The sequence below is a fragment of the Populus trichocarpa genome, chromosome 7 (genome assembly GCF_000002775.5).
Source record: "Populus trichocarpa isolate Nisqually-1 chromosome 7, P.trichocarpa_v4.1, whole genome shotgun sequence".
Lineage (NCBI taxonomy): Eukaryota > Viridiplantae > Streptophyta > Magnoliopsida > Malpighiales > Salicaceae > Populus > Populus trichocarpa.
In genome coordinates, this window is record NC_037291.2 from 3707689 (window position 1) to 3779777 (window position 72089).

The window sequence follows — 72089 nt, forward strand, 5'->3', positions numbered from 1 at the left end:
AGCCTACAAATGGGACATCAACGACATCATGAGGAACATCGAAGTTGATTTTCCTGGATTTTACAAGCTGAAATCTTCGGGGATAGAAAGCATCTCTCGAGAATGAAAATTTTGGCTTACCATTGGGCAGAATCTATGGTAGGGAATGGATGAGTTTTGAATTTTACGAGGGTTCATAAATTGATTGATATACAGGTCTGTCTATCTAATGTGTTGTTGCCCAACGGGTTGACAATAGCTTCTGGGTTTTTTTTTGGTTCTTAAGACGAAGAGGGAGGTCTAGTGTGTCAGTTGGCTTGGTGCTATTATTTCAAGGTCTTGCGTATTAGTTGGGTTTGGTCCATTTCTGTTGTCATTCGTCTTTGTTGGATTTCACCAACCCAATTGTAATATCTTCGGATTGATGTCTTAAAATATTAGTAATCCACCAGATAAGATATTCTTTTTCCACTCATGATAAATACGAGGCTTTGGGAATGTTCCGACTTCCTGTTGTCTTTTCGCAGTATCACTTTGATTGCAACTATGATTACAATTTTAAGTTTATACGTGATTTAAATAAAATCCTTTAACTGGTTATTTGTTTGGTTAATTATTAATCCTTCATTTTGCTTTAGAATTGAACTTAAGGTCTGCCCTCCTCTTCTCGCTGTTATGGAAGATTTTTGGTTCCATAAGAGAGTTACCGTCTAATATTATAGTATTATAAATATTAACAATTATAATATAGTTATTAAGAATTCTATTTAGTTTTTTTTTAAAAATTTCAGGGTAAGAAACTAGTTGCATAAAAGAAAGGTATTAACATTTCTAATCTGTCATACCTGAGGTAGGCTGCATTATTTTTCTTTTTCTTTATTTACTATGGTCTGATGATATTTCTATTTTATTAGCTACTATAACGAGTTTGCTATGATGACCAAATTCTAGTTTTCTAGGTTAACGTTTGGTCTAAAAAGGTGAAATGTCTTCAATTATCATTAGGATTTTTTAAAAGATAAACTTGATATTGTTCATTCCAAATAATATTTCAGATAAAATTCCTTGTAATTTTTTGCAAATGAACCATAAATTATTAAATAATCAAGTCCAATGAAGTGTTTAATGCAAAGGAATGCATCAAAACCGGTCTAAACCATAGAGCTAAGGAAATGTTCTTCTTAAGAACACGAAGAACACTGTCTTAGAAAACTTAACCACTGCCCAGAAACCCAGCCACTATCAAGCCTTCAAAATTAATATTTTTGACCTCTAAAACATGCTTTCTTCATTCTAACAAGTCACACTACCATAATCAAACAACATGATTTTGATATTTTGATGTTATTTGTTGGTTTTGTTTTATTCAAACATGATGTTTCATGTTTGAATAAAACAAAACCAACAAATAACATCAAAATATCAAAATCATGGAAAAGACTCCAAACATCAAAATTTCCAACTTAAAACAGCTTACATATTTATGCAATTTGGATTCAAATTTGTTTTTCTAAACGTTTAATAGGACCCATCCAAAACTTAGAAACCAAGAACATGTATCAGTCAACACAGAAAAACATCACAAACCTTACTACCATATTTGAGAGATTTCAAAACCATTTTATTTCATCAAAACTCATCCAACAAACATCATCCAAGTATCTAGGAACATCAACAAACAACTTAAAGCAAGATTTAAACAAGAAAACAACATTTTTATGTATTAAAAAAATAATAATCAAAATTGAAGAACATCATAACACCAAAACAAGTTTAAAAACATCATTAAGCATGTAAAACAAGCTATATGTGTGCCTTATGGACATCACCTACTAAGTTAAATGAATGATTATACCTTTAAAAAACTCAGAATAGTTACTGCCATTCTTCATTCGAAAATCCAATCTTTTACTCTTTCTTTAACTTATCCTTTTAGCTCTTAGATGCCAATCAATAAACTTGATTATTAATGAGCTCCAAGAATAAGCTTTCTTCTCCTCTCTTTTCTCATTTTTCCCTCCTCTTGTCTTGATTTTTGAGGGGGTATTTATAGGGTTTCAAGCTAGAAGTTTATGTATTCAATCAAATATTGATCCCCATTCATTAATGTTTGGTCCTTTGATCAATATAAGAGAGTTTTGGATATGTTTTACAGCTGTAAGCTATGTACATATGCTGGTTTTACAATGGTGGTTTTTTAACAAACTTGGTTTTTGGAGATTTTGGTGGTTTTTCCAAACTTTGAAGACCAAGGAGCTTGTTTTTGGCCTTTTGATATTGAGAGAAACGTGACTAACCTTTGATAAGAACCCACCGAGAAGGCTTGAAGTGTGAACACACAAAAAACATTCATGGTTTTGCAAAATGAGTATCACAACCATTGATGACCAAATTATCCATTTTCGAGGCCTTTTTAGCAACCATGATGTTATCGTTGTTGAAGAGCACTTGAAGTTAGTATAAAGGGGTGCATACCTTTTGTTTAGATCCAACCTTATTTAATTTGGAGGCCTGTAGCTTCATATCCATTCACTTAAAAGTGCTAACTCGACCAGTTTAGAATCTGTCAATATAGTGATGGCTGATCAGGAACAAGATGTTGTTGAGTTCATTGAAGAAAATGGGATGTAAACATTTGATGAGAATAATTGATATTTGTAAAATGGGTGTTTCTAAATCAAACAATGGTCGAAGCATATTCATTCGCTTAAAAGTGATTAGTCGATCAGCTAAAACTGCTAAAACAAAAGCTAAACAGTGGTCGAACGACGTGTTGTCTAGGTTAAACCCTAAAAATTAGGGATTTTTTAATATGGGATTTTGATCTTTCTTAACTAGTCTTTGACAATTTCCTGGATGTTTTGATATATTCTTTTTACTAATATATATATATATATATATATATATATATATATATATATATATATATATATTTTCCTCAATATTTTTTTAGTATTTTCTCTCTCCATGTTTATGTAGGGCTCTATAATGGATAACAACAAATGGATTCAAATTATCATGCTACTAATATACATAATAAAAAAAATATAATTATAACAAAAAATAAAAAAAATGGGTGCGCTTGCAATTTTTTTATATTTATTTTCAAAGTTTTTTGTTCAATTGAATTCTTTTCATGGCATAATTAGCTAAAATTTAGGTTTGAAATTATGATAGAAATATCAAATTACTAGTCAGAGGACTAAAATGTAAAAGATGGAAAAAGGCATAGCAATCTCAAATTTGTGACAATTTTCATTTTGATACAGAAGTTCATTTGTTTTTCTAGTCTCTAGGTTTGAGAGAGAGAGAGAGAGAGAGAGAGAGAGAGAGAGAGAGAGAGAGAGAGAGAGAGAGAGAGAGAGAGAGAGAGAGAGAGAGAGAGAGAGAGAGAGAGAGAGTTGTCGGCTGTGCCATTTTATGGTGAAGATACTCATCGTTTTTAGTGCAACAAGTTTCATTTAATGATTAAGGTTCGATGATGGTGGTTTTAAACCTTTATTTTGCCTGAAAAAAATAGACTAGGCTCAATTTAGAGACTTTTCATTAAGTTGATTTTTGTGGTCTTTGGGTAATTTAAGGGTTATTAAATCATTTAGGAAGGTTTTTAATACTATTTATTAGATGTTTCAGTGTGAAAATGGGTTGAAAAATCATTTTTCAACTTAAAAAACCCCACCTTATTTTTTCAACCACCACAACGATGATCATATTCTAAGTTGGCGCCTAGCAGGCAATGAGTTGTATGTTTCTTTTTATTTTTTTAAAAATAAAGGGAGGACGACTGGTCGCCTACCTTTTATAAAAGTATGTTCCAGGTAAGCTAGTCCTTTTTTGTTTTGTTTTTGTTTTTGTTTTTTTAATTTCATTCCTCGAATTAGGTTTTTGTTGGAGTTTTTAATTGTTTTTTTTAATTTTATCTTTCAATATTTGGTTGATATTAGATTTGTCTTCATATTTGTTTTAAAAAATATAATTAAATTAAAAAAAAGATATAATTAAATTTAGTGAAGTACATGACTCGAGTTGACTTGAGTTAATCTAATATATCCATATTTTATTGTTTTTTAAAAATATCATCTTGAGATTTTTTTTAAACCAAACCACGGTTTCATATCTTGTCAATATTGCCTTTTCACCAGTGCATCTATATCTTTTTTTTTATTTGATTTTTTTTTGTTTTTAAACTTGTCAAGTCAGCTGGGTCATATCGAGACAATTCTCACACGATTTAGTTCGGAACCCATGCTAGGTAAAGAGTCGATTTAAGAGTTTATAAGTTTGGCTTATTTTGTAATGCCAAAAAAAATTCCTGACCACTTGGATTTATTTATTTATGTTCAAGAAAAGTTTTCTCTTGCTCGTATTGTGTAGCATGACCAGTTATCTAGCAACCAACTAAATAGGATTTGTAAGTAAAATATTTTTTAAATAACATATAAATATTCATTTATAATAATAATAATAATAATAAGAAGTTATTCCAATGTTAAACAAGTCTCATAGCATAGTAAGTTTAAAAAATTAATAAATATTAATGCATGGAAAGAGCTATTAATTATTTTATAATCAATACTTGATAAAAAAAACATATAAAAAACATTAATTTTTGTTGGATTATTAAATTTAATTATCTTAAAAACCATAACCACATCTGAGACCAATTATTAGGTTATTAGTGGCTACTGAGCTCGGGGTTCATATATTATTAATTTTGTTTTATGCATTTCCCTCATCTTTAAATATTGTATTTCAACACTTATACTATTGGTCTGTCTACATTAATGTTAGTCCCTCAAACACTGACAATTATCATTCGACTGCTAAATTTGAAATATTATTTGCAACATGCTCTTTTGAAATCATAAAAAAAGAAATACATAAATAATTAAAATATTTAAAAAACAAATATAAGAGGAGAGTTGGCTTAACTTGATAAAAGATTGTAAAAGAGAAATGCCAATCAAACACTATAAATGAGAAATTGTCAGGTAGCCTTAGTATATTATTACATCATTCATATACTACTATACTAGACTAATAAATACAAGACACGTATATAAAATATAATAATCTCCTTGAGATCTCAAGAAAAGTTGACTATATCCATTTCTTCTTATTCTTTGACTTTATCTGTTCATTTGATAGATTCATGGGTACCCATTCGAGACAAAGCCAAGTAATGTCGATTGAGGTTTGGAGTTACATAAAAGTACATGCTTCGAACCGCGGTCGGTTGGATGGTCTGAAAAGACTAGGAAAGAAAACACGAACGCGAAAAACGGCCGACTTTTTTTGTTTTTTTAGTACAGCCACAAAAGAACATCAAACAATTGTTTTTCTGACATCACTGCTTAGCTAAACTTCAAACAATCGTGGAACGTGTTAGGGAATGCGGTTGTACCGTATTTTTAAAAAATTTAAATTTTTTTATTAAAATTTAAACAGCTAGGAGACTGGCCCTTCAAAATGCTTGTGCAATGCATTTTGTTTCTTCTCCTAAATAATGAACATTCTTGCCTAGTCAATAGATTTAGCATGCAAATCCTTGGAGTTAATTTGAGTGCAAGGTTATGGTTGCTTTTCAAAATATTTTTTACTTAAAAATATATCAAAATAATATTTCACTAATATCTTTTTTTATTTCTCTTTCCTCCTAGAAAGCCATGCGTGATCCTCCACTTTCTTATATTAGCCTTTCAAGTATTTTTTCTTTTGATTTTGTTCTTGATTTTTTTTTATATATATAGTTTTGTTTTAATTCATTTATCAATTTTTTTTTTTGTTTTTAATTGTATCCTCTTTTAATTTCTTTACATATCAAATTATATCCTTATTCTTTTGATTTTGTCCTTTTTATTTGAGATAGTTTTTTATTTTTCAATTTTACCTCTTCATTTTTTTTATTTTTTCATATTTGATACTCAATCTTTTTTTTTTCTTCGGTGAGTGTTTTAATTTGAGATTTTATTTTTAATTTTATTATTTATCATTGAACTGGTTGATAATTGAAATTTTTAATTGAATTTTTGTTTTCAATTTAAATATTCACAATAATTTTTTTTTCATGTTAGAAAAAAATTTATCTAGCATGGAGCGCTTCACCAATCTTGTTCTGTAGCTAAATCAAAATGATAATTGCTCTTATTGGTTCCTTTTCATAATTCTATAGCTAGTGTTCCCAGTTGAATCAAGTGTTGGACGTACCAAAATGTTCAAAATGAACAGTGCAGTTCAATGATGCCTTTGGGTCTCGGACAAGAAGATAATCTGAGTAATTGAATTGTTGACACTACAAAATAGAAAAGAGCTAGGCGAAAACTTAAAATTAATAATATCAAGTGATAAATACAAAGACTCAGGCCTGTAGGGAGCACACGTTTCTTGTCATAGATAATTCCTGCGTGAATCCCACATAAAATATACCATTTTCTCAGAGGTTTTAAGCAACTGAGAATGAAGTTCACATGGCATCCAAATTGGACAGGTTGCTTGGAGTCAAATTGCCGAATCATGCAAGCATTGCAAAATTGCAACCCTAACAAAAACAAATCGTATACTGGCAACACAATACGCATAATATTATTGGCACTAGAATCAACAGAGTACATACATTGCAGTTTAAGAACCGTTTGGCTACGCGGCTGCGATTTAGTTAAAACGCAGTTTGCAGCTGTTTGATTATGAAAAAAAAAACGAGTTATTGTTTATGGATCCCACATGTTTTTTACGTTCGGAACGCAGGTAATGAAAAGCAACGAATTCATGCTTTTCATCACTGTGCATGCTAATTGCACTGTTCACGTGAACAGTGCAGGAGAATTGCACTGTTCAAAGTGACTATTCACAGGTGAATTGCTTTGTTCACGTGAACAGTGCAATTCTCTTGCATTGTTCACTTTTTTTTTTTTGCAGTGTGTTAAATTTTTTAACATTTTTTTTAAAAAACATTAGTTTAAAGTGAATTAAATTTACTCGCACTGTGATATGAACAATATTTGTTTTCTCGAAAAACTAGTATAGAATGAATTAAATTCACTCGCACTGTAATATCAATTTTATACCTAATAATATTTTATTTATGCTTAAAAAATTATGAAAATTGTAGTTCTTATCGAATAACTTTTGTACGTAATTGAATTATAAATAGTTTAATGGAATAATAAAAAATATTTTATATAAAGTATTTTTTATTTTATGATGTAATAGGATTAATTAATTCTACAATATTTAAATTTAAAACCATCAATATTAATATATATTTTTTAAAATTATTTTATAACCTTAATTTCAAAAGCATTCTTAACCAAACACATTAAACTACTTTTTCTTCAACTTTGATTTCAACCACAGTTTTAATCAAACATCTATTTTTTCAAACTAACCTCAACTAAAAATACTTTTTATAAAACAAATTTTTCAAATCACAACCACAACAGCTATCGTAATATCGAACACACTCTAACACGAGTAAAATTGAACATATATAGGATCAGACATGGCTCTTTTGAAATCTTAAAAAAAGAAATAGATAAATAATTAAAATATTTAAAAAACAAATATAAGAGGAGAGTTGACTTAACTTGATAAAAGATTGTAAAAGAGAAATGCCAATCAAACACTATAAATGAGAAATTGTCAGGTAGCCTTAGTATATTATTACATCATTCATATACTACTATACTAGACTAATAAATACAAGACACGTATATAAAATATAATAATCTCCTTGAGATCTCAAGAAAAGTTGACTATATCCATTTCTTCTTATTCTTTGACTTTATCTGTTCATTTGATAGATTCATGGGTATCACTTCGAGACAAAGCCAAGTAATGTCGATTGAGGTTTGGAGTTACATAAAAGTATATGCTTCGAACCGCGGTCGGTTGGATGGTCTGAAAAGACTAGGAAAGAAAACACGAACGCGAAAAACGGCCGACTTTTTTTGTTTTTTTAGTAAATCCAAATTAAGACTAATAAAGATATAATGGTAGAAAAAAAAAAAACTTTTTCCAGCCAATTAAGCCAGCGCAAACAGCTAGGAGACTGGCCCTTCAAAATGCTTGTGCAATGCATTTTGTTTCTCTCCAGCCATGCACAAATTTCACCTTCTTCTCCTAAATAATGAACATTCTTGCCTAGTCAATAGATTTAGCATGCAAATCCTTAGAGCGTATTTGAGAGTAAGGCTGTGGTTGCTTTTTAAAATATTTTTCACTTGAAAGTGTATCAAAATAATATTTTTTTATTTTTTAAAAATTATTTTTGACATCAGCGCATCAAAATGATCTAAAAACACCAAAAAATATTAATTTAAAGCAAAGAAAAAAAAATAAAAAATTTCAAATTTTTTTCTTTTGAAACGCAAAAAGAAACAGGGCTGAAATCGTTGTCAAGAGAAAAGAGAAGAAGATCTAATGGCTAGAAGAAGATAATGAGCTGACACAAAACAAAAGGGAGGAGTGAGAAAAGAAAAAAAAATTGGTACATCAAAAACACAACAAACCTTCGAATATAATATCACCATTACCATAAAAAAGATTTTAACAAGAAAACTTGTGGAGAACATGCAAGCTTACCGTATGAAGCCTGAGTGACGCACACATGTCATCCAAAGACAGTGGACACTCACTCACCTAGCGAGTACATTGCACATGCCAGGTAATTTGCCTTCTAGCCATTTGGGCTTGGCCCAAACATCTAGTCTTTCCCTCTCTCTCCCTTTTTTCCCCCCACCTCTGTCTATCCAATCTTACCCCAACACACACCATTTTGCATTTTTTAAGTTGCCAGAGTTGCGCACACAAACTTTTTATGAGTACAATGTTTCTATGCATCACAATATTTTTCTATGCCATTTTTCTACGTCCAATGGTTATTTCCTGGCATTATCAGTGGCTACCATCTCCATCAATGACGAGCATGACACAAAACAAACTGGTGACTCAACTTTCTAGGAAAGTATTGCCACCAACATCTTTATTAATGAAGAATATGACACTGTAACCGATGACTTAACTTTCTAGAAAAATGCTTTTCTTCTACGTGATATAAGTTCAAGGACTAAGTGTATAAATATACTCAATCACCAGGTAAAAGGGGCAGACCTATTCTCTTCCACACAAATCCTAAATTTTGGGAATTGGACTCACAAACTAAAATAGTCTTTTATCCTGCTATACACATTGTCTTCACATACATTTGACCCCTTTCACATTTACTAACTTAAACATCAGGTGAAAACCAACTTGACCAGGGTTAAGACCAGTCAACAGCCTAGTATACGACCATGAAAAACCCAATTTATAACTGAAGTTTTTCATGACTTTATCAATGGCTCCGTCTGTGGAAACTAAATAAAAAGCTAGAAAATTCTCATCCATCATAAAATGTTCTTTCCATGGCTGATGGAACTCCAGTAAATGGGCGAGTAACTAATCTCCTAACCATAAAAACTCCATCTCTTCCAGATATTCACCAACTCTTTCATCAAATACAAGTTCGTAACAATAATGTTTTAGCCATACAAGAATAGCTTCACACTGTTCCATTCCATCAATAGGGTTTTTAGCCATATGTAAAAAACATTTTGTTCTTTCTAAATTTTCTTTTTAGGCTTTGTTTGGTAAAAATCCATTTTCTTTATTAGATAAAACTACCAAAACAAGTCTAAAGGCGTGTTTTCCAAACACACCCTTAAGCTAAAAATTCCTTTATAAAAAAGGTTAAAAACCAAACAGCGCCTTACACATCTAAACCAGATTTGACCCGATCAAGTTGGCCCAAAATATTTGGTTCAGCCCAAAATTTTTGGTTCGATCATAAATTGAACCAAAGATCACGGGTTAGACAAAAAAAAAAACCAAAACCCAAAATAGATTAAACTTGCAAAAAACAAAAAAAAAAATTTTATATATAAAAAACGGATCAAAACCCAAAAAACTTAAGAACGCGAAGAACATTCAAAGCAAACCCAACAACATTAGTCTCAAATCTGACTACATATAATTAAATCAAAGGCACATGCATGTCAAAAATCAATCATTGAATCATAATCAAACATCAAACATCAACAATTGTCACCCAATAATTATGATTTGATCAAAATTGATTTTGATGCAAAAACAAAACCTTATGATTAAAACTAAGAAAAAACAGTTATTGATGCAAACCAACTTTAGATTATTGATTAATCGAGTCCCATAAAATGTTTGGTGCAAAGAAATGGACCAAAACTAGTTCATTTCATGGAGCCAAATGAATGTTCTTTCCAAGAACATGAAGAACACAAACCCAAAAATACCCAACCGCTGCCAAATCCAGAATTAGCCTTTTAGACCTCTAAACCAAGCTCTTTTAGTTCTCACAAACCACATTGCCATATTCACACATGTTTGAATCAAAACAAATAACAAAAAAAAAATTCATAGAAAACATGTATGAAAGTTCAATCTTCAAAATTGCCAAAGTTGAACAACACACATATTCAATAATATGGGATTCAAAGTTGGCACTTTAATACTTCAAAAGACTCAACCAAGATTCAGGGGCAAAGAACATGCATTAGCAAACCATAAAATAAAATAAAAACCTTCTGCCATATTTAGAAGATTAAAAAATTATTCAATTTCACCAAAAACAAGCATCCAAACAATTTTAAACATCCAGCAAACATTAACAACCAACTCGAAGCAAGATTATGCAAAGAAAAATAACATTTTCATGCATTACTCAAGATTTAAGCTTAATACTAAAACAAGTTCAAAACATCATTAAAACTTACAAGGAAGAGTTAAAGGTGTGCCTTATGGACATCACCTGCTAGGTTAGAGGAAGGTTTTATTTCTTTCAAGCTTAAAAAGTGGTTGTTGCCATTTACTCTTTTTTGTAAGATCTTCCCTCCATAAATTTCTATCTTTTCAAAGCTAAAGATACTCTTGTGCTAGCCTCGTAAACCTTCATAACTAGGATCTCTTTATCAATATTTTCTCTTCCCTCATTCTCCTTTTTTTTTTTCTCAATCATGATTTTTCAGGGGGTATTTATAGGGTTTTTTTTTTATAGATTCCATCAAGGATTGATCATGATTGATCAATGCTTGACTCTCTAATCGAAATGGAAGGGTTTGGGGCAAGTTTTAATAGCGGGAAGCTCTGTACTTGGTTGGTTTCGCAATGGTAGTTTTTGGGATTCTTGGTGGTTTTACTAAACTTGAAAGGCAATGAGCTGTTTTTTGATTTTTGATCTACAAAGAAAGGTTTAAAGCCCTTTATAAGAACCTATGAAGAAGGCTTGAAGTGTGAACACATAAAAAATCAATGGTTTCTGCACATTGGGTATCATAGTCATGGCTGACTAAGTTGACCACTTTTGAAGCCTTGTCGGAGCAATTCTGACATCATCGATGTCTGAGATTACCTGAAGTTGGTAGAGGGGTGTGCACACCTTTCATTTGGATCCAACCTTGATCGATTGGGAGGTCTGCAACTTCACATTCATTCATTTAAAGATGCCAACTTAATCAGCATATAATCCAAGGATGGTTGATCAGGAACAAGATGTTGTTAAGTTTGTTGAAGAAAATGAGATGTAAACGTTTGATGAAAGTAACTGATCCTTATAGAAGAGGTATTTCTCAATTGAGTGGTGGTGGTTAAAGCCCCTAAGGTGGTTGAAGATGCCACATTCATTCGTCTGAAAATGGCATATCGATCAACATTATCGACTGAAGAAAATGAGACACAATGACTAAACGATGTGTCATTTAATCCTTTCATTAATTCTGAGCAACACATTGTCTATGTCAAACCGTAAAAATTAGGGTTTTTAAATAAGAATTTGGGTAATTTCAATTTGGTCATGTACTTTCAATTTTGGTGTTTACACCTCTACTTGATCCGATACTTTCTCAATTTTCACAATTGCATTCCTGAAAACTTTGATTTAAATCATTTAATTTGAGCACCTCTAATAAATTAGTCATTGGTTCCCAAATTATGCAATTTGACCCCTATCAACCATTAAACTTTTAATTTCTTTCAAATTGACCTCTGGTTTGATCAACTTAAATCCCTACATTCAAATGTTATTTTTTTTTCTGTTTGGTCTTTGGTTTTGAATTTCTTCAATTAAGTCCTCAGTTACCCATCAAGCTTCAATATTTATACAATTAAGCCCCTGATTTGATCAAATTAGCTTTTTAAAATTGCAATTCAACCCCAGACTTCAATTTCTTCCACTTAAAGCCTAAATTGAACTAAAAAACCAATGTTTCTTGTAATTAAACTCTTAATAAATTTAATTAAACCCTAAAAGGATTTCAATTGAGTTCTTAAACATCCGATTTCTATTTTTTTCTTTTTTAATTGAGTTTTTCTTGTCAATAGGAGATCATTAGTTAAAATTAAACTATTAAACTATCAATATATATAAACCCTATAACCAAAAGAAGTCCTTCGACTGGTTATGTTAGAATTTATATATTATATAATCGGTCAGATCAAACTACAAAAGTCTTTAATTGTCGATGATTCAAAAAGTGAAACGAACAGCATTTGGAAGCGTCATGCTATACCATTGTTGTTCCGTACTGTACTTTTGTTTTTAGAATTTATATATTATATTTGACTCAGAAGTTTGTTGATTTTTTAAATATTATATTTGTTTCTAGATGTACTATAATTAGAATTTTGTTTTCCTTAAATAATAGGGCCCGCCATGCCGGAGGACCTATACATAAAGAGTCAAACTTTGACTGATTATTTTCAAGGAAGAAAATTTCAAATCGGACTCCACTTCTACTGCTAATCCACTCAACAAGACAATAGGCACTATCCCAAAGTAAAAGGTATAATATAATTTAAAGTGGTTAATTAAATCTTTTATTTTATCATTCAAAAAATATATAAATTCAAGAACAATCCTTACAAAAAAAAAAAAGGGAAATAGGCAAATAGCCACCCAACTAGCATTCCTAGCTAGCTAGTTTTAACTATCTATATATCACCAACCTGACTAGTTTCCCCTACGGCATTCTTTGCTTCGCCCGTCGTGTTTGGCTTATCTTGCTCCATTTCTTGAACTTGGTAGTCAGATCGTGGAAAATTAGTTATGGCTCTAATTCCACGAAATTCTATATTTTTCTTATCATAAGCTCTAGCAGCATCCTCTGCATTATCAAAAGTTCCCAGCCACAAACGAGACCCTTGCCCTGGGTCCCTTATCTCCGCTGCCCATTTTCCCCACGGCCGCTGCCTGACTCCCCGATACTTGTTCTTCCTCCCTTTCCCTTTACCTTTCTTCTTTGAGGCATTTCCTCCTCCTCCTCCTCCTTCTTGGTCAGTAGTACTACTGGAGAAATAGACGCAACCAAGGCATTGGGAGGTACTCAATTTGCAAACCGGACACGTCTCAGAATCTGAAACGTAAATTATGCTGCTCCCTCCTCCCACATTACCATCATCAGCCGCTAGGATTTGCTGCTGGTTCTGGTACTCTATTGGGCCGGTAGTACTGCCATGATCAATACCACCTGAGATTACATGCTTAAGAGCTGATACTATGGCGTTGTGTTCGTCTACTCGTCTTTGAACCAAATTGTTCAACGAGGAGGCATCCATTTTATTTTATAGTATCGTACTTTTTTCTTCTCAAGAAAAGTTGGGATTGTATGTTTTAAGAAAGATGACGTGAGGAAAGTTTTGAATGGAAGTGATGGGTATATATTGAGAGAAGAAATGAGCAGACTGCAGTTGGCCCGCCCGCGGAAACAATCGCGGCATGTGGAGAAAAAAAACTTTATGGGGCCCACTTGTGACGGTGTGTAAACAGATGATTTATGTTGGCATGGGCTATGACTTCTGAGGCGACATAGGACAACAGTGAAGTGACGGTGTTTTAACGTAGGGATGCTATGTTCCTATGCGTCACAACTACAAAAAAAATAAAAATAAAAAAAATCAACAAATCATATGTTGTATTTTCCTTGTGCATTACATGCATGTTTTTATTAACCTACACGTTATGTAGATAATATATTGTAGATTTAATTGTATTTATAATCATACAACTCTTAATATATAAGAATAGATTAAGCTATTCATCCTCTTTATTTTTAGTTTTCTACTATTTTTTTTTTATTTACAATTTTTTTTAACTGTATGCATAGGATTGTTTAGCATCATGCTTGAGAATCCTGGCATAATTATTATTTTCAAAATTACTTTTAATATTTTTATACTAATGGTATATTGAAAAAGGATCCATCCATTTGAGAGTATGTTGAGATATAATGGTTTATGGACTTGATTTTAGGTTTCAGGAACCAATAAGAGAAATCATCGAACCTATAAAGAAAAACTAATTGATTAATCCTTTGAAAAATTAAGAATTATACCATACTTAAATAAATGTAACAATTGAAAGTAAAATGGTGATCGTGAGGACGACTTGGATTTTAAAAGACTCAAGAAACCAGCACAAATCCCTAAAGAAAAGCTGGTGCATGTGCACTAATGGGTTGTTTTGAGGGAATTGGGTGCATGGGCAAGGATGAACACTACACTTAGGGTTTGATTTAGAATGTGGTAAAAGTTGTTTTGTAAAGTAATTTTTGTTTGGAAATATATTAAAATATATTTTTTATTTTTTAAATTTATTTTTGACATTAGCATATTAAAAAATAAAAAAATTAAAAAAATTAATTTAAAGCTAAAATATATTTCAAAAATATAGTTAAAAATAGCCTTCACAAAATCTCTAAGAAAAAGGCCTAAAATTAGAGCATACCCATCAACCCCACGTAAAAAAGTTTAGGTATGTAACCAAAAAAATAAAAGGCTTAAATACAACTTCCTCGTTTAAGAAAGATGGTGCTTCATAGGCAAGTGCACAACCGGCCCCGTTGTGAGAGTTTGATTCACTCATTTCCTATATTTATTAGTTCCTTCTACTTTCTACAAATGTAATTTTTATATCTTGGCCCATGTACTCACATTGACATGGATTGTATTGAGATAAAAAGGTAAAATTCGTAAAGAAGATTGGACACATTAAATATATAATTTGATAAAAATAATCATAGCTTTAGCTAGATCTGATCATTAGATGATGTTTAATTTTTTTTAAATGATATTGTAGACCTTAGTGTATAGGAGGGGCGACCTACTCTAACTAGACAAGTTCAAAAAAATCCTCAAATTAGGCCCAAGAAATATTGCTTTTGTTATTTTAATTATTTTTTAGTTATTTTTTAATTTTAATTATTTTTTTCTACTTAACATTATATCCTTTGGTTAGGTTAGTTCTAAACCTCTATATAATTTGTTGATATGCTATTTTTTAATTTAATTATTGAATTACAAAAAATTTTAAACAAAATATCAAAATTTTCTCTTTATTGCTTTACAATTTGGACTATAATATTAGAACTTAAAAACTCTAATTTTGATTCACACTATATCACGTTGTCACACATTAAATATAGTTTTCTTTCCTCTTATGTTGTGATTCACAGAAACCATCATCAAGCTATACAAAAATAAGTAGAGTCTAGCATCGAGGCTTGTGACCCAGAGGTCTTGGCAGGGTTTCCTTATCTCTGCCTCCTGGATTCAAGTCTGAGTGTGCACACCTGTCACCACTGCGGTGCCTTACCTGCCTCCTAGGCTTGCAAGGTGTTCAGTGGATCCGAGGATTAGTCATGGTGCATGTAAGCTAGCTTGGATTCCCCGGGTTATAAAAAAAAACAAGTTAACTAAGAGATGATTTGAAATGTTTAGAGCAAGGTTCCTAAAGACCACAACTAATGAGATCTCTAGCTTTTCTTTTGCATCCTTTATAAAATATTTTACATAACCCCTACAAAAAATTGTAAAATATATGAAAACATCTAGGTAAAATATTATAGCAATCCATATTAAATTTTTTTCCTTTCATTTTCACCCTTAAAATTTTTTTTTCAATTGCGGTCTTTTAGGAAAAAAACTAATCACCAATTTATTATAATTTTTTTAGAAAGTACAAATTCAACAAAACTAGACCAAAGTATAGAATAAGGAGAAATCTATGGAAAATCTATAATTTGTTAGAAAACATTTTGTTTAGTCCACCCATTTTCTTTTTTTCTTTCTTCACAGTCCCTATAGTTTTTTTTTAAAATTTTGATTTTGATCTAAAAATTTATTTTCTTATTATTTTATTCCCTCAATTTGAGAGATGAGAAATAAAGTCGTCTGAAATCCACAAAGGAGAGATAAAGTTATCATTTTAGCCATACTTTAGCGACAAAACTGATCTTGATGTTAATGAGATTCATTTGATGAGGGAGGGTTCCATTAGAGAGTAAAATTTTTCCTTATTTGATTTTGTATTTTTGGACTATTTTAGGGTTTTTAGGTTGACAAATTGATTTTTTTTTTATGTTATAGGGTATTTATTAGGTGTTTTAGGTGAAAATAAATTTATTAGAGAAAAAAAACTCTACTCCTAATTTTGCGGCCACCTCCGTGGTGGTTGGATTGTTGAAGAGAAACGACATCTCGTTTTACTTAATTATTTTAAAATATATAGATGGATGACATGTCTACATCTTTGCATGGATCGAAAAGATAGAAAGAAAAGCCCAAGTTTGTGAGCTTAACCTTGAATTCCAATGCACATGGGCTTTTGTTTTATTAGGTTAGTTACGTTGGGCAACCCTATACTAGATGCCCGACCCCAGTTTATTAAAAAAAAGTTAAATCTAGATTAGTTAAATAAAGTTGTGGGATACCTGATTTGGCAGGTATTTGATTTTAATTAAAATGATTTAAAATAAATTAATTAAAAATTATGATATTTTTTAATATAATATAATTTATACTTGATTTTTTCCTTAGATTATAATTTTTTTCTTATATTAGTAGGCATTCTTTTTATGTAGCCCTATATAATATTTTTTTTCCTTTAATCTTATTCAATAATTTCCCTATGCATGTTTATTTTTATTATTTTTTAATTAAATAAAGAATTAATTTCAATAAATAAAGTTAGTAAACTTATGAGGGTCTATATCTCGTATTACGAGATCAAATATCTTAATATATATTTATCTCTAAACTTTCCAGCTTAGTTTTTAGTAAGAGTTAATAATTTTTATTTTCATACATTGGTGCATATGGTTCTAAATTTATTTAATTAAATATATGAATTAGTTTTTTCTATTTGCAATAAAGTATTTTCCTTGATGTCAAAAACATGCTGGAAACGCCTACATATTTATTTTTTGGCATTAAAAAATATTTTGATCCTACTCATGGTTAAGCACGAGTCAACTGACTAGATTTTAAAATTAATTGTTAAAATTTTATTTGGAAATAGAAAAAAACATTAGTAATGTGTGTATTTCCTTCTTTTAAAAAAATATGACCTAACCCGTAACAAAACACAAGCAAAACCTAGGATCTATCTGGAATAAGTATAACAACCTCATAAGTTATTATTGTTCATTTCATATCTCTTATTATACCATAAAATGCCAAAACTCATTAGTTATGAAAAAAAAAAAACTCATATCTATTACCTATAAATACACCCTGATTTACCCTAATCAAGAGCTTAAAGGGGAAATATAGTTATTAAAATTGACTTGGATGTTGAACTAGCACAAGAGTTTGATTATGGGTTGGGTAAGTTTACTCGAATCAATTATTTTTTAAAACAATAACCTTTAAAATAATATCATATTAATTTTTGTTAAGTCAAACTAAATATTAACTAAGTAAATCAAGATGAGGGTTAACTCTATATATATATATATATATATATATATATATATATATATATATAAACACACACCAGGCCATAGGGTGGGTATGTAAGGTTCCAAATTGACCCTCCAAGTCACGTCAAGTTTAATAAAAAATAAAAATGGTTGAAATGGACTCGAAACAACTCTCCTAACAAGAACACCACTACAAGAATATACCATCCAACTAATGCACTATTTGCTTTAACATTTTTTTATTAAGGATTGTCGATAATGTTTTTTCTCGATAATGTTATGGTTCTACCAAACTTGCAAGATCTCGATGATTAATGATACATAATTGTCTCCTTTTTTATTATTTTTTTTCGTTTATCAATGACAATATTGTAGCCAAATTCCAAAGATTGCAATTGTCTCATCGAGAAAGCCACCCTAATTGCATCATAGGGGGAAAATGGCTCAGTTGGTTAATTATTATTAGTTTTGCACATATTATTAATAATATTACCATTTTCTGGTGTCAAAATCAAATCTTAATTAGAAGTGACTAATTTTATTTAATATTAATTGATCCATATATTTTTATATATTTAACGTATTTTTTCATATATCATTTTAAAATTCTTCACTCTCATAAGCCTTAAATATTCACATTATCTCATATGTACTTTTGTTACTTTTTGGACAAAATATCTCTACAATCATAAAAATAATAATTAAGAACCAAAAAAATGAAAAGTGAATTAAAAAAATAAAAAGAAAGCTTTAAAAGCCATGAAAAAATTAAAAACATAAAAATATTTAAAAACTGAAAAATATGAAAACCCATTAAAAAAACAAAACTAAATTTTAGAAATATGAAAAAGAAAATAAAAATCATATCCAAAAAACTTCATAAATATATAAATTAATATGTCTCTGAAAATTAAATAATTGTTTTCTAGATGTAGATTTTTCAAAATCCAATGTTTTTAAATATATTTTATGGGTTATTTCAATTTTTTATGGACGTTCCAAGTTTTACATTCCCAGTTTTTTTTTTTAAATCAATTTTAATTTTTAGTGGTTTACAAGTATTTAAAAATGAATTTTTTTATGTTTTGGAAATTATGTTTTCTTTTTTCTATGTTCTAAGGGGCACTTTGGTCCAAATTATGGCAAAAGGTATAGGGAATAAAATATAAATATACAAGAACATATGAAAATGAAAAATAATTAAGTATATGAAAAAATGCTTTAAATATACAAGGATAGATGGATTCAAAATCCCTTTTTATTTATTTTCATTCAAATGTTCTTATGAAAACCACCGGCGCCTGATTTCTTCATAAGTAGTTTTCCTTCTAATAAGTACTCCTAACAGTAACAATTAATGCACGTGACATTTCCATATTTTAAAGAAATTTGTTGAAGAGGGTGGCGCCGCAATCTCTGTTTAAAGTGCAGAGCCGCAATCGCAGCAGTCATTTTTGAATGAGCCGCAAAAACTCATTCACTTTTGTGTTTCTCTTGCTGTCTGCATTTGTTGCTATTTGCCAAGCTTCCTTCCTTCCTTCCACGGAACAAGTAGCCATACAACACGTGTCCTATTTAAAAATATATGGTCCTTGTATCCATGCGTGGAATCCTCGGTACGTATTGAAGATTTCATGCGTGAGGCCGCTATTTCTACGTTGACCTATTGTCAACAGGTCGGTTGGGGCTGAGCTGGCGGCGTTTGTTTTCCTAAGTATCTTTACCGTGGTTTTAAATGTCAGCAGTTACTTTTAACATCTGTTATGTTGGTAACATGATTATTTTTTTAATACTAAGTTATGTGTTGCACTTTCGGACAACACAAAAACCGTGGAATCCTCCGTACATATTGAAAATTCCATACGTGAGGCCGCTATTTCTACATTGACCCATCAACAGGTAGGTCGGGGCTGGGCTAGCGACGTTTGTTATCCTAACTATCTTTACCATGGTTTTAAATATCAACAGTTTTTTTTTTATTAATATTATTAACGCGGGTGTCCAGACCAGCTTGCGCGTCTCGACTAATCCCACAGGTCCTGAAATTAATAACCATGTAAGCTTCCAGTGGCCATCATATTAACAACCACATGGCTCGAACTTGAGACCACATGAAAAGCAAACCCCTTAATCTCAAACTCTAACTACTGAACCACCTACTAAATGGTTAATATCAGCAGTTACCATCTGTTATGTTGGTATTCAACTGGACATGATTATTTTTTTATATAAAGCTATCTGTGGCACTTTTAGATAACATAAATATTAATTTTTGTCATTTTCAAAACTATTTCAGTGAATAGATTTTTATCCACTAAAAGGGAGGAGGACAAGTGATGTATCAGTTTATTTTTAATAGGTTTGCTTTTAAAAGCCTATGATTAAAAGGGTCAAATACAAAGTAATAACCCAACATATCTAGGCTTGACAGAACTTCAAACCTAGATGACATGGGTCTCATAAGATGCCAGACCTAATAGTTTTGGGTTTCGCTGCATGCAAAACTCAAGCGCATATGGGTCTGACAAGGAACCAGATCCATCACCCTTGGGTTTTGAATAATTCAAAATCAAATACATATAGAGCTAATAATATTTTTAGGCCCCGTCTTGGATCACGAGGATTTGTTGTTTATTCTTATGTCTTTTAACAAAAAATATTAGAAGTCAATAATGATCATCTCCCTACATTTCTAGGTGTTTAAAAGTCTCCAAATGATCTATTATATTTCCATCAACATTAATTTTATGTAAGAGATATTTATCTCTCATTAATGTTATGTAAGAGATACTTATCACTTATTAATATTATTAGGAGGAAATGACATTTCAACTCCTCCATTTAAGCAACGTGACGAAGTTCAAAGACTTTATATACCTTCATAACCACATAAGGGTTCATACTTTTTCTATTCTCTATTCATACTCTTAATTTACAGAGCATTTGTCATACATAACTAAAAACAAACACTCTTATTCTTAAGAATTTTAAAGCTCATTCTCTTATTTATTGTAATCACTTATTAAAAATCAATGAATATATCATTAGAGAGTCCTTAAATCTCATAAAAGAACAGTTTTATAGGTGTTGGGTCTTCTATCACCAATCATCCATTTCTTGAACTTTAGAGAAGGGAACATTAACATGAACGTATGATCACCCTCTATCCGAACACTAAAAAACCCTCATTTCTGAGCATATTGAATTTTGAAACATTATCAATAAGTTTGTCCAATTATCTGCACAAGAGTTAACCTAGATTAACGAAAAGATAAAAGTGGTTATTATCATTAGCAATGATAATTTAACTTGAACCCGATGGATACCGACCCGACTCAAATGAGTGAGTATTTTTTGGACTCGAGGGATAATGAGTAGGGTATGGATATTGTAAAATCCGATCTGAAACCCGCTTAAACCTAACCCAAAATATATAATTATATTATATAAATTTATTTGTGGAATATTTAGATGTTTTAATATAATATGATATATACATGGACACCCCCTCTGTGAGGTGGCATCGCACTTGATGAGCGTGCTTCGAGAAAGGGTACCTATGCCTCAAACATGTATTCATGGTCAGTACCTAGTGACTCATGGTCATCACAAGAGCTACTAGAAGAACTAGCAGCACTCCTATATGTATTATACACTAATTAATTTTTTCTTGTCATCTATACAAATTAAAGGATTAAAAAAAGTAATAATATTCCTATTTAAAAAAATTCGGCAGCACCTAATTTATACAAGAGACTACCTAAAATTATATTACCTGCAAATACGCATTAACAAATAAAGCCAAAAACCAATTTATTTTATTTACGATAAGTCCTTGTTCATATCTCTCTATTTAGTGATTGAGAAAGAGAGAAGAAGATGAAAGAGAGAAGAGAGGAAGAAAATATAGAGAGAGTGTGAGAAAAGAAAGTATAAAGAGAATAGAGGAAGAAAGAGGAAAAAGATGTTGTTTTTCTTCTAAAGTTAGGGATTCTGGTATTTTAATTAAGTCTTTTTATCGATGGAATTACTAATGAAAAATTTAAAAATTATTAATTTTTAAATTCCATCGTTAAGTTTGTCTATAATTAAAAATTAAAATTTTCAATTAAACCCGAAACTTTTTAGAATGTAATTTTCAAACCCCCCCCCCCCCAACCCAAAATGAACCAATAAAATTTTAGTTTGTCGGTGATTCCTATAATGGTTAGTAGTATAGTCGTGTAATTTTTCTCCAACTCTCTAGAACTTACTGACATAATTAGTTCATTAGTGGTTTTGTTTATAATGGTTAGTGACATGGTCATGTAATTTTTATCCAACTCTCTGGAACTTTTTGATGGAATTAGTTAGTTAGTGATTCTATCTATAATGGTCAATGGTATGGTTATGTAATATTTTCCAACTCTCTAGAACTTTCTGATGGAATTAGTTCATCAGTGATTCTGTTTGTAATGTTAGTGGCATAGTTATGTAATTTTTTTTTATCAAACTCTTTGGAACTTTTCGATGGAATTAGTATGTCAGTAATTTTATCTATAATTTATAACCGCTGATGATTCCATTGGTATCATCAGTTTCTTTTTCCCCAATATTTTTGTATTTCATATTTATCCAGCTTGTAAAAACAGTGAAATCACAATACAATAACATCATTTTTGTTTATAATAATAAAATCACAAAAATAAATGTTTCATTCACATCATTGTAAAAGGACAACTAGAAATATTATGTTAAAGTCAATTTTATTACACATTGATGTTTTAAAAATTAATCAGAATTTTCTTCTTCTTCTTCTTCTTCTTCTTCAATTTCATCATCATCATATCCACCATAACCTCTTATATTTAATTGTTGCTCCTCGATATCATCATCTTTTTTTTTACTTCTGTATATACACTAGTTCTTAATATATCATTTAACTCCTTAACATCAACATCAACAAAAGTATTCTGAGCAATGTGAAAATTTAAATTTTCTTCTAAGTTAGTAAACGTAACAACTCGATATGGATCAACTAACTCAACAAGTTGAAAGACATTATATCCCACAGTTACTTCATCGTTACCATCATAAACAACTTGAACACGACCCCTAAGTTTGGTTTTCACTTTGGATAAGCAATAAACCTTAGAACGATCCTTTCTAAAAGAATGAGTGTATTTGCAATAAACTTGTTAGCATTGATTGGTGAAAACGAAGACATATTTGATGTTATGAAGTCTAGCATTTGTATTAATTTTGACTAAACCATGATGGAGATTTACCTTGATTCCTCTATCAGTGGTATCATACTAATAGCATTTAAATAAAAAGACTTTATTCTTCTCACTATGATATTGTAATTTAATCACCTCTTCTAACTTCTTATAATAATCAACTTTAAACTCATTGGAAATTGATTCATTAACATAAACTCCACTATTATATGTCTTTCTATCATGACCATATTCTTCAATATGAAATACATATTTATTGATAAAATACTTGTCGTAGCACTTTACCTTTATTTCAAGACCTAAACATAGTAAATTTAAACTATCATTAGCATTCCATTCCAATTAATTAACCTGATATATAATTACAACCATTAACAATTATATAAAAAGGTGTCATGAAATTAAGTATTATAAAAGATAAGCATTGTTAAGCAGTGCTTACATGTGTTCTGAACCACGTGACAAATTAAATGAATGTTTTAATTTTTTTTAAAAGATAACAAAACTTTAATTAGGATGCATGTGTAATCCCTAACATCTCGAATGGATACATCCATCTATACTGGACAAAGCTCAAACTTTTGCCTTAAACGGTAAATATATGGGTAGATACTCGATTGAATCGAAGAAAGATGAAGGAAATATGATCTCAAGTTTATAGATTGCCTGTATGATATTTGTTTCAAGCTCCTCCATATGTTGGGTATGCAAGTTGTTATGGTGATAAAATAAAGGTATATTTAACTCAATATTCTTATTGTGACAAAATAATGGTATATTAATTCTAGCTTTCATGTTGTCCTCTGTCTTTCCTTTCACGTTCATCATTGTGTTAAAAATATTTTCTAACATATGTTTTTGTTATATTCATAACATCCAGATTATGACAGAAGAGATTAGTCTTCCAGTAAGGAAACTCCCAAAAAATACTTTTTACCTAATTTTAGGTCACACCAAAACCAAAGCCTCATACACATTCCTAATGGCAAGTTGTAAATCGTGAATATCACCGGCCAACAAGAAAAAGGTGCAACAAATGACTCGAATGAATTGGATTCGCCTATACATAACCCAAGACTTATATTATGTGATTCCATTAAAAAATAAGGATGCATCCTATTAAACTGCTTCCATGCTTCACCATCGGAAGGGTGCACCATAACTCCATCCATTGTATGTGAATGATGTCATGTCATGTGCTCAACAATCTTCAGAGATATGAATAACCTTTGTAGTCCAGGAGTGATTCAGAAGTATCTAAGTTTTTTTTATATACGATAAGGGTCTTTCCCCTACCAGTTATAGTTTTAGACCAAGCATGACCACAGGTTCTGTACTCAATCAAATATGTATTTTCAAGGTAGTGCAACATGTAAAAGTTTGGACAAATGTATTTTCTTGTATCCTAGGCCAAAGGGTTTTATCATGGATTTAGCAATACAAAAGTTCTCTTTCAGCATATTCTCGTTCAGGTAAAATATTTTTCGCCCATTCGATGATTTTTTCATAACTGGCCTTACTAAGCTCATGATCTGACTTGATGATGAATACATGTGCAACAACCAATAATTTACTGTGATTTTTGCACCTGTCCTACAATGATTTGTCAGAATCTTTCAAAAGATCAAATAATCAGGTCGTGTCTGCATTTTTTCTTCATCTATGATTGAATATTCACTTGTATAACCCTGATTCATTCTCATCACATCTATAACCATACTCTTATAAGGATTACTATTGTCATCTACAACTCAATGCACGTTGCTAGAACTAGAAGTTGACTCAACCATCCTTTTTATCATGGTCTCATAAGGGATATACAGTTCACTAGGTGTAAACAAACGCAAGTATTTCTCTATAAATGTTTTTTTATAGAAGATGTGTCGTAACAACATTTGGATCAAAAAACTTTTTATTCTTACACCTCTCACATGGACATCTAATATTGTCTCCACTAATATTTTTTGGATTAGATAGTGTGTAATTAATAAAACCCTCAACCCCATTATAATAATTTATTTTGTGCAACCCCTCGAGTGAAACTTGGTACATCCAAGAATGATCATTCATTACTTATATAAAACCTATATAGAATATTGATGACAACATGTATTAATTAATTATGGGAACTAAACAAATTATCGGTCCCCAACTAATTAGCTATCATTGGTTTAACTCAAACTTATTCAATCTATTTTAATAGTAACCTTAAATCATTATCACTTTTCTACAAAAAAATCAAATTCCTCCACATTTACCAAAATTTTGAACTTAACAATAAAATTGAAAAACAATATGAAACGTACCTATTAAATAAGTCATGATTTATTTCATTACAAAACACCCAAGTCATAAAAATCAAACTCAATTTCATCAAATTACAAACAATTATAATTTTTCAAAATCTCAAATAAACCCTAACATGTACAAATCATATATTCATACAATACATTTTTATGAGAAAAAGCTATAAAACAAGTAAACACATAAACAAACTACATATACTACATCAAATACAAAATTTTTTTTACAAAATGAGTTAAAAAAATGAGTAGTTTTGCTTACTTGATGTGGGGAATCTATTGATCTAGAACATGGATATTGGGGTGACCAAATTTGTGATGATGTGAGCTTGATTTGTTATAAAATAGGGGGGTTGTTGTTTGCTATTTTTTTTGCAGAAAAAAATGGAAGAAGAAGAAGATATTGGGGAGGAAGAGAGGGGTCGATTACAAGATTATAACTTAAAAACTACCGATAGAGCAAAAAACAATTTTCATTAGTAATATCATTTGTAATAATAACATATCCCCGCCTTCTTTTCTCGTTCCTTCATTTCCAACTGTGATTCTGTTGGTATACACCGATGTCGCACCCGACATCGCGGCGGCCTTAAAAATTTATTAAATCTTTGGAAAGAATGGATTTCTGGCATCTTGTTCTTTAATGGGGAATGGTCTTGTTTAAGGAGTCGCCACCTAGTATTATGGTCACTAGGAACCCTAACTGGTCAATAGAGATTCTATGGTTCGGGACTGGTTACGTAAAAGGGAAGATATTATCACCCCCTAAACGTCCTGCCTGAGGCAGGTTGCATTGCTAGTTTCATCTTAAATTGCTAAATGTTTATTAATTTATGCTATGAAAATTTGCTTATAATATTCCTGATTCTGGCGCCAGTGAATATTCAACTACGGATATTTCCAACTCTGGCGTTGGTAAATATTACGTAGCTATAAAATAAATTAGATCAATATTTTTTTATTCTCGACTCTAGCACCAGTGAATAAATAAATAATAATAAATTTATTTTTATGCATGCACATATTTTTTATTTTTTAGCTAAATAAAATAAAATACAACGAATAAAAATAATATAAATTTAAACCGGTATTTTTATTCCTGACTCTGACGTCAGTGAATAAACCAATAAATTTAAATTATTTTTATTCATCTAAATAAAATAAAATACAACGAATAAAAATAATATAAATTTAAACCGGTATTTTTATTCCTGACTCTGACGTCAGTGAATAAACCAATAAATTTATATTATTTTTATTCATGCAATCACATTTTTTTATTTATTATTTCTTTCTATCTTTTTTATTTTTCTGTTTTTTATTTTTTTTGGGCTGGGCTGGGCTTGACCCAGTTGACTCAGTCGGGTCACTGGTCTAGACCAGTGACCCGGACGGATGGCAGGCGTGCGCAACGCACGCCTGCCCAGTGAATTATAATTCACTGCTACTGTAGCAGTGAATTAAAATGCAAAAGAAACGGGGCTTACCTCAATGCAGGAACAGAGATGATAACTGAAGCGTGGTGGTCGTCTGTTCTCTTCTCCTCTGCTTTACTATGCCTTTGATTCTCGTTTTCCTTTGCTTTCTCTCCTGGTTCTGGAAACGCTGAAGGCAGTAGCAGCGATCTCGTGACTTTCCTCTGCTCGTGTTCTTTCCTTCTGCTGTTTTTCTTTGTTTGCGTTTTGTCTCCTCTGTTTTGAGATGAAGGAAACTAGACAATGGTGATGCCGGTTGTCAATAGTCCTTGGTTCTTCGTTGTTCTTTTTATGCAGGGAGGAAGACAAATATAGCAGGGCTGATCTATGACCCTCCTGTGCCTTTCTCTCCTTCTCGGTGTAATCTCCGTTTATTCTACTGCCCCTGCTTTCCCCTGGTTTTTTTCGTCTCTGTTTTGGGTTGATGTTTTCGTTCTTCTCTGTATTTTTTTTTGGGTTGTGTTTTGTGTGCTCTGCTTTTCTGGGTTGATTGCTCTGTTTCTCTGGGTCTTTTTGGTTTTCTGGGTTTTATTTTTCTTCCCCCCGTCGCTGTGTTTTTTTTCTCTGTTTCTCCTCCGATTTTTTTCCTCTTTTTTGTTCTGGGTTTTCTTCTCCCTTTTATAGAGAAACTTGCCCCTCAACCAGTCCTACCTTTGCAGGACTGTTATTCAAATTACGAACGGGATCATGGGCAAGAGACGTGGTCCACGATTTGCTGCAGATTTCCTGTTGAATCGGCTTCATCCGCGCAAACGTAGGAGACGATGAACAATGCTTCCAAAACGGTGCCGTTGTGTCCTCGGGCATGGCTGTTTTTCAATTTAGTCCCTAAACAGTTTAAACTTAACAATTGGGATCCTAATCAGAAACAATTGATTTCTAATTGTGCCCTTGGATTAAATTCAATTGAATCCTTGAATTATAACACTGTTTACAAAACAGTCCTTAATTTCCGGATTGTTCAATTTAGCCCTTAATTAAATCTTTAACTTTTAATTTTTTCAAAATTGATCAATTAACTCTCAAATTACATCCCCAAACTTCAAATTTTGTTGTCTTAACCCCATTGTCAACTATATTTAAATTTTTATTATTATTTGTTCAAAAATTGGGTTATGACAACCGATATAAACTTTTCATTGATAAATGTCACTGTAATATACCGACGAAATAAATTTTGTTGGTATTGTCGTTTGTATTTGCTAAATTTCTAATAGTGAAATAAATATTATGATGTTTGTTTGAGACTGTGATAACTTCATGGAAAGTAAATTGAGATAAATTATTATAATTAATTCAAAATTAACAAAATATTGAATGATGAAATGGAAAAAAAATAGCATTTAATTAAAAAAAATTAAAAAGAAGAAGAAGAAGAAGAAAGGGCCACCTCCTTCATTGTTCATGGAGGTGGGGAAATCCAAAGTTTTTTAATATAATAATTTGATATTATTATTTGAGATAGAACTTCTTTTTTGGAACAATATAATATAGTATTTTTAATTTGATCATCACATAATTGATATTTTTAATCTTTTCGAGTAAATTGTTTCATGAAAAAAGTTTTTAACCAATAATTCATATGTTACACCATGGATAGGTTAGCGAACTCCACACTCCTCGATGAGTCAAACTTACTGAGTTGTTCTCAAGCTTCAATCCCACAACATTTTCGATGATTCCATAATGGCATTAAAGAATTAAATATTCCTTGACTATCCTATAACTCTCATCCCAAGGTTTACAGTTATCTTCCCCACTTGCACAACTTTAATTACTTTACACAGAGAAATAAGCTACAACATCAATTTTAAAATACAAACTAGACATCAATAAAAAAAAAAAAAAATTCCTAGAGTCTCTATTATGAACCGAAAGTAGTTTCAATGCGTGTTACAATAATAAAACGATACTTTTACCCTTTGTTATAAAGAATAATAAATTTGGACTAAAATTCAATTAAAAACCCAGTCCAAATACATTTACTTTAATATCCTTATAACTAGGGGTATTTTAAGTAATTTCCATATAAATTTTCCAAAAATATCATTTAGAAAAATAAAATTTAAGGTATCTATAAATAAAAAATATAGCCACCACATCAAAGACAATTATATAAGCAAAAAAAACAAAAAGAAAAGAAAAAAGGAGAGATGAAAGACCAAGCACAAATACTTGGAAGTTATCTCAAAGAAATTCAAGTCCATCAAGGAAGCAAAATATTAAAGTCATTTCCTTCATCAAATCAAATTAAGAAAACAAAATATTAAAGTCTTTTCCTTTGTAAAATCAAATCAAGTAACATATTATATGGTTAAAACTTTCGTGCTAGTGTGAATACTCTTCATCTTCATCAAAACTAATTAAGATTTCACATAATTAAAACTTATAGATAAACTTCAATCTGTCTTCAGATAATATATTATTTTAGATAAAATAATAAAACCAAAACTAAGCTTCCAGTACAAATTAATATTTTTTGTACACGATCCAAATCAAATTAATAAAACTATGCTTCCAGTACAAATTAATCTCTTCACGTAAAAGATCCAAATATGACCATTAAAGATATGATTCATGTACGTTTCCTAAAATCAAATAGCCAAACCTATCCCATAAAATAAAATAAAGAAACTTACCTTTTTGTTTAAATGCAATAACCTTATTTACAGAAATTTAAATCCCAATTTCAATACAATATTAACTGTCAATTATTGTATAAAGACTACTAAATTCTTTTAAACTTCTTGATTGATTTGAACATACACCAATTTTCACTTCCATGGATCACTAAGAAGGATTAAAGAAAACATGATCATATCCTAAAAACACCTCTTATAACTCCCAAGATTCTGTCTGCCACATCTTGTCCAAATTGAATAGGCATGCTTGAGCTCAAATCCATCTCAACTGCTCTACTCTTTATCATTCGATCTCTTTTCTCCAGTTGATCCCTCTCATTTTCCTCAATAGTAGCCGTTCCTCCTTTACAAACACAACTATCCATCCATAGTTCAAGAACCTCATTAGCTATGGGATCAATATTGTCGCGAATAATTTCTTCAGCACGCTCCGTCGTTCCACCGTCCCCACATGTTATGCTAACCAAAATCCCTGTGGGAGAAACAACATTTCGAAAGTAGAGGGAAGACGAGAAGTAGGGTTTGGCTTCAAGGACTTGTGTGTCAAGTTGTTTCCTAAGTGCTTCGAGTTGAGAATCTTCATAAAAAGTGTTGAGGTAATCTGGGTGGAGGACGATGTCTTTCCTTGGAATTAAATCAAGAAAGAAGATGAAGTATGTTGGGCTGCATTGGACCAGCTCGAATTGAAAATGTGGTGTATCTGTTGAGGATTTGAGATAGCCTTGAATGTTAGTGATGTTCATTGCTCCTTCGTTTGGTAAGGACAAGTGTAGCCAACTCGACAATATGAAATCAATCTGGTTTCATAAAAAAAAAATTAATCATTAGTTTTTTTAATATTATATAATTATTATACTTCCTTTTATTTATACCCCATCGGATCAGAATAGGTCAGGTTTCAATTGATTTAAGTTAAACCGGTTGAATGATATCAAATTCTAGAGGGAGGGGAGGGTTTTTTCTTTTCTTTTTTTCGTTTTTAATATTATGGTTGTTATACTTTTTAATGGTTACTTTCCTTAGCAGTTTATGTATAGATTGCCAGCAAAGTCAATTACAAGATACTGAGCGATATACACCTATATATAATTCAGGCAACTTAATAGAGGAGCACATCCTATGTGTAAAAATTATCATATTCATACTCCTATATATAATATAATTCATCCAAAAAAAATATCGTAATTGCTGGTAGTTTTTTTTTCAAATTGTTAATATTTGTCCCCGTTTAATCTGTAGGAAGATCAAAAAAAGTTATTTCTTAGAAAACCATATACGCTTCAAGTAAGTGTGTGTGAGAGAGAGAGAGAGAGAGTACAGGAGAGGAATCGACTCCACGGTTGATGCAAAGAGAACCTTGAGAAGCACCGCTCTGGTTCTGATAGTATTCAGCATCAGGAGGGACTGAGGCGAAGGAGATGACCATGAAGGCGTTTATCCACGGCTGAGATTAGACCCACCATTAAATCTTTGTGAGGAGCCAAGAGATGAGGAAACTCCATTAACCTCTGCCCTCTCATCGGCTCTTCCATCTCAAATGGTGTGGTCGATAAGGCAAGTATTGAGTTTCTGATCTTTCTGGTGGATATTTTCTTCAATGGTAGAGCTGAGAATGAATTTAGATAAACATGTTGATGTGGGCAAAGCGGGAGGGTCATTGTTTCTCTCGTACTATGCCCTTCAAGCAACGTAAAGTCTACGTTGGAATAAGATCCACATAAAATATTATTCTTCCATCAACAACAGAATTTGTCAGCTCGTCGAAGACAAATATTATTCTTCCATCAACAACAGCCACAGAAAATGAGTCACTTTCAACTATTTTGCGAATTTCAAACTTGAACATTGACTATAATGGGCTGATTAACTCAGTCCACTGACTGCAATGATTTTATGGAGTTGCTTGACATTTCTTCAAGCTTAACTCAGTTCACCATTGTCCTTTTCTTATTCAAACGAAAATGACAAATCGGGCCTTTAAATTGTTTTTAACATTTTCATTACCTCTAGCCCTTCAAAAGCATTCAAGTGCAGTTTTCAATGTCTTTTACTCTATTAGTTTTTTGTATGGATCTATCCACTCGATAAGCAATTTTCAGCCACTAGAAATCAACCTACAACTCTGGCACTAATGAATATTTCATTCATCTTATTTTTCTTGAACATTAAAGGGTAAGGTTGAACCACGACCGATCAAATCATGTGAGATTTTGAGTGATTTTGGATGAAATGTGAGAAAATGTAAGAGAAGAAGAAAAAATCATTATTTTCTTCCTATTGCGTTACATTCTGTTCTACCAAATGTACACTGCAATTAAAAGATGTTTTTTGCAGGTTGCATCAAAGTTTCTGCATGTGAAATGGAGGTAAAACTATACTAAATTGCTAATGCATACCATTCCTTTTTATTTTTCTTCTGTAGATCCATAGCATAAGGATAATATTCAATCTTGATTCTCAAGCGGGATCAACCTCAGAAGTCAGATGTTATAAACCTTTTGTATGGCTCCTAATACTCTATCGGTGACTTCTGGACCAAACAATCTTGGAAAGTTTGTGCCTAGATCAATCTCAATAGTTTTTTTCTTTATTAGCTCATCTCGCTTCATCATATAAGCCTTCTCTTCCTCTCCCACCAATCTTTCTCCACGAGCGCAATGATCCAACCAAATCCCTAAAACTTCCTGGGCAGTAGGATCTATGTGATTTTTTACTATCTCCTCCATTCGTTCTGGTCCACCCGCTTGAGCTCCTATTTGAATCATAACGACTGTAGGCGAGAGGACAGAACGGAGATAAAGGGATGAAGAGACGTAGGGTTGAACCTCAGGGAGTTTCGCAAGCATCTGCCTATGAGTGTCTAACTGGGTGTTCTCATAGAAAGTTTGAAGATAGTCTGGAGAAAGGACGGGGTCCTTCCGTGGAGGCAAGTCAAGAATGAAGACCAGTGATGTTGGACTACTCTGGATTAGCTCAATCATGAAATTTGGTGCATCTGTTGAAGGGTTCAGATAGGCAGATAGGCTAGTTATGTTCAATGCTCCGCCGGTAGGTAGTTTACAGTGCAGCCAACTTCCCAATATGAAATCCACCTGAAAAATGTCCAGCTTTCAATTAGATTTTTTTCTATAAATTTTAATACAATTTTGAGAGGTTGAGAAACAAAAATAACTAAATCAGATTGATAACAATAGTGCAAATCCAGGCAAGTACTATGATTTGCAGCTTGTTTCATTTGAAGCCAATTACAATATAGGATTCCATGGGGCATGATGCCATAACCAAAGAAAGACTATACATGAAAAGGCTGCAAATTCAACTTCGACATAAGACTTCAATCCTCATAACTAAGTAAGAAGGTTCAGTACTTAGCTGCTACAAATAAATTATGTCTCAGTAATTTTGAAATTAGCATTCGATAAAGAAGCCAGGACTTTGATTACACAAAAACTAATGAAAGCATACACATGACTGCATTAGCTTTTTGTTATTGTAATTTCCCATATTATATTTGTTGAATAATAAGTATAAAGCCATCCCTCTCCCGCAAATTAGTTAACGGTTATTCCAGGTTCCTCATGCATTACTCAGTTACGGAATCAAACCAAGCTTTTCATGCGATTCCAAGACCTAGTACAGCAAACTGAACCAAAATCTGATAAGCACTATACCAGCTATACAAAGCATTAACAGACATATTATTATGTGATCCAACTGAGTGCAAAACTGTCCCCAATTAAGAGGGAAATAGCCCAATTCTAAATTTTTTCTTGTGGGATGCATGCCAAAACTGCTAGTTTCCAAGAAATTAGCCAAGCACAATATATAGGGTCCATCAAAATGTAAGATGGAAACTAATCTACAAAGCAAACACAGATTAAGCATATCTAAATGGATTAATTAATTAAGTCTGATTGCAGCTACCAAGACAATCTACCTTCTAAATAATTAGCGTTGATAAATACTAATCGGTAAGACTACTAGTCATAGCAACAAGCACTGGCTTAGAACTTTAGAATTATCGGTGGCGCATGAGCAAATAACAAATAAAACAACGAACCAATTCAAAGTTTCAAACTGTGCTACAAGAAGTGAGATGGAGGAAATTACCTGGGAAGACTGAAGACCTGATCTGATATGAAGTGAAGCTTGGGCGCTCCCACTTTCGTTCTGGCAGTGTTGTACGTCAAGGGGAAGTGTACAAGGGAGGAGGTGTGAGCCAAGTCGATCCTCCACCGTTGATAAGAGATTAACCATGAGATCCCTGTGTGGGGCAGAGACAAATGGGAATTCTATGAATTTCTGACGTCCCTGGTTGTGGAGATCCATTTGGGACGCAGATGAAGATGAGGAGGAGGAGGAGGAGAGTGATGCAGTGGCTGAGATTTTTGTTCTTGAGGATTTGAGGGGAGGAGGAGATGGTAACGAGTGTGGTAAGTGTAAAATTGGAGAGAAGCTGACAGCCATTGGTTTAGATTTTGGATTTACAAATTTGAATCACTAATATTTTGGTTAACTGCTTTAGTTCCCAACTTGTCATGACAAGGAAATCTCTACAATGTTTTTATTATTATTATTATTCTATTTTCTTAAAACGTTTGATGACCAGAAAATCATGATCCAAATTTTAAAATCCTTAAACCTAAATTTTAATTTTTTTTAACCTAAAAACACATTAGATAGATCTCCAAAACCCTATTTATAACCATAAAACACATTTTAATTAACATAAAAACTCAAAATTAAATCAAATTAAAAAAATTAATGTGCTCTGATTTATTTTTTTGAACATTGTTAAAGGTAGAAACCACATTCATTGAATTGTTCTTTAAAGATAAATCTATAGACACCAACACTGTAGTTATTAGTGGCTAGAATTTGGTCACTAAAAAGTTTTTTGTCTCCTCTGTTTTTTCTAATGAATTTCTCTCTTTTAACAATAGCCAAGAATTGAAATGCAAAACAAATAAAGTTTAATGACTAAAATATAAAAGTTAAAAAGAAAAAGGATCAAATATGCAAACTATGAAACTTACATGATCAAATTGAAGTTTTTCACACTTTTTGAAAATAGAAAAAGGTTCTATTCTTGAAATTTGAATTTTAGTTCTTTTTCTTTCAACTTTTCTTTTAAGAAAAACCTAAAAATCAATTTCATAAATGTCTTTAATTTAACCTAAGAATATCAAATGCCATATTAGGTATGCAAAGCATACTAATCAAAATAAATCCCAAAATATAAAATCATTATATTAGAACTTGTAAGGATGAAATTAAAAAGAAATTAAGTTCAATAATTAAAGTATAAAAAATAAAAAATTCAAGGACATAGAAAGGAAAAATTGGATGTGAACAATATCATCAACAAAATGTAAGAGAGTGCAAAATAGAATAACAATTAAAAACCCAAATCTTTTAGTTTATATTACAATGTCATTAAAATTATCTATTTTTTAAATACGATAAACAATACATTTAATAAAATCATTGTGTTAATTTTTGTGAATAATTTTAAAATCATAAAATACATTTTTCTCTCTAAAACATATTATATTATGCTTCCTTAATTTTATTCACTAACACACTGGTCTTTAATGCTATAATATTGATTTGGATAAAATTAATATATTGAGTTGCTAATTGTCACACACACATAAGTGAGACAAATACATCACCACCATCAACTAACTTCTCACCATATGTTATTTAGTAAGTAAATTGAAATAATTATGAACAATATATATTAATGGATTCTATTTTTATTAGTTATTTCACATGCACTATACTACATGTGGTATCAACATTATGGATGCTTTTTATGGTATCATGAATTATTGTTTTTAATTGAGAAATGGAAAGATAGTGTGTCCACTAAATAAAATAAATTAAAAAAATATTTTTTAACACTAATTAAATACTAAAGTAGAAACTTAATTTTACTAATAAAAGCAAAAGATAGATTCACTTGTAAATATTTTACATCGATTATTCTTTTATTTATACATTTCCTAAAATCAAATAGACAAACATATCCCATAAAATAAAATAAAGAAACCTACCTTTTTGTTTTAACACAATAACCTTATTTACAGAAATTTAAATCCCAAATTCAATACAATATTAACTGTCAATTATTGTATAAAGACTTCTGAATTCTTTTAAACTTCTTGATTGATTTGAACATACACCAATTTTAACTTCCATGGATCAATAAGAAGAAATAAAGAAAACATGATTATATCCTAAAAACACCTCTTATAATTCCCAAGATTATGTCTGCCACATCTTGTCCAAATTGAATAGGCATGCTTGAGCTAAAATCCATCTCAATTGCTCTACTCTTTATGATTGGATCCCTTTTCTCCGGTTTGGAATAAAACGTGTGGTTGCGTTTTAAAAACGTTTTTGAAAAAAATTAAAATTTTTTATTTTTTTTCTTTACTTCAAATAAATATTTTTTTGTGTTTTCTAATCATTTTAATGTGCTGATGTTAAAAATAATTTTTTTAAATAAAAAAATATTCTTTTGATGCATTTCTGAGTAAAAAACACTTGAAAAAACAACCGCTATTATACTCCCAAATACCCTCTAAAAATGATCAAGCAATGTATATAGATGATCACATACAAATTGACATTACATTTCTTCTAATAGATGTAACCTTATTTGAAAGGGAAAAAAAAAACAAGAAAAACAATCTCCTGGGTTGATATGATTTGGCCCAATGTTGTTCTTTAGTCATGTGTTGGTATTGCCCTAAATGATTGATGACATGGTGATTAAAGAGGTTCGCTCATATTCTTTATTTTTAATATTCAAGTATTGAGGCTATAATTTATTTTTTTTATTAAATGCATTTACATACACCGTATTGATATGAGAAATGTATCTCTTAGCTAAGAATCTATAAAAAAAAAAAATGTATTGAAGTAGCTAAGAGCATCTCTAATAACAAAAACCATTTAGAAAAACTAAATTGAATAGGCATGCTTGAGCTTAAATCCACCTAGTAAGGACTCTTGGCATGGAACAGAACTTCACTCAAGTTCTATTATTTGTATGTCGTCCTCTTAGGGGTGTTTTGAAAGTGTCATAATGGTTATTTTTCAAAATATTGTTTACAAGGAATTGAATCAAATTAATATTTTTTTATTTTTTTAAAATCATTTTAACACCAACACATTAAAATAATTTAAAAAAATCAAAAAGCATTAATTTGAAATAAAAAAAATAAAAAAATTTTAATTTTTTTAAAAAATACTTTTAAAACACAAAATTAAGCAACTCATCCTCTTAAACTCGCCGAAACTCACTTCTCCATCATCTGTGTGCATTATAAGCCATCAAATACACAGGAAGAAAAATATGAGCATGTAATTAAAACCAGTACCTCGCAATTTATAAAATTAACTTGGGTAAAGAATTGTTTGAAAGTTCCATATCCTAATTTTACACTGCTATGTGACAAGACAAGTTAACTTTGACATCTTTTGGTGTCGGTTTACAATTTCAAAAACTAGCAGCCTTGGACATGAATACCTTAGGACACATATTAAAAAGTAGTTCTAAGACAATTTCATGCCAATTTATTGTCGAACAAACCACTCATTACATGATGATGAATTCTCGTTAGTTCGTGACATAACTTTTTGATTTCTACTTTTAGTTTTTTACTTTGAAAACAAGACATTTCATAAGTTCCACGAGCACAATTCTACTCTTTTATTTCACAACAGGTTCATAATTTAACTTCCAAATCTAATATGTAAGCAATGACAACAGGTTAAATTACGATCTCGGTGAGCTTCCTCAACCATCTCTTTGATCTCTGTAGGAGAAACTTTCACCAAGCTCCTTGGCTATTCGCTTGAAGTCATCTACAGAGTTTTTTCCCTGAAACAAAATATATTAAATAATAATTCATCAACACGAGAAAGGCCTCGTTCTATTCCTTGCCTTTTTCAGTAGACATTGCTAAAAGCACTTATATTTAGACAATTCCCATTATACAAAAAAATGTATTTTTGTTGGGGCATCAACTCACTCATTGTTAAGAGTATAAAGAAGGGTTTTGATCTCCCATGAACAAGAACCATCTTAAACTATTATTGAAGCAGTGTAGCTGATACAATCCAATCCACGGGATTCGCATCAGTAGCCCTATTTTTCAAGAAGTTTATACTTAAAAATCATTGTATATAAAGAATTACCTAGCTGCCAACTCAAAAGCAATATCCTTTTCAAAAACAAGTGAAACTATTTTAAGAGATCGTTGATTGCATTCACTTCAAACCAATAGGCATAAAAGGGCCTATTGATATGTGTGTAAATATGGAAAACCAATTCAATCTAGAGATGATAAAACTCTATTATGCTGTTTTGGGAAAACCAGAATTGCAAACTGCGCACAAATACTAAAACTTTCACCCATACATCCACAAGAAAAATGGCATTGTAAAACACAGTAGATAAAAGAAAAGCTCAATGCATGTACATAATAAGGCACAAAAGGTAGCTCTTCTGTCATCTCGAAACCAAATGCCCTGTTATTAGACATTTTTTTGTTACAATTGTTTTGGGACAAAAAAAAAAACTCATCAAATCTGCTAATGTCAAAAATAATTTTTTAAAAAACAAAAACTTTATTTTAATATATTTTTAAACAAAAAAACATGTTAAAAATTACTTGTTATCACAATACCAAACATGTTCTAATCATTCTGATTCCTTCTGATCCTTCAAGGTAGGTATGGAAATATCTATAAATGGTGTAAGGTTTAAGTCGTGAATTGAGAGGTTAACTTATAGATCAACTTGAATCTATCTTCAAAAGTTATTATTTTAGATAAAATAATTAAAAAAACTAAAACCATGCTTCAGTACAAATTAATCTCTTCACGTACAAGATCCTCATTAATGATATGATTTATGTACGTTTTCTAAAATCAAATAGCCAAACCTATCCCATAAAATAAAATAAAGAAACTTACCTTTTTGTTTAAATGCAATAACCTTATTTACAGAAATTTAAATCCCAATTTCAATACAATATTAACTGTCAATTATTGTATGAAGACTACTGAATTCTTTTAAACTTCTTGATTGATTTGAACATACACCAATTTTCACTTCCATGGATCACTAAGAAGGATTGAAGAAAACATGATCATATCCTAAAAACACCTCTTATAACTCCCAAGATTCTGTCTGCCACATCTTGTCCAAATTGAATAGGCATGCTTGAGCTCAAATCCATCTCAACTGCTCTACTCTTTATCATTCGATCTCTTTTCTCCAGATGATCCCTCTCATTTTCCTCAATAGTAGCCGTTCCTCCTTTACAAACACAACTATCCATCCATAGTTCAAGAACCTCATTAGCTATGGGATCAATATTGTCGCGAATAATTTCTTCAGCACGCTCCGTCGTTCCACCGTCCTCACATGTTATGCTAACCAAAATCCCTGTGGGAGAAACAACATTTCGAAAGTAGAGGGAAGATGAGAAGTAGGGTTTGGCTTCAAGGACTTGTGTGTCAAGTTGTTTCCTAAGTGCTTCAAGTTGAGAATCTTCATAAAACGTTTTGAGGTAATCTGGGTGAAGAACAAGGTCTTTCCTTGGAATTAAATCAAGAAAGAAGATGAAGTATGTTGGGCTGCATTGGACCAGCTCGAATTGAAAATGTGGTGCATCTGTTGAAGATTTGAGATAGCCTTGGATGTTAGTGATGTCCATTGCTCCTCCGTTTGGTAAGGACAAGTGTAGCCAACTCGTCAATATGAAATCAATCTGGTTTCCATAAAAAATAAATTAATCATTAGTTTTTTTAATATTATATAGTTATAATATTATAGGGAGCGAGAGAGTACATGAGAGGAATCGACTCCACGGTTGATGCAAAGAGAACCTTGAGAAGCACCGCTCTGGTTCTGATAGTATTCAGCATCAGGAGGGACTGAGGCTGAAGAAGGAAGGAGATGACCATGAAGGCGTTTATCCACGGCTGAGATTAGACCCACCATTAAATCTTTGTGAGGAGCCAAGAGATGAGGAAAGTCCATTAACCTCTGCCCTCTCATCGGCTGTTCCATCTCAGATGGTGTGGTCGATAAGGCACGTATTGAATTTCTGATCTTTCTGGTGGATATTTTCTTCAATGGTAAAGCTGAGAATGAATTTAGATAAACATGTGGATGTGGGCAAAGCGGGAGGGTCATTGTTTCTCTCGCAATCTGTCCTTCAAGAACGAAGAGTAGAGTCGTGTGAAAACTCAATTATTAGCATTCCGTTTTTCAAATTCAACCAAAAAAAGGTGTAATCAAACGACAAATATTATTCTTCCATCAACAACATCCACAAAAGATGAGTCACTTTCAACTATTTTGCGAATTTCAAACTTGAATATTGACTATAATGGGTTGATTAACTGAACCTGAGGAACCTAGTTAACTCAGTCCACTAACTGTTGTTAATAGCCATTTATTGTTGTCTGTCAGATTTAGTGACCTTTGATGATGTAATAGTTTCTAGGTTTTTAGGTGTTTTTTTTTTTAATAAAATATTAAATTGATGTTTTTATATATTTTTAAATGATTTTTATATGTTAATAAAAAATAAACAAATTATTTTAATTGAAAATCACTTTTAGAAAACAATCATGTACTATAATACAATAAGCTATTTAGAAAAACTAAATTATTGATATGATTTTTTGAATATATTTTGTTTCTGTGTTTCTGTATTTTTGAAAAAATTATGATTTTTTTCGTAGACAACTAAATGAGTTTACAGATTTTATTTGTGAAGAGTAAGAAGACAGCGAGAGAATAGACATCTGAAGCCCTTCAATGATTTAGGAAGTTGTTTGACATTTCAAGCTTGAAGAACTTACCATTGTCCTTTTCTTCTTCAAACGGAAATGAAAAATTGGGCCTTTAGATTTTTTTTAACATTTTCATTGCCTCTGGCCCTTCAAAAGCATTTAAGTTTAGTTTTCAATGTCTTTTACTCTCTTAGTTTTTTGTATCGATCTATCCACTCGATAAGCAATTTTCAGCCACTAGAAATCAACCTACAGCTCTGGCACTAATGAATATTTCATTCATCTTATTTTTCTTGAACATTGAAGGGTAAGGTTGAACCACGACCGATCAAATCATGTGAGATTTTGAGTAACTGTAGGCGAGAGGACAGAACGGAGATAAAGGGATGAAGAGACGTAGGGTTGAACCTCAGGGAGTTTCGCAAGCATCTGCCTATGAGTGTCTAACTGGGTGTTCTCATAGAAAGTTTGAAGATAGTCTGGAGAAAGGACAGGGTCCTTCCGTGTAAGATGGAAACTAATCTACAAGGCAAACACAGATTAAGCATATCTAAATGGGTTAATAATTAATTAAGTCTGATTGCAGCTACCAAGACAATCTACCTTCTAAATAATTAGCGTTGATAAACACTAATCGGTAAGACTACTAGTCATAGCAACAAGCACTGACTTAGAACTTTAGAATTATCAGTGGCGCATGAGCAAATAACAAATAAAACAACGAACCAATTCAAAGTTTCAAACAAGAAGTGAGATGGAGGAAATTACCTGGGAAGACTGAAGACCTGATCTGACATGAAGTGAAGCTTGGGCGCTCCCACTTTCGTTCTGGCAGTGTTGTACGTCAAGGGGAAGTGTAGTAGCTGAGATTTTTGTTCTTGAGGATTTGAGGGGAGGATGAGATGCTAATTGGAGAGAAGCTGACAGCCATTAGTTTAGTTCCCAACTAGGCATGACAAGGAAATCTCTAAATGAAGTAAAAATAAAAGAAAAGAAAGCCCTTTAAATCAGCCTATTCATAGGCCCCAAAAGCAAGGAAAGGCCATGACACCTATTCATTTTAATTTTATTTTTCATGATTGAGCGGAAGACGCATGGTTCTTCAAGCTAAGTATATTTTTTGTCAAACAAAACAGATATCGCGTCATTTGCAACTCCAGTTTCCGGTGACACGAGGGTCTCAGGAAAAATAAGAGCAGGGATTTTTCAACCCCATAAATGCATTTTTCAACTCTTTTTCTACCTTAAAAACATCTAAAAAAACAATCTAAATACATACATAAATCCTTTTATGTCATAAAACAACCCATAAATCAATCCAAAAACTAAAAATTAACTTGAAAACTAAAAAATTTTCACGACCAAATCTACCTTCTCAAACAGTTATAGAATGAAAGAATACCTAATTTAAACTTTTCTCATCTAATGAAACTCGTGGATACTAAGATCAACATGTTTAGTGGTTGAAATCAGTGTCAATCAAGGACTTTCTCTCTCTACCATCACAATTCAATGAATTTCTCTTTTTTTCTTTCAAACTAGGGATTAAAAAATAAAATTTAAATTTAAATTTTTATACCCAATTTGAATTTTCAAGATATTGAGAGGTCTAAATGTTGTCATTTAAAAAGTAGAGGATCAAAATGAATTTTTCACCCGAATTTTCACCCATATTTTTCAATCTTCATCCTTTTTATCTACTTATTTCACTTTGATCCTCAAACTTTCAATACCGTCCTTTCTTAGCAAATTAACCTAAAGTGGCCAAGAATTTTTTCCATAAAAGGGCTTAATCAAGTAAAACAAAAGCTCAATAACCAAATTAAAAAAAATCAATATTGCAATCCACAGTGAATTGTGTGTGTGTGAATAGTAGTGTGGGCTACCATGCCTTTTAGTGTTTTGTTAATAAGCAATGCGTCATGCTTTGTGGGTTAAGTTATTTTTTAATGTAAAAAAGAAGGTGTTGGATTTGTGGAATCATTTTTCAGTATCATAATATTTTTTAATTGAGAACTAGAAAGATAATTTATGTGTTTAATAAAAATTTAAAAAGTATTTGAATTGATAAATCGTTAAAAAAACATTTACTAATGTTAATTTTCAAAACAAGATGAAAAGTTGATTTTATTTGAAAGAAACAAAAGATAAATGCACATGCAAATAATTGACTTTGTGTCATTAAGAACTTTTCAAAAATATTTATTTAACTATATGAAAATTAAAATGGATATTTGTAATCTAAATTATATAGAAAAACATTTTTTATTCTACATTATATTTTATTGTTCATGTAATTTTATTGGTTTTCATAAAAACATATTTTTTAAATAACAACTTATCATAATTTTATAACACAAGTCTTAATGTAAATAAAACAAAAAAAAAGTCATGAATTGATAATTTTGACACAAATTTATTAAAATATAAATAATAAATTTAAAAATATATAAAAAAAATTACAATTGAAATAACAAAATATATATTTTATTCCCATTGGATATTTATAAGAAAATTTAGGCGAAAAGGCTAGGCCCATATGCCTCTTTTTTCTTTTTCTTAAAGTCAAAATTTTTAAAACCTTTAGTAACCATAAACCCATGATTCAAAATTTTGAATCCTTAAACCTAAATCTCAAAGTTTTTTAACCCAAAAACATTATATAGGCCTCTAAAATTATATTTCTAACCATAAAGCATATTTTAATCAAATTAAAAAAAAATTGTTGAGTTCTGATTTACATTTTTGAACATTGTTAAAGGTAAAAACAATATCCATTAAATTATTCTTTAAAGATAAATCCATAGACACCAAGAATGTAGTTATTAGTGGCTAGAATTTGGCCACCAAAAAGTTCTCTCTCTCCTTTGTCTTTTCCAATGAATTTATTTCTCTTTTAACAATAACCAAGGATTGAAATGCAAAACAAATAAAATTTAATGGCTAAAATATAAAAGTTAAAAAGAAAAAAGATCAAATATGTAAACTATGAAACTTACATGATGAAATTGAAGTTTTTCATGCCTTTTGAAAATAGGAAAAGGTTCTATTCTTGAAATGTTAATTTTAGTCCTTTTTCTTTCAACTTTTGTTTTAAGAAAAACCTAAAATTCAATTTCATAAATATGTCTTTAATTTAACCTAGGAATATCAAATGCCATATTAGGTATGCAAAGCATACTAATCAAAATAAATCCCAACATATAAAATCATTACATTAGAGCTTGTAAGGATGAAATTAAAAAAATATTAAGTTCAATGATTGAAGTATAAAAAATAAAAATTTCAAGGACTTAGAGAGGAAAAATTGGATGTGAATAATATCATGAACAAAATGTAAGAGAGAGCAAAATAGATGAATAATTAAAAACCCATATCTTTTAGTTTATATTACAATGTAATTAAAATTATCTATTTTTTAAATACGTTAAACAATCCATTTAATAAAATCATTGTGTTAATATTTTGTGAAGAATTTTAAAATTATAAAATACATTTTTCTCTTTAAAAAATATTATATTATGCTTCCTTAATTTTATTCACTAACACACCAATCTTCAATGCTATAATATTGATAAGGATAAAATTAATATATTGATTTGCTAATTGTCACACAAACACACACATAAAAGTACCAAATAACTTCTCACCATATGTTATTTAGCAAGTAAATTCAAATAATTATGAACAAGTTATATATATATATATATATATATATATATATATATATATATATATATATATATATATATATAACATAATCAATTATCATAATTGATTGTATTTTTATTAGTTATTTCACATGCACTAGACTACATGTGGTATCAATATTATGGATACATTTTATGGTATAATGAATTATTATTTTCAATTGAGAAATGAAAAGATAGTGTGTATGCTTAATAAAATAAATTAAAAAATATATGAACTGAAAAATAAAAAAAGATTTTTTAACAAAGGTAGATTCACTTGTAAGTATTTTACGTCCGTTATTCTTTTATTTATATGTTTTCATTTATTTTATAAATACAATAAAATACAAATGCATCATTCAAATAAAAAATATTTATATAAAATAAAATAAAAAGATAAATTACATTAATCTATTGAAATATTATGAAAATAAAAAGATGAATTACTATTTAAAAAACTTAAACTAAAAAATTTTAAAAAAATAAGAGTGAGAGTATTAATAAACATTTAAATAAAAAAATTAATGAAAAGTAAAAAAATCAGGCATTATTGGGCTTTGGAGGCTAGGCGTGACCAAGAATAAAATAGCCTAGACATGCCTAGTTTATTAAAAATTATTTTGAAAAATCACATGATGCATTGTTTGCTTCAATTTTCATGACCTATTGTTCAATGGATAATTTTTTTATTACCTCCGGTAATTAAAAAATCAGAGTTTGATTCTTGGGACTCTAAAAACATATTTTTCAACTTGTTTCTGCTTAAAAACATCTTAGTAACCTCAATAAACTCCAACCTCAAAAAAACCTTTTAAACACTCTAAAAATAAAAATCGAATTGAATCTAAAAACTATTCGTGAACTCCTATGTAATTTTCTCAACATGATTAAGGGAAAAAACAATCATCATTGAGCATCTCTCTTCAAAATGAACTTATTGGTACAAAAAAACTTTTTGTGGCTAAAATGTGGTCCATTGAAAACTTTCTCTCTCCACAATTTTTTTTAATGACTTTCTCTATCTTCTTTAAATATCCAAGGATTGAAACAAAAAAAAATTTAGGACTGAAATGTAAAAAGATAAAAAAAATTGGATAAATAATATATAAATTAAAACTAGAGGGATCAAATTGAAGTTTTCCATGCTAAAAATAAGGGGGCAAAAAGGTTTCTATGTTTTTTGTGTTAAATTTGGTCCATGTGCTTTCAAATATTTTTACTACAATTTAAATTTTTTTTTAATATTAGAGTATTCTTTGATACTATGACAGCTTGCAAAATGAGAAACAAATTTTCAATATATAAAATCATCCGAATATAATATGAAAAAATAAAATTAAAAAAGGTTTGATAACCAAAATTTTTAAAAAAAATGACTTAATAATTCCATGAATAAAAATGACATCCCAATTATATCACATGTAAAATTTATATTTAAAGTTATCATGTGTGAATTATGTGTGAAATGTATTAATTTTTTTTTAATTTTAATCAACTGAAATACTTTATTTTATTATAAAAAATATATATATTTTTAATAACCTTTTAACTATAAATGAGTGATTGGAAATTTCAATATATTTATAAAATATTAAATTGTATCGATTATGTGGATGGTTCAACAAGTTACCATGTGTCTAGAGAGAGAAATTCCTCTAGGAAATCCTCATACCTTGCATAACAAAAAAAAATATTATTTTTTATATTCTATATTTGCATATAATTTAGGGATTTTTACTTTTATGACTTTAAATAATTATTTAATCCAGTTTAAAATTTTAAAATATAAACATTTTAATCATTTTTATAAGACAAAAAAAAGTGAAGTAACTGGTTAATCAAAACTACTACAACAATCATCTACAACAATTCTGAAGATTTGAGAAAATAAAATTCTTTATTTTATTAAATGGAAATTAAGCCTTACAAGGACTAAAAGAAAGAAAGAAAATTTTCTAGATTGTTTCAAGTTATTCCAAGCCTCCAAGGACTAGAATTAACTTCACAGATATTTAAGATAAAACAAGTTCATACTCTTTTTATTCTTAAATAAACTGAAATGTCAAGCTTGAATTTTGAATAGGCTTTATCCAAATTCAAATTTGATATGGGCTAACTAATTGACTATTTTCCACCCATTTATACATTGTCGTTTTCTCCATTTAATGATGAGATGTTATACACATGTCTTTGCCTCGTGGTTTGGTGAACATGGATCATCCACGTTGCAATCTCTTTTCAAGACAACATTTCTATTATTCAATTCATTCTTATTCTTCCAACCCTCTTCTGTGAACTTTATGCCTCCTTGTCCAAAAAAACTCTTTCATCTCCTTCATGCCATCTTCATTCTCTTGTCAAATTGTTGCCAGTGGCTGCCTGGATCCATTACACCCCCTCCCCCTTTAAAAGATCTTCCCTCAAAGTGAGGGTAGGTGTCTTTTAGTCGGTTTTCTTTCATTCAAATTGCTTCCTAATGAACCAATAGTTTCAGTTTAGTACTTCATCTATTGACTCTTTCTCTTCGATCTAACACCTTCACGGACTATAGTAATGTATTACCCTTCCAATAAAAAAAGGGGTAACTTTGGTATGGGATGTTCATCTTTGCCGATTCTCCTTTTAAGAAGGAAGACGTGAAAGATCATATGTATATGGGATCCTTTAGGCAAGTCCAAATATAAGCCACCTCTTCTATTTTCCCCCTAAATTTTAAAGGATCAAAGTACTTGCATAATAACTTTTGGTTCTTTCTTCGGTGAATGCTTAACTATCGGTGTGGCTGGAGCTTAAGGTACACCCATTTTTCTTTTTACAACTCTAACTCCTTTTTCTTTTTATTAACCTAAGCTTTATGCCTTACGTAGATTAGCCTTTATGTTTTATCTTTGATATGTGCTTACAATGTTTGATTTTATATGAATTCCTAGAATGTAGTTTATTAGACCATGTGGGGTGTGACCATAGATAGTCTTAAAAGGGGTTATCTGAGAGATGTATTGTAGTTGGTGTTATACCACCATTTTGTTGTAGTCAGCCACTTAGACCATTCCCTAGGATTATCACCTATACAACAACAAAGATACACTTCTAATGTCTTATTATTAGCTTTGATTTAACCATAAGTTTATATGTGATGTGTTGTTGATAGATATAATTAGACCCCCTAAATCTAAATAGATCTTGCTCAAATCTATGTAGTTTTATGATATTTTATGTAAAAATCTTAATGATTTAAAAGGAAACACAAGTGTCATGAAATAGGCATACTTGTAAATTTTGTTTACTACCACCAGAATCATTGCATATGGTTAAAAAAAAGTAATCCCTCAATATAATTTATAAAGATAGAGAACCATGGTCTCTTTAGTACTAGTAAAGGTTGTAATATCTCTGAAAGCTTAATGTTTTCCACTTTAGTTTGCTAGCAAATCTCATATTGTCTAATGTAGTCTTTTTCCTCAAACTTTATACCCATTCAATAAATTTCTCTTTTTGCTCGCCTTAAGTTTTTCTCATAACTTGAATGACCTATTATTGGACTATCATATATAAATTGTAGGATGACTAGTTTGAGGGCACATGTACTACTGAAATGAATTTTTTTCTTATACAAAAATAGCCATCTTTTTATTTTTGAGACCTTATGGAACTTAGGGTATATTCTTCCATTTATTAGAAGATTGTTTGGACTTTTGGATCATTGTCATAATTAACCTTAAGTTCATCTATTCATTTTACTAAGGGTACTGTAATAGCCCAAATTTCTCTTTTAATTTTCCCCTTATGTTTTCTAGATAAGGCATCAACCACTAGGTTTTCCTTACTTGCCTTTTATTCTATCGTAAATTCATACCTAAATAATTTGTAATCCATTTCTACTAGGATGGGGTCCTGTCTTTTATTCTAACATATATTTTAGGCATTGTTGATCTATTTTAATTTGGATTAATGTCCTAATAAGTAGGGTCTTCACATTTGAACTGTCATTACTATGGCACAAAGCTCTTCTTTATAAGTTAACGAATTTAACTTTTTTCCTTTTAGGTCTTTACTAAAATAGGCAATAGGTCTGCCCTTCTGCATTAGCACTCTTATTGTCCCTTTCTTAGAAACATCACATTCTACTATAAAAAGTTTAATGAAATTTTGGATAAAATATAATGGGCTCATAACTACATCTTTCAAGGCCATAAAAGTCTCCTCAACCTTCTCATTCCAATTGAAATCCTTTTTTTAATGAGCTTAAGCAGTGAGCTTGCAATGGACCCATATCTTTTAATGAACCATTTATAATAACTCGTTAAACCTAAAAAACCCACAAAGGTATTTGATGTTACTAGGCCTAGGCCATTTAACCATGGCCTTTTATCTTTTTAGAATCAAATTTTACTTTTTCCCTCAAAATAATATGGCTCAAATACTCCACTTCCCTACATGTAAACTTGTAGTGTTATATTTTAGCAAATAATTTATGTTGGGCTAAGATTTCTAAAACATTTCTTAGATGATCTAGGTGTTGTTTTTCAATTCTAAAATGTGGTAGGGGCATTGGTTAACCCGAATGGCATGATAAGGAACTCGAAATAGCCTTCATGAGTTTTGAAAGATGTTTTTAGGATGTCCTTTGGTTTTATTCTAATCTAATAGTAACTAAACCTTAGGTCTAGTTTGGAGAACTATTAAGATCCACATAGTTCATCCAATAATTCTTCCACTACAAGAATTTGAAATTTATCCTTTATTATCTCTTTATTAAGGGCTAAGTAATCGACACATATCCTTCATGATCAATCAATTTTTCTCATAAAAATAAGGAAAAAGGACTTTGATTGGGCTGAATGGTACCTGGTCCCCATAATTCCTTTATAACTTTTTCAATCTCCATTTCTAGTAGTAGAGATATTGGTTGCCAAACATACCTTTAAAAAAAAAACACCTTTAACAAAAATATAGGAAACCAAACCAAATCTTGAATCTTTGACCCAATCTGATCCGACTAAGTTGACCCAACCGAGTTGACCTGAAATTTATGATTCAACCATAAACCAAACAAAAAATCTTGATTTAACCAAAAAAAACCCAAAAACAAAACTAAAGTAAAGAAAATAGATTAAACACCTAAAAAACACAAAAATTAAAAAAGTCATCAACAAAACAGATTAACCACATAAAAAAGATAAAGAACACTGAACATGAACTCAACAACATGGGTTCCAAATCAGATCAAATACGGTCAAAATAAAGGCACATACATGTTAGAAATCATGCGAGGATTAATAATCTAGTATCCATTCACTTCAATTATCACTAAAAACATCACGATTTTTGTCAAAATAAATTTAAGTTCAAAACAAAAATCCTAGGATTAAAACCTGCCAAAAACATGTTATTGATGCAAATAAACACTAGATTATCTACTAATCATGCATAACAAAGGTGTTTGTGCAAAGAAATGGACCAAACATGATATGAATCAAAGGTCTAAGACAATGTTTTTCCCAATAACACGAAGAAAAAACTCAGAAACCCAACCATGAATCCAGCAAAGGTAGCCACTCTCAAGACCAGAAAATAGTGTTTTTTGCTTCTAAAGCATGCTTTCTTTAACCTAATAAGTCACACTACGATAAATAAACATGTTTGAATCTAAAAAAACTAACAAATAACATTAAAATATCTAAATCATGCATGAGGTAACAAATCCAAAAACTACCAACTTAAAAACACACTACATGTTCATGCAATATGGATTCCAAGTTGGTTTTCTAAACTTATTTGGGTAATGAACAGAGCTAGCACAATCAAGAAAAATATTCTTGCTTAAGCATGCATTGCTTAAGTTAAACAAAAACTAAAACAACATTATTATATCAAAACTGAAACAATAACATTATTATTGTTATTATTATTATTATTATTATAAACTGAAACAGTAACATTATTATATAAAAAACATCAAAAAAACTAAAAACAACTTTAGTAAATAAAACAAAACATAACATAACATTGAAAAGGTGAATACAACATTATTTGTTGAGCATTCCAAACCTCTTTTCTTTGTTTATAAACATAAATATAAAATAAAAATAAATAAATAAGCACCTCAAGTAGGCCACAATGACCTGCTTTTGAATTAGAAAATATACCTAGAACAACTACTCTCTCTTTTGTTTTTCTTTAGAAAGTTATGTTTGTCACCAACCTACTATCTTTTCAAAGCTTAGAAAATCTTTATATTAGGCTCCTAAATATATATTTTTAACTTTCTTATGAATATTTTCCTTTTTTTTTCTCTTTCTTTCCTCCTTTCTCCCTTATAACTTTAATCTTAAAGGAAGTATTTATAGGGTTTTGGGAGATTTTAAATCCATTTCTGACCTCTTGATTTTGATGGAAAGGTTGTAGACCCTAGATTAGAGCCCATTGAGAATTCTTTGAGTGTGAACACATGAAAAGCACATCAGTTTTTGCACGGTGGTTTCATCAATGCTGACTAAGTTGCGACACTTTCAAGGCTTCATTGGAGTAATTATGGCATTATTGTCACCTGAGATCACCAGAAATTGGTACAGGAGATTCACACATTTTATTTGTATCCAACATTGCTCAATTTGGAGATCAGTAAATCTACATTCATGCGTTTGAAGTTGATAATTTGATTAGCCAAAACTTTTAAAACAGGCCTCGTTGACCAAACAACGTTTCACTCATTTTCTCATCATTCAATCTGAACGATGCATTATTTATGGTTTTTAATTTGGGATTTGACAAATTTTAATTGAGTTCTTGTTCTTCCAATTGCTTTTAATTATATTCATAATTGCCTCCAAACTTTTAATTTCATGCAATTTCACCTCTATCAAACTCAATTGTTAGCCCTTATATTGATTGCATTTTTAATTTTAGTCATTAGTTCTGAATTTGTGCATTTTGATCCTTAATTGATCAATAAACTTTCAATTTCAGGCTCTACATCCACGCATCTTTTCTAGTTTTGTTCTTGATTTTGAATTTCTTCAATTAAGTCCTTAATTGCCCCTCAAACTTTAATATTTATGCAATTAAGCCCCTGATTTGATTAAATTAACTCTTAAAAATTACAATTCAACCCCCCGACTTTAATCTCTTCCGATTACAACCTATACTTCAAAAATTAATTTTTCTTGTAATTAAGCCCTCAATAAATTCAATTAAACTTTGAAAAATTCTAATTGAGTTCTTGAATATCCAAATTTGAATCCCTCCTCAAATTGAATTTTTCTTTATCAATAGGGCCTTCGTTAGTTGAAAATATATTTTTAATTTTTTCAATCTTGTATATTTTGATCTTCCTTAACCAGTCTTCAGTAATTTCTTCAGCGTTCTAGTATATTCTTCTTACTTATATATTTTTTTTATTTTCCTCCAATATTTTTCAATTTTTCTGTATTTTCTTTTTTTTTCTAATTTTTTATGCAGGGCCCTAAAATGGATAACAACAAGATCATGAAAATCTAATTTCATTGCTTTTAAGTTAATTGTTTTTAGTCTTTTAGATGGGGGGTATTTGGTGGGGATTTTATGAGCTTTTTCCTTGAAGTTTTTGTGATTTGATTCCTATTAGGAGATATATGTTGTAATTATTGCATTAAGTCTTCAAAAACTCATTGTCAGGTTTGTTGATTTTGTTATTGTTCCTCGTATTGTTGCTTCATACTAACTAGTACCTTTATCAATTGTGACATTATGGTATTCTTGATCATAGTTCATAGGCTTTGATACCAAATTATAACAGTTCTTGAAATTTGAAATAGAAAAGTGAAGAAAATTCATTATTTTATTGAATAGAAATTAAGCCTTACAACGTCATAAAAAATAAAGAAAATTTTATGGACTATTTTAAAATAGTCTGAGCTTCGAAGGGACTAAAATTAACTTCATAACCATTCTAAGATAAAATAAATTTCTACTTAAATAATTGAAACATTATGTTTAAGTCTTGAATGGGCTTTATCCAAATTTGAATTTGATCTAGGATAACTAACCTTGCACAATAACAAAACAAGAATAAATCGAAGTTAATTTTTTTCTATTCTGGCTGGAACACAATGTTAGAATCTTGCGCATTTTGTCGAGGAAGTTTAAAAAAAAGGTAAATTCAGAAGATTTTTAAGTTCTGAATTGCAGTAATGATGTGTTTGACACAAACACTCTATGCTAACTTATGGTTTTATCTTTATATAAACAACTTGGTATCCTTGACGATTAATTACTAATGTATTATGAGCATTTAATCTTTGTGACAGAGAATGACATTTCATATCTGAGTAAAAAATAGCAGGCCATCACATGAACATAAAGTGTGGTGAGGTTTTCAAATTGAAATTTCATTCATAATTTATTAATTGTTAAGAATAATATATATGCTCAATGGAAGAAAACCCGGTTATTCTTTGAATTCATCCATTCTAAATGAGAAAATGGATTAGAGTACAATAGACTAAGTGTGATTTGGTTTTTATTCATTACAATTTAAAAATTTATTAAAGGTAAAATATTAATATTATCATATTAATCATAATATTAAAAATAATTATTACTATTTTTATTAACATTGGTATTATATATATATATCACGTAATCCTATAACGAAACACTACAATATTTCAAAACCAAAATTTATTGTTTTAATAAAAAACAAAAAACACTAACCAAAATGAAATTGATAACCTTGAAACAAACCGAAGATTTTCTTCCCACTGACACGCTGCCCTGGCCCTGATGAGCTGTCAGACGCGTCCTTGCCTCGTCCACATTGCAAAAGGCAGCATCTCCACTGACCAATTCATTCTTGTTTTCAGTCAACCCTCCTTGCTGGACATTCCGCCTTCTTTTCCAAAGAAACCTTGTCATCTCCTTCACGCCATCTTCGTTTGCCAGCGACGGCCCCAATCCCTTACATCATCGTAATTTGATCTCCTTCTTCTTATTCTTCTAACTCCTTTAGTTGGAGCAATAACATTAATTTCTCAGAAGAACAATAAAACTAACAATCAAATCATTGATGACAGCACTTTTAATCACAAAGGAAATTAGGTTATGTAGAGACAAAATCCATCTTCGCAGTGCAAACTTGAAAGAAGAGAAGATGGGGTTGCAGACCCATTTGCCTTCGGTCTTCAACCCCCACCTAGATTACACATTACCATTCCATCCTTATTATTACACTAATCACAATTACAACCACAGACTACTACTTCTATTGTAATAACAGTGAAGTAGATCCTTCTGTCTACTCCTTTTACGGCTAAAAACGATCAGCTTCAGGCGGGCGCGGGCGCGCACGTTCCTTGACCATGCACACCACCGATTTCTTCAATTACAGATCTTGATTTCCTTTGCACGGGCCCCCCCAAGCCCCATTTTCTCATCACGGCCCCTCTTTTTCTTGTTTTGACACTTCAACAAAACCCCGAACAATTTCAAGCCCCCCCCTTCCCCACCGTCACCATCATGATCGGTATCATCATGGTCAGTATCATCACTAGTATTTTCATCATCATCATCATCTTCACTTTGATTATCGCCAACATCGGCCTCACCATTACACGTGGACCCACCACATCCAATGATGCGATTGATTTGATCAGGGCTCACCTTGACATACTCCGTCAAAAAATTAATCAACTCCCCACATTGTTTCTTAGCTTGCTCGAGTTCACTGCTCAGGACGTCGTTGTCTTTCTTCAACTGCTCGTTCTCGATCGATAAGTCGGCGACTTGTGTCGCCGCAGTTTCGACCGACCCCGGGTTCTTCGAATCCGGTGATGACGTTGACGTGGACCCCAGGTCCTCTCCGGAGTTGGACGAAGAGGATGCGCCTCCGGATTTTCCGGCAGGCGAGGTTTGGGTTGTCGGAGACGCAGCCGCTGTCTTTCGGCGGCGGATCTCAGCGAGGAGCTCTTTCTGTCCTCGTCGGAAGTTCTCGTTGGCGAATTCCCATTTGTCTGGCACGATTTTTCTAAAGCCCTGAAAAACAGTAAAAAATAATTAGAAACAAAGAAAATACCATCGGTAACCAATTTTAAGAAGAAAAGGAAGCGGATAAACACATGCAGGTTTCTTCGGTACCGTCAAAGTGGAAAAAGGAAAGGCGATGTGGAAAAAACTAGGAGACACGTGGCCCACATAATGTAGTTCGGTGGGAAATAAAATCGGCGCAGCCAACAGGGAAAATCTTGGTTGAAACTTCCAGAAAGGTTAATTTTCTACACGCAATTGGATTAGTTCAATAATTGCTCCCACGGTGATGATAGATGATATTTCTACTATTACTATTATTAAAACATTTATATTATTATTTTAATTGAGATTTAGTTATTTCGTGGAATAGTTATTTTTCATAATATTTTTTTTGTTTAAAAATAAATTAAAATAATATTTTTTTATAATTTGTTTTTAATATTAATATTAAAGACGCATGTCCACATCTTATAAGGACCGCGGCAAAGGGTACCTTAACCCTATATCTACCAAAGTTTCTCTTCACTTAATTAACAAATAGCCTTATAATGAATCAGCGAAATTATATTTTTGAGGGACCAATTCCTACTTTGTCCTCTTCCTAAATATAAAGAACTCATACTTGCAATTCTTTATTGGTTCTAAATAATAAACCGTTCTTATTATTTTATTTATATCAAAGCAAAATTATTGATACAAGTCAACCCAAGTTAATGACTTTTGGGGATCTAATTTGAAATATCTATACATAGAGGGACCTCTGGGGGCATTTTAAACCTTGATTTAACTTAATTTCTCCTAGAACTCTCTACCTTGCTGAACTTACGGCCCCACCATGTAGCTGCCTCCACACACATGCTGAAAAATGACAAGAGACAGAAAGACCATCATGTCCCTCACCTAATGCTAGTTTCTCGGTTTAAGCATGGGTACAATCGACCTTAGGCTGGCAGGAAAATCAAGGAATCGATCTTAAGTCATCGTTTTCATGTAGCCAAAAAGAAGAATACCCCTCCACCCACCCACCAAAAAAAAAAATAAAGTAAAGCGGACATGAAGTTGCAAAGAAATTGCACGTATGGTTTTTCTTCCAGAAAAAGAAGATGAATCGGTCAACGAAGACAACAAAAATGGGTTTCTAAACAACATTAGATAAGCCAATAAATCATACACTTGCAAGCAAGAAATGATGGAAATAAGAGCTAAAAGAAAGAGTAAAAAAGACAAGAATGATGGCAAGTAAATAACTTACATAGGTATTGAGCTGGCGAACAAAGCTAGAGAAGTTGTTGTGCTTGAAATAATTAGGAAGCAAATCCTTGGCAAAATCAGCAGTTTTCCACACGACAAAGGTTGTGCCGGTTTCATTCCATGATATCACATCATCAGTGCTTGGATCATCCACCAGCTGGTAGGTCTTCGTCAAAAACGGCGCCGGAGCTGACCTCTGCGCCATTTCTTCCAAATCTACCCCTCACCAAACCCCTACGAAGATCTCCAAAAACCTATATCTAATCTACCCCAGAAAAGAGCGAAGATCCCCCTTCCTATGTGCACTTATGCAGTAAGTACTGGAAAAAAAAAGAGAGAGGAAAAATTAAAGAACAAATCCTATATTACCTTGTTGGGGCGTAGTTCACTTTAGACAGAGCAACTAAAAAGCAAAAGAGCAGTCAAGAATTCCCAGTCCCAGCAATAGAATCCAGAGAGAAAGAACTTAGAGCTAACAAGATTGTTGAACAGTTTCAGCCTATCTGCTTCCATGGATGTTCTTGATTACCAAGATGAGACCTATGGTTTTTTTTGTAAGAATCCACAAACCCAAGACCATAACTTCCCTCTAAAGCACCTTCTTAGAGAAATATTTATCTTCTTGGTTTCGTGCACGGGACTCTTATAAAGGGGAAAGGCGCCATAGAAAGTGACGCAGGTTCTAGAAATTTTGAGAAACCAAACACTCGTGTTAAAGAAAACAAAGAAAAGCCCACTTCAATACTCTTTCAAAGCTGTAGTAATATTATAACAGTATAAACACGAGAGATAGAGAGAGAGAGAGAGAGAGATGCAAACAAACAAAATAACACGCTTTTAAGAGAGAAAGAGGAATTAAAAAAAAATAAAAAACGGTGGTGGTGGTGGGGGTGTCCCATTGTTTCTTCGAGGGAAGCTTCTAATACATTTCTAAATTGTACTAATAGAAATGTTCAATTATCTAAGATCAACACTTGGATGATGGCTCATTGGCGGGTACTTTTCTTCAGAATGGCAAGAAAATGGGGTTAGGAAAAAACTTCTTTTTGTCCGTTTATTTTCCACGCCTAACGTTTATTCCAAATAAGGGGGCTTCTTTTCTTCGTTATTATAGCCACTCTTCTGTTTATATTGGCAAATTACCTGCTTACTTTCCTCCTTTCTGGGTGATTAACATACCGTTTTATATTGAGATAATTGTTTATTTTTTATAATATTTTTTTATATTAAAACATTAAAACTATTCAACAATATAAAAAAATAATTTATTTATTTTTTTCTTTCAAAAACACCACCATGCCGCAGCCTGAAAAGGTTGAACTGCTAATGATGGAATCAGCCTCCGCGTTCAATAACTCTTTGAATTCAAAGAGTTATTTAAAAAAATAAAAAATGACCTTGAGTTATTGTGATTTGTGAGTTGTGAGTTGGAGTGGTGAAATGGGATATTCCCTGAGTTGTCGAAGAAACTACTTATTAAAATTAGGGAAAACATATCAAACTGCTTTACAGTCGACATCACAAAAATAAAAACAGTATAGGGTTCGCTACATAAATAAATACTATTGCACCTACTTTTATGTTCCTTGCTTGGATGTATATTGATTTATAAGTTTGTGGTATGCCGTGCCTCAAATAAAAAAAAAATTAAGAACTATTTAATATTGTTATTAAATCTATTCCAGCACATTAATTTCGAAACTTTCTGATTCGACTTTTTATCTAGTCTAAAATTAAAATTAAATTATATAAAAATTATCATGACATGACTCAGTCGAGTTGAAAGATCCAAAGATAACTTGTATAACAAGCAAAAAGCATTGATTGACTTTAAAAAAAATCAAAATGATTTTTTTTTTAATATTACGAAGAAAGGATATTGGATAGACTCGGATTTCACAATTGAACTCACCAAATCCATGATCCAAATTATGAATTCCACTAAGTTTAAAAATTTTATTTTTTAAAATACATTTTATATTTAATTATATGATAATAAAAATAGATGCTCGTTAAACCAAGTACAAACTAAATGTTGAGACATTTATTTAAAACTGTAATAATATTATAGAAAGCAAATTAAAATAATTTATAAAAAAAATTAAAATCAAACAAATATTAAATGATAAAAAAAAAAAACCCATCCCTTTCATTGTTGAAATGAACAATGAAAGAGAGAGGTTGAAACCATAACTTTTTTAGAACTTGTTTAGCAATGTGAACGTAATTTTGAAAATATTCAAATTTTTTGAGGCTCGAGTGGCTACTTTTCCAACATTATTAAAAAAAAAGCTTATCTTGAATTTCTTTTAAAGCTAAACCACGTGTTTTACTAGTTTTTCAAGTTATCTTTGAATTTATCAAATTAACCGGATCATATCATGACAATTCTTATACTATTTAATTTTAATTTCAGACTAGGTAAAAAATCAAGTAAGGAGATTTTATAGTTAACCTGCTAGACCATATTTAATAACGACGTCAAATAATTTTTTGCAGCCGAAATATTATTTTCAATATTTATATATTTGAGCCATGATATAACATGACATTATAAACCGGTATACATCTAAATAAGAAAAATAAAAGTAGGTGCAATAGTATTTATGTAGCAAACCCTATACTGTTTTTATTTTTGTGATGTAGACCGTAAAACAGTTTGATAAGTTTTTCCTAATTTTAATACTTAACTTCCAATTTAGGAGGTTTATGGCTTTTGATAATGAAAACCGGTAATTTTATTTTTTTTAAATAACTCTTTGAATTCAAACTAGAGAAGAGAATGAATGGCCTCTATCGTGTGATTGAATGCCATCGTTAGCAATTCAACCTTTTCACTTTTCACACGGTGTATATTTTTAATTTTTTATGATGCTATCGTGTTTTTTTTAATTATTTTTAGATTGTTTTAATATATTAATATTAAAAATATTTTTTAAAATTGTTGTGCTAATATATTTTAAAATAAAAAATATTTTAAAAATCAAAGAATAGTAAAATACTAAACTTGCTCTCAAAGGTATTAAATAATTAGAGATTCCACGTCATGGAGACCACCTATTTTAATGTTAGGCCTATGGGGTAGGTTTAGAGACCAATAAAACTTCTTCCTTAATTGAGCAGCTTATCATGTAACCAAGTTTCGCTGAAGTTTGAATTAATTAATTAATTAAGCAATAAATTGTTGGAAAAGCAGCCACTCGAGGCATGAAAATCAAATTCCTAAACTACAATAGTCGTCAACTACTACTCCCAAATTCACCGGCTTTGAAAATATGTCGCCTGTCCTATGCGAAATTGCACTGGATTATCCTAACATACTTTTGAGGTGAGATTGGAACTGCGACCGTGATTACAGTTTAAAATATTTTTTATTTAAAGATATATTAAAATAAAAAGATTTATTTTAAAAAAATTATTTTTAATATCAACACATTAAAACAATCTGAAAAAATATATAAAAAAATTTATTTTAAACAAAAAAAATTCAAAATTTAAATAAACACAATTTACACCGCATTCCAAACAAGGCCTCAACCTTGTGTGTTTTGAGTGTGGTAATACTCTCTCCATATTTTTTTTTTTAAATATTTTACATATTATTATATATTGAATAAAAAATTCTTAAACTCGAACCATAAAAAAATAACAAATCTATTTTTATAATTGTTAATATCCAAAATGCCTTTATGATTTCCGCATCTTTTTCCTTGTCCATCAATTCTACATGTTCATCTTTCCCAATTAAATTCATAATATAAAAAAACTAAATAAATTATATTAAAATCTTCACCAAACTATTTCAACAATCTCAAATAATTATGAATGGCATGGAGCTAAAACATAGGAAAATCCCTCATGAACAATAGCCTAGACCTTACACCAATCATTGATTTACACCAATCATTGATTTAGTGACGACAAGCAATGACAATGTTATAATCAAAATTAAGCACCCAGCTACACGTCAAACGAGGCATTAGTACTAGCAAAATCATGCACCCACAAAGCCCAACCTATAGCTAAACAAGAAAAATATTTTCAACACTAATACATCAAAAAAATAAAAAAATATAAAAAAATTAATTTAAAATAAAAAAAATTTAATATTTTTTTAAATATTTTTAAAACACAAAAAAACAAAATTAAATATAGTGTTATTTTACTGTAAAAATCATGCCATCCTCTTTCTCTCACCACATCGAACACTCACGCCAGTCATAAGTCATTGTCCTCTGTTTTTCATCCTCCTCTCTACCATCACAATGGCGGGAGAAAATTAGAGAAGTAGTAGAATTAATAAATTGATAGTTTTAATTTCAAATTAGGGTTAGGTGAGGGAAGGTGGAGAGATAAGGAAGGCGGAGGAGAAAGAGACAGGAGTGATAGAATACGAAAATGAGAAAAAAAAAATAGAAATTTGAAAAGTAAACAAGAAAATCAAGTTAGGGATATTTTTATCTTTCAATCAAAATTTAAAATTAACATTGGTTTAATATATGTAAAGTGTAATTTATATACTTTAAAGTAAAAAAAAAAAACCATTGGTCTTGATAGGCATGATATTTATATGCAGTTTATTTTTTTCAAATGGGCTAGAAGCATGCATATTGTATATTTTTAGGATAATTAGTGCCATCTTTAGTTAACAATTATCTACTTCGTTGTTGGTAGATTTTTTTTTCACTCTTTTATCTCATCATATTGATTTCCATAATTGTCCCTTTAAAATTCCAAAACAACCATTTAATTTTTAATTTATTTAGATTTAGTTCATATTTTTTTAAAATAATATATAAATTTTAAATACCTTTTCAATTTTATCCCTTTTTATATTTTTCATCTTTCAGTTTTGGTTTCAATTCTTTTGATTTCTATTTGTTTTTTTAGATAAATTTTAAAGTCATTTTTTATATATAATTTTATCATACTTTATTTTTTTTCCTATCAAATATGATTCTCCGTTCTTTTAATTGTTATTGTTTTCACTTTGGTATTTTTTTTAAATTGTTTTTTTTATTTTTTATCGTTCAATATTAAATTGATTTGGAATTGAGTTTCTTGATTGAACTTGAGTATAAGATTTCTTGAGTTGTGAGTTTTAAAGATTAATCCAAGTTTAGAAGGTTTGTTAAAGAGATCTTTTTTTTCAAGCTCATGTTTTTTCAATTTTAGACTTCAACATTTATTCATTTAGAGATTATGCTTTGCTATTTTTATTTATTAGTTTTCTATAGATTTTTTCACTATTTTTAAAAAATAACCCGTGTTATCTCGGTTCTTTTTATTTGTTATTCTTTGTTGAATTTACTTTGATAAATTTTTTAAATTGATATTTTTTTATTTTATCCTTCAATATTAGATTAATTTTAAATTATTTTTTTCTTAGTTTCACCAATTCAACATTGAATTGTTTTATAATTGAGCCTCATAGTTTTGTTCAATTTGTTTTCGTTGACAATTTTTTTAACCTTTTATTGCCATGTATAATCATTTGATCAAATAAAAGTTTATTTTAAGAAACATAGTTATTGAACACAACAGAGTACATGACCCGTGTTGTGAGATCAAATATTTTAATATTAGTTATCTCTTGATCAAATATCAAATTAACAAACTAGATGGACGTGAAAGCATCTCGACTCATGATTACAATTTTTTATATTAAAAAATTATTAAAAAAGTTTGTATATTTATTTTTTTATTAAAAAAATTTATTCAACCCGTGAAAAAACACAAGTAAAATAACTAGTATATAATTATATCATATGTTGAATGGTGATAGCAATTAATAATCTGCTCCATTCTCTTTCAGCACAATCACTTTGTCACCCTTCATTCCACTCTAATCGTCAACTCTCCACTAATTAATTTGTTAGGGAGATTTGCATTACAATTTACAAAGTTTCATTCATGCATATAACATAAATATCTTCTGTCTCTGTTTTAGAAATTACAGTTTCTTTACTAATTTGTTAGGAAGATCTCCTTGTTTTCCCCCCCAACTTGCGTTGCATAGAAAATTTCAAGATTAATTAAACGCATTTAATTGCTTTTTTGTTTTTTCTAAATCTATTGGTGATTGATTCCTTGTCGCAGAGGGTATTAGACTTGTAAAAAAAAGAAAGATAAGAATTAAATTACGTAAAATTAGCCCAATTGCAACCTTAATCTGAATTATCCAAAAAATATTAATATTAATATTAATATTAATAGTAGCAAATATTTGCCCCCATCAGCACAACTTTTTTTATTGATTGACAAATCACCTTCATTTTTCCTTGATGTGATGCATGCTTGTGATGCCGTGAAGCGAACGAAGCCTGCCCAAGTATCGTGATCGCACAAATGTCTGGAATTAATTTATCCAAGGATATCATGCATCTATTCTACTTCTAATCTGACTTTGATTTTCTTTCTCTACATTCTCCATCTTCTGTCAAGCTCTGACCAGCAAGCCACGTATTTTTCATTTTTAAAATTTATTTTTGTTAGGAAGGAAAGAAAGAAGGATTTTCGAAAGAAGTTCTTTAGTAAGATTGCATTGATAATAAATAATCCTTTTATACTTATCCTTCCTATCAAAGTTAAAGTTAAAATTTTGGATAAAGTTTGTTTCCACTTTACATATATGTGGATCTTGTTGTTAGCACATTATCTCAATAAAGAATTCCTCCATATGAACGATGAACGATGCGATCTTGTTTGTTTACTGAAAAATAATTTTTTATTTTAAAAAGTTATTTTTATAAAAAAAATAAATTCCTATAAAATTAATTATTTTTATGTTTATAATGTCATGAAAAATAAATTTCATTGTCTGGCTATACCATAGAAAATAAATTAAAAAATAATTTATAAATGTTTTAATTTTTTTTCAAGTTTATCTAATATATATTTGATTATTTACAATAAAAAAATGAGATATAAAAAGTTTAATTGTTGAATTTTTTTTATTATATCATATATTTATAATTCATCAAACATCAGGAAACTTGAAAACTACTTTTTAGGAAAAGTGGTGACAAACTAGGACGAAATACTTCTTCACGATCACATCAATTTTAAGCCAAACGGGCATTGACGGTGATAATTTTAAATCTCAAGAAGAAATTAAGATGGGTTATTTTAAGATTTTGAATTATTTTTTATTAAAATGTAGGAAATTAAGTTGCCAAGCGGGGGGAAGAGGAATTGATCAAAGCCGTGTATCAAATTGCGCGCAGTTAGCTATATACTTGAGAGATATATGTTGAACGCATGCAGCTAGTCAACTTGAATGTTCATGCACTGTAATATTATATAATCTAAGTTTGAAGAAAAAAAACTAAAGATTAATCCATGCTTATATCCTTGTCTTCTAAGGGGTGTGTTTTTATGATATGAACAAATACACTAGGTAGCACGATTATTAGAGTGTGTTTGGCAGTGTGGTTGCGGGTGCTTTTCAAATAACTTTTCGTGCCAAAATGCATGCTAATGATGTTTTTTTATTTTTAAAAAATTATTTTTGACATCAGCACATCAAAACAATCCAAAACATACAAATCATATTAAATTTTAGCAAAAAAAAAAATTTCAAATTTTTTGAGAACCCACATTCTCAAACGCTTCCTTAGTGAGGTTAGCTTGTCTTCTGCAAGCACCATGAATCAAGCAACTCGCTTCAATGCAAGGCCCAAGAATGGATTTGATTTTCCAGTCTCTTGACTTCTCTGGGGAAGCTTGAAGATCACAAGTCATGATTCAAGCGAGCAAGAACTGCGAGGTACGAGAATTCAAACCATATTTGCTACGAAAAAAAAGAGAATTCAAACAGCATTAATTCAGTAGACTTCACCACGAAGATATGCAGCTATCTCTTTTCTACAGTCAAGAAGTTCCTTCAGCTTTTAAAAGTAAGCCCGGGGAGAGGCTTTACATGTGTTCTCACCCCCTATATCACTCCATCCATTTTTAATTAGTGAAAAAAAATTATAAATTTTTCTCTTTATTACAAGACAAGATTACATGAAAAGATCAGTACAGCATGTTTCTTCAGTTACAAGTCGAAGAGCACCACTCTAATAACTTTCTCTATAAGTAGAGAAGGAGGCATAATTAAGCCCTCCAAATGAAATGGCCAGTGTATATACGTAGAGGGGAGTTTGGCGCTCCCTTTTTAATATTTTTAAATTGATTTTAATGTTAAAAATAAATAAAATTATTTTAATATATTTTAAATAAAAAATACTTTGAAACAAATATCTGAATACCCCGTGAATGATGCAAATATGGTCAAGGAAACATTATGACTTGAAGAAAAAAAGGTATTCAAACTTGATGGTATTGCCTTGAAGATACTCCCGGAATCAAGTTATTATCTTAGTCAAAATAAAATAAAATAAAATAAATGCATAAACGCTTTTAAAAAAGCTTATCTCTCCTTGTATACGACATAGGTTGACTATGTAGATGGTTTTTTTTTTTTAGCTAAAAAACGGTATTTTTTCTGTGGGCGGTGAATTATGCCAAGGAGGAGGAGCTATCTATATTATTATTTATTATTATTATTATGAAATGAACACATCATTTTCTCAGGCAACTTCCAGATTAAGTTTGAAAAGCCAACTGATAATGTGAATGAATGGGCTCCCTGGGATGCTTCTGGACCTCCATGTCAGATAATTGTGGGCCCATGTGTCTCCCTCTTAATTTCTCACCTTTTTATTCTCCTTTCCCTTGTGTTTGGGAACAATATATATATATATATATATATATATATATATATATATATATATATATAGTTAGTTTAATTAAATACTCGATTATTAGTTTTAAATTTAACGGCATACAAAAAACAATTGAAATTAAACATTTATTAGTTTTTATTAATACAACTATCACTTTCAGTGTTTGTGCCTTAAAAAACAATGATTATTTAACTTACAGGAATAATAAGACCAAACGAAGCCTACATAAGTCCTCAAATGTATAGGAGGAAAGGGTTAAAAAAAGGGTAAAATCTTAAATCAATAGCCAAAGGAAGAAAGAATTCTTCATCACTTTCCTCAATTTTCAAATGGCTAATTTTGTCATTGAAGATGCCCTAATTAGTGCATATTAAAAGCAATGGTATTTGATAAGCTTGAGGTGCCAGCTAAAGTAATCTTGTTTTCTTGAAGGCGTTTGTGGTTTTTTTTTATATATATAAAATTCACATAAAAAATATATTTTTTATTTATTTATGTGAGATGTAGTTTATGTTTTACAAATACTATTAAAAAAAATTAATAACATCTCCAAATCAAATACATACAACTAAATATTAAATATTAAAAAAGAGGTTTCATGAGTAACAAAGTAAGCCTCATGGTTGTTAATATATTGGTCACTAGAGATTTATATGGTCATTAAAATTAGTTAAGGTATACGTAAGCTGACATGAACATTCACATTAATAAAATAAAAAAAATTTACCGAGCCATAATATAAATTACTTTTTTAACTCAAGAGATTTCGTATTCGAGTCTTATCTTTGTAATAATAATAAAAAGATTTGTCAATGGCACAAACCATCATCATAACAAAGACAGACAAGATTTGTGGGCAATTTTGTTTTCTTTAATTGAAATTCAGGAACCATCCTTTTCTAGAATTTAAGAGTGTGAAAAAGGAGAGATAAAAAAATCGGATTCATGCATACTTTAGACAATTATAGTACACATTTGTTGACTAAGCTTATAGGTCCTTAACTTTATGGGGAAAACCTCATATTAGTCCCCAACTTATTATTAATTTCTCTATTGAGTCCGTATCCTATCAGAAATTTTCGATCGATTTCTTCATTCTAAAATCATTGCGTATTTCTTATAAAAGACGTCAATTTACTTTAGGGAAGTAAAAAAAATGCCATTTTATCTCATGAAATAAGTGCTGTAAATGAATAACATTAATGAATTTGGACGTAGAGATCTAATTCTGAATCTTTTTGAAACATTGAGGATCTAATTGAGAATCGGCGCAAAGGTGGGGACAAACCTGTGGCTTTCCTTTCTTTAAGCTACAATTAGAGAGGACTAGAATTAACTATTGTATTATAAGCTGTGGTGCCTAGCAATGGATGCTGGTTAATGGGCTACATGATTTGCTTTATGAAAAGTCATAATCAGCCCATTGAAGTACTCATTGATTACCGGCCGAACCGGGTCCATATAGACCCACAAGGGACTAAAATCTGGTTGGAAATTCCTATTTGCATGGCCCAGTGATAGTTGTCAGCACTGGATAAATTCATCGCTTCTTCTTTTATGCTCGCACCTGTCATCACAATTCATGAAGCATCCTTTTTAAAGCAGCAACAGCAGCAGCAGCGGCAGCAGCAGAAGCAGCAGCAGCTGTCCTTTAATCAATGAACTATAATTTTCATCGAGATTTCTATGATCTTTACATCTTAGAAAAGGAGACACCATTTAAGATGGTGTCCTTCACTTTGTATATATCTTGGCGAAGATATTGCTCATTTCAGTCCACACTGGCACAAATACCAGCAGTTTAAAGCATTTGGAGTCGGAAATTACATTTTATTTTTCGGCTGAATTGGAGATTACGATAGTAGTTTTAAGTTCTCATTTGACATTGAATTGAATTAGGTAATCAACATGGTTTTCCTGTAGTATTTGGAATATTACATAGAGCATAAACCTTCCCCATTCCATCTGTTGCACAAGCACTTAGAAGGGCTACCATAAAGCCATCATCGTGTCATTGTATCGCTAGACTTATTGCACTCACTACCATAATTTTTAAATTATCTATCAGTAACAATTTTACTGATGGGTTTATCCACGAAAAATGCATATTAAAAAATATATTTTACTTACTTCATTTCATCGGTATCTTCATCAATGAATATAATATATCTCTGAAAGAAAAACTGTATGTCATTCCATTAGTGATTTTTTTTATCCATCAATATTTCCTTTGCTGAATTTGACATATAATCATTAAACAGACCGTTTATTATTTCGTCGTTGAGTAAACAGTGACAATGATATTTGTAGTAATTGTTTTTTCAACTTTCTGGAATATACCGACGAATAAATTTCATCGGTAACCCCGTCAGTAATAATTTCAAAATATATATTTTTTAAATCTATTAAATAGAAATATAAAATAATTAAATTAAATTAAATTAAAATAATATAAAAATCAAATATTTATTACAAATTTAAACATTTATAAGTTCAAATACAATTAATTTAGAAATAGAAAATAATTAAATTAAAATAAAATAATATCATATAAAAATCAAATATTTATTACAAATTTAAACATTTATAAGTTCAAATAAAATTAATTAAATAGAATTTACATCGATGATTTCATCGCCAATGTTATGGTTATGACAGCCTCAATGTTTGTAAACCTGAAATTGAATTCATTAATTGAAATTATTATTTTTTAATTATTAACATGTCGATGTGAAGGGAAAACAAACTTACATTAAAATGTCGTTCTTCTACTAAGCTTGATACTTCCTGGTAAATGGATCTCACTATGAAGGGACCCCCCTCGACCTAACAGTATCGCACTCGTTGAGCTCGTGTCGTGAGTGGATGCCTGTGTTTGAGGTGTTTGTTCTTGGTCGACACCTAACAACTCATGGTCATTTGAATCATTGCTAGAAGAACTAGCAGTGATCCTATTCATACGACGTGCTATTGATTTTTTCCTAAGCATCTACACATATTAAAGGTTTAGGTACTGTAAATCATTTATATTTTAAAAAACAATCGGCGACTACCCAAAAATTTTAAACTTATAAATACACAACAATTTAAATTGGATTGTCACAAACCAGTTGATTTTATTTTAATCTATGTCAATCAAATAATTTTAATTATATTAATTTAACCAAATTTTCAATTAACTTTGCTATAGCCATTTGCGAAATGATCATTTTAGGTAAATATAAACGCATTAAAGGATTGTAGTATCAATATTTCACATTGAAAACTATTCATTTATCCTAACTATTATCTTATCTATTTTGTATTTCATTTTTATTTATTTATGATGGATACTATTTTTGTTTATTTTTATTATTTTTAAATAATTTTTATTTTTCATGAAATAACAACAAAATTAAAAAAATTAAAAAAATTCCAAAAAAATTGATACAATCATTAAAGAACATAAAAAAATAAAAATTCCAATAATCTATATACAATCATTAAAGAGCAGAAAAATCTAAAAACTAATTTAAAAAAAATCTAACAACATTTATACAATCATTAAATAATAGAAAAATTAAAAAATCCCAACAATCTATATACAATCATTAAAGAGCAGAAAAATCTAAAAACTAATTTTAAAAAAATCTAACAACATTTATACAATCATTAAATAATAGAAAAATTAAAAACAAAATTAAAAAATCCCAACAATCTATATACTATCATTAAAGAACATAAATTTTTTTTTAAAAAAAAATCCATTAACATTTATACAATTATTAATAACATAAAATAAAAAATATAAATAAAAAATAAAACAAAAAAAACATAAAAAAAGAGAAGGAAAAAGAAGAATCTTACCTTAATATCCTTGTGAGTTTTCTTGAGCTTGAGAAGAGAAAATTGTTTTTGAACATTATGTTGAATACCAAAAGAAGAAGAGAAGGAGAAGATATACTTGCATTTGGAGGAGAAGAGAAAATAATGAGTTTATGAGAGAAGGAAAGAGAGAAGAGAAAGAAAAATGAAGATTTGAGAGGAGGAGATAAGAAGTTGCAGAGGAAAAGGGAAGAAGAAGTTGAGAGAAATAGAGGAGGAAGAAGAAAAAGAAATGGAAAAGAGAGAGAGGAGGGTCGCTTGTCAGGTTATAAATTAAACATTATAGATGGATTTAATCAACAAATTAAAATTCTTTGGTAATTTTCCTGTAAAAATGACACATTATTGTACTTTTTGGTTTTTTTTTTCACTGTAATGCTGTCGGTATATACCAATGAAATATTTTTATTGGTGTTTATCGATGGATATTGCGAGGACATATTTAGTCGGAAAAATTCACCTTAATTTACTTATAGAAATATTATGTTGATGTGTCCGTTTGTATTTATTAATTTTTTAATAATGACTATAAATTATAACATTGTAATGATCATTTTACTCTTTTCAAGCAAAATCATTTAACTAACAATTAGGGGCTATTTAGTATTTTCCACAGGGTTCATTTTCATTCTCGTATTAATCGAGGACAAAGAACTCTTTTAGTGTTTAAATATCCTTTTTTTTTTTTTTTTGAAATATGAAATCTCGAACAAAATGGATCCTGTTTTAATCCGTTGAGCAAATTTCTTGGATGCAATCCACCCCTGGTTTTAGTGTACATGAATTATACTGATTGCGAAAGGAATTTGACTTGATCAATCCCTTTTCTTGGAGAAATTAAGCTCAACACGTACATCTACAGATTTGGAAAAGGGAAATTCAATAATTAAAAGAACACCACTACACCACAATTCCATTGAATTGCCCTGCAAGTTCCTCAGACTAGAGGACATGCAACGAACGAACACCTTTTCTCCTTTCCAAAAGCCTAATTCGGTCCAAAGCACACAGAACACACAAACTTTTTACTAAAAAATGAGAAACTATTATACCTTGCCTTTCACGAAAGAAAATGATTGCAACCCATCAAAGAAAGCAAGCTGTATCCATCAAGTTAAACGGATTCTCATTCGGGAAAACCCCATTCCCATAAAAAGAGATAGATGAAGAAGGACCTTTATGCTCCATGTTTCCTTAATTCTCACTTTTTAAAGTAAAAAAACGCGTTGAGACACAAAACTTCTTTAGACTTTTTCATTAGGATTTTCATACATGAACCTAAACAACAAATTAAAACAAACAGGCATCCATCAACGCCCAAATTAAAGCATTAGATAACAAAACTGAAGACAAAGTCAATCCAGCAGCAGCAGCACCACCAAGTTGATTTTCATATATTCTTACAGTGGGGGAGTGAGGTCTTTTCAGATCGTGATTTTCTCTTTAAAATATCTCTAACCAAACAAAGAGAGTAGGTCGATGGGAATCAATATCATATCAAACAAGTTGGAGCATTGAAAACGATGTTTGGTCAACTCTAGTTTGATTAATTTCCATTTAATTCCCATTAATACATATCAGCTTGAACTTGAACTTTGCCGCACGGAACAGGCAACCACCTGTGCCCACTGCCTTAATCTCGTCTTCACCGTCTGTGGATTTTCACCTACGTACGTACAAGAAACAAGCACATCAAATTAAAAAAAAAAAAAAAAAAAACTTTGGTCTGCATTTAAATACAACAAAGCATTTCATTGTAAAAAAAAAAAAACCCAATATTTCTATGTTCATCTAGCCAAAAAAAATGCCAAGATTCTTAACTTATCCTTTTTTTTTCTGTGCTAATTACGGTATCCTTATCTTGATGTATTTTTCCAAACAAAGCATATCATTAAATCAAAAACAGCTAATGAAACAGGTCTCAAGTTTGAGTCATTTGTTAAAATATAGTAAAAGTGTTTCGGTCAAATTCTATGATAAGAATATATATGCTAATAATATATATGCTAAAAATACCTGGACCAAAAATGGTGTGAGGGCTACCTAGGGGAGACGGTGAGTCACAATCAGACGCCGTGGACGAAGACGGCGTAGCAGTGACTACAGGCTTGGAGGCGGAATGATCATAGTAGTTTTTGTTAACAGCATAATAAAGTTCCAAAGCAGGAAAAGTATCAGACAAACGTCGATCCATTTCTGGAGAGTCAAACCCAAAACCTAACTCAATACAACCTTTAAGCTCATCAAGATCTTCATCAGTAACGCTTTTGCTTTTCTTTTTCTTATAGCTTCCTTTCCTCCTTAGCCATGCCTCATCCCTGTCAATATCTGGTGACCATGAATGTTGTTTGTAAAGTGGAGACGGTCCTAGTAGTCGGTGATTTTGTTGTTGTTTTCGTATGGGTGGTCGATATTCTATTTGTTCTTCTGGAGGCGATGGTGGTGGTGGTCGAGGCGGGTGGGGGTTGGGGAGGGACATGGGCACAGCCCCAGAAATGGGATGCAGCGGCGGAGGTCCTCCGACCTTGCCGGCCAGTGGTTTAGAGAGCCCTATGGCTATTGGAATTTTTTTAGACGGAGGGCTAATGGGAAAGTTTGGTGGGTTATATGGGGATGAGGTGGTGGTGGGGTCTAGGAGGGACTCGGTTTTGGTTGGTCTATGTCATGATGAGTTGTCTTTTACTTTTTTTAAAAGTTTTGATTTTGATTTATTTTAGAAGTTTTGATCGCTTGTTTGGTTTCTTGGAAAGTTACACAATTAAATTAATTTCCGTTTGCTTCTTTGAAAAATTCATCAAGAGTAACCAGCAAGAAAATATGTCTTGATTTTCTTTTTTGAAGGGTGCATGGATACTTTTCAGAGTATATTTAAGCAATTATCTACCACAATTTGTACTTATGTTTCATTTATTTCCTAAGAAAAAAATTGAGAAGATAAATTATTTTTTTCATATTTAATTATATCATAGAAAAAATATACGAACTATTATTTTATATTTGGTATTAAACATATCATATGTTTAAAGGAAAGTTATTATGACCATTCCCTTGGATTTTTTTTATACTTATTTTGCAATTAATTTTTCAAATATTATATTTTGCATCATAAACTTTGAAAATAGATAAAACTTTATCACTTCAGAATACCAATAAGAATCATTTTTTATTTTATTTTTTTTTGTAAAAAAATTGTTCCTTAATGTTTTAATAATTATAGAAATACTATATATTTCATTTTTTTAATAGGATCTCTATTTTTTCTCACCACTTCTAATTACAATTAACCATTATTTGCCAAGCAAAAGATCCAACAACTTCCCAACCATCAACCTTAACATAACTTTCTCTCTTTTCACTATAATTCCATAAAACAAACCTATCAAACTTCCACAAGACACATCCAATTTCCACCTTAACTCATTAGCACAATCTCGTGGCTTGTCTTGGAATTATATTCATTTTGCTTGTAAATGTTACATCGAAGAGTAGAAGCCCTTTTCCTAATAATACCCTGTTGATCTTCCTATTCTTCTTTTTATCTATTCTTTCTTGGTCTACTAACACTCCTTTTGAATTTTGGGAGTAAAACAATTACATTTTCTTTTTTAGGATCAAGATCAACTCCAATAATGGGTACACCACCTCAAAGTATACATTTTTAAAGTATCCATACTGTAATACCTATTACAGAAATCCTGTAACTCAATTCTTTTATGATGAACACAAGGGATCACATGTAAACATGAAATTCCAATCATTATCCACTCTTCATAAGAACACTGATATTTACCCAAATTAACATAAAGCATGGTTTGGACCTTATAGATATGCTATTCACTAGAATTAGCTGGAATCATTCTGATGTAAACATATCCAACAATTTCCTAACATCAGGTGTGACCTTTATTTTCTAATTTCAAGACTCAACAAATCTATCATAAAATCTAGCCATAAATTTCAATCTAATCTTCTCCAGTAACATAAGAATTGGCATGCTCTTATATTTTCCAAGCCAATTATTGAATGACTTAGCCAAGTCATTAGTCATATTCTCAACATTAACTTTAGGGTCAAACATATGCCTTGTCTAAGTCTCAGTAGGGATGCTAATCAACCAATTGATAGCTCTAGTTTCCATATCTTTAATATATTTCATATAACTACAATAATTAAGTTTCATGTAAGCTTTTGATGCACTTTAAAATCTCATTTTCAATTCCAAGCCTCGAAAGCCTTTCTTCTTGAAGTTGGCATAAAATATGCTTGAACAATACCTATATGTTGCCTTTAGGAAAATCATGGGAACAAGTAGACTCTGTAAAGTAAATTAATAAAAGTCTA

The 72089-nt window shown here is 30.6% G+C and overlaps 7 protein-coding genes across 10 annotated transcripts in view; 1 reads left to right on the forward strand and 6 right to left on the reverse strand.

The window, feature by feature from the left end:
- Positions 1 to 450, forward strand: part of LOC7483119 (uncharacterized) — an 11571-nt gene extending 11121 nt beyond the window's left edge. For both annotated transcript variants that reach the window (XM_002310691.4, XM_024605122.2), the window contains exon 9: positions 1 to 450. This exon is cut by the window's left edge and continues 622 nt beyond it. In XM_002310691.4, coding sequence (XP_002310727.2) covers positions 1 to 32 — 32 coding nt within the window. In that variant the 3' untranslated portion in view covers positions 33 to 450.
- Positions 451 to 12975: 12525 nt separating this feature from the next.
- LOC7483118 (ethylene-responsive transcription factor ERF109) lies at positions 12976 to 13599 on the reverse strand. Its single transcript, XM_002310109.1, has one exon. The coding sequence runs from the start codon at positions 13597 to 13599 to the stop codon at positions 12976 to 12978; it is 624 nt and encodes a 207-aa protein (XP_002310145.1).
- A 15765-nt stretch (positions 13600 to 29364) lies between these two features.
- LOC7483117 (red chlorophyll catabolite reductase-like) lies at positions 29365 to 39595 on the reverse strand. Its single transcript, XM_052454493.1, has 3 exons — positions 39448 to 39595; positions 30699 to 30886; positions 29365 to 30177 (listed from the first exon to the last, which is right to left on the reverse strand). The coding sequence occupies exons 2-3, from the start codon at positions 30804 to 30806 to the stop codon at positions 29554 to 29556; spliced, it is 732 nt and encodes a 243-aa protein (XP_052310453.1). The 5' UTR covers positions 30807 to 30886; positions 39448 to 39595; the 3' UTR covers positions 29365 to 29553.
- Positions 31623 to 33896, reverse strand: LOC7483116 (red chlorophyll catabolite reductase, chloroplastic). Its single transcript, XM_002310107.4, has 2 exons — positions 33491 to 33896; positions 31623 to 32472 (listed from the first exon to the last, which is right to left on the reverse strand). The coding sequence occupies exons 1-2, from the start codon at positions 33845 to 33847 to the stop codon at positions 31861 to 31863; spliced, it is 969 nt and encodes a 322-aa protein (XP_002310143.2). The 5' UTR covers positions 33848 to 33896; the 3' UTR covers positions 31623 to 31860.
- On the reverse strand, positions 38354 to 41197 carry LOC7462586 (red chlorophyll catabolite reductase). 2 transcript variants are annotated; one of them, XM_024604852.2, is made up of 3 exons: positions 40973 to 41197; positions 39252 to 39619; positions 38354 to 39171 (listed from the first exon to the last, which is right to left on the reverse strand). In XM_024604852.2, exons 2-3 carry the CDS (start codon positions 39597 to 39599, stop codon positions 38548 to 38550), a joined length of 972 nt encoding a protein of 323 aa, XP_024460620.2. In that variant the 5' UTR covers positions 39600 to 39619; positions 40973 to 41197; the 3' UTR covers positions 38354 to 38547. The 2 variants fall into 2 exon arrangements, with proteins under 2 accessions (XP_024460620.2, XP_002310112.4); XM_002310076.4 differs by having other exon boundaries at positions 39252 to 39614; positions 40973 to 41195.
- An 11755-nt stretch (positions 41198 to 52952) lies between these two features.
- On the reverse strand, positions 52953 to 55984 carry LOC18101180 (heat shock factor protein HSF24). Its single transcript, XM_052454496.1, has 2 exons — positions 55154 to 55984; positions 52953 to 53907 (listed from the first exon to the last, which is right to left on the reverse strand). Exons 1-2 carry the CDS (start codon positions 55355 to 55357, stop codon positions 53254 to 53256), a joined length of 858 nt encoding a protein of 285 aa, XP_052310456.1. The 5' UTR covers positions 55358 to 55984; the 3' UTR covers positions 52953 to 53253.
- Positions 55985 to 68974: 12990 nt separating this feature from the next.
- On the reverse strand, positions 68975 to 70360 carry LOC7483114 (uncharacterized). Of its 2 annotated transcripts, none has more exons than XM_024604873.2 (2): positions 69792 to 70360; positions 68975 to 69414 (listed from the first exon to the last, which is right to left on the reverse strand). In XM_024604873.2, exons 1-2 carry the CDS (start codon positions 70225 to 70227, stop codon positions 69326 to 69328), a joined length of 525 nt encoding a protein of 174 aa, XP_024460641.2. In that variant the 5' UTR covers positions 70228 to 70360; the 3' UTR covers positions 68975 to 69325. The 2 variants fall into 2 exon arrangements, with proteins under 2 accessions (XP_024460641.2, XP_002310141.2); XM_002310105.4 differs by having other exon boundaries at positions 69765 to 70360.
- Between the last annotated feature and the right edge of the window lie 1729 nt (positions 70361 to 72089).

Excerpts from the sequence above, each read along its gene's own strand:
- LOC7483118 (XM_002310109.1), bottom strand. The coding sequence starts at position 13,599 with ATGGATGCCTCCTCGTTGAACAATTTGGTTCAAAGACGAGTAGACGAA.
- LOC7483117 (XM_052454493.1), bottom strand. The coding sequence starts at position 30,806 with ATGGTCATCTCCTTCGCCTCAGTCCCTCCTGATGCTGAATACTATCAG. Across the intron at positions 30,178-30,698 it reads GTGGAGTCGATTCCTCTCCT|ATTGATTTCATATTGTCGAG; the intron begins GTACTCTCTCTC and ends TTATGAAACCAG.
- LOC7483116 (XM_002310107.4), bottom strand. The coding sequence starts at position 33,847 with ATGGCTGTCAGCTTCTCTCCAATTTTACACTTACCACACTCGTTACCA. Across the intron at positions 32,473-33,490 it reads CAGGTCTTCAGTCTTCCCAG|GTGGATTTCATATTGGGAAG; the intron begins GTAATTTCCTCC and ends GACATTTTTCAG.
- LOC7462586 (XM_024604852.2), bottom strand. The coding sequence starts at position 39,599 with ATGACCCTCCCGCTTTGCCCACATCCACATGTTTATCTAAATTCATTC. Across the intron at positions 39,172-39,251 it reads GTGGAGTCGATTCCTCTCAT|ATTGATTTCATATTGACGAG; the intron begins GTACTCTCTCGC and ends TATGGAAACCAG.
- LOC18101180 (XM_052454496.1), bottom strand. The coding sequence starts at position 55,357 with ATGGCGCAGAGGTCAGCTCCGGCGCCGTTTTTGACGAAGACCTACCAG. Across the intron at positions 53,908-55,153 it reads TTCGCCAGCTCAATACCTAT|GGCTTTAGAAAAATCGTGCC; the intron begins GTAAGTTATTTA and ends ACTGTTTTTCAG.
- LOC7483114 (XM_002310105.4), bottom strand. The coding sequence starts at position 70,227 with ATGTCCCTCCCCAACCCCCACCCGCCTCGACCACCACCACCATCGCCT. Across the intron at positions 69,415-69,764 it reads TCACACCATTTTTGGTCCAG|GTGAAAATCCACAGACGGTG; the intron begins GTATTTTTAGCA and ends GTACGTACGTAG.